Genomic DNA, 67749 nt, shown 5'->3' on the forward strand with positions numbered 1-67749 from the left:
GGGAAAATGAGAAACTGTCATTAGGCAGAGTGAAGCAGCTGATTTGGTGTGTCATGGAAAGGCAGCAAAGGGTTACTTATTTAAATGTATTCTTGTACTTTGTTCTAATATTCAGCCTTTGCATTTTTACTGCCAGGGAGGAAAAGAACCACCTGTAGGATTTTCTGCCTCAGGTGCCAAAATAATTTGGCTGGCCTTGGATACTATGCACCTCAACTGGGGGTGGGAAGGGTGCTATTTGCCACTCCAGTTCAAGGAACAAAAATGTCTTGGGCTGCCCCTGGAGATGTAGCTGTGCTCTCCTTTCCCTACTATCCCATTTCAGAGTCCAAACTGCAGACCAAAGCACAAATGTTTGGCCATATCCATACCATACATTTGAAGCACTGCTATACCACTTTAAAGGTAGATCTACACCATACACCTAAAACATATAAAACACACATTTAAAGCACATGACTTTTTCCATGGAGAATGGAATGGAGGTGCCCAGAAGAGGGGCTGGCTGGCAGATTGGAACCCTGGAGAGGAGCAAGGCTGCTCCAGGATGTTTTACCGCTTGAGACAAAACAGAAAGTGCTGGCCCACTATCTCCTCCTCTTCTGCTGCCTCTTCCTCCTTCTCCGCAGCTTCATGCTGAGCTGAGGGTGACAGGGGAGTAAAAGGAGGCTGGAGGGAAGCAGGAGACAAGCTGTGGTGGGTGGCCCCGGACAGCCCCAGAGGAGAAGGTGGCAGGCAGACAGGCAGACAGGCAAGCAGTGTTCATTTTAGGTTTTTCATTTTCATTTTAGGTTTCTGAATGCAATGCAATGCAAACACAAATCTCCTCTTCTCTTCCCCACACCCCCATCTCTGTTGCTATCTCAGCTATGTCCTCAGAAAGAACTGTCTTGAGTACCTTTTTCCACTCCAGAAAGGCCCAGGGATCCAGCAGCGAGGTTTATCCTGTGCAGTCTGCACAGGGACATCGCTGCAGGGCTGGGCGGAGGGATTCCTCTTAGTATCTGCTGTCTGTCTCTCTCTCTCTTTGATGGGGAAGCCTGGCCACAGGAATGGGTAAGAGATTAGTCAGAGAACACACACAGGGGACGGGAGACCTCAGGCAAGGCTGGAGAGAAGATCTGGTAACCAACACATACATGCTCACAGCATGGCAGAATTCACTGGATTATTTGGCTTCCTTCAGACTGATGAATTTATCCTGAGCTAAATACACACCTTTCTGCCCTGGCATGAATGAGATGTCTAGAAAAACACGGGTGCGGCTGTGCAAACAGCAGGCAGGGTTTTTTCTTTTAGCCTGGACTTTTAAGTCCAAGGTTCAGCCCTGGAACATTGGAAGCCATCATAGCAATGCTGGTGTCTCTGAACATGGGCAGAATCCCTTTTCCTTGTAATTGAATAGATACAGTCAACACCCTTGCACATTGATGGGTGTAGCTTGCAGAGGCCAGCTTAGCAACCAGTCCCTCCCTTTTCTGTGGAAAAAGGGCACAGGCAGAGAAGAATCTAGCTTTCTGCTGCAGAACTGTCAGCATTTGAAAGTCCTGCAGCAGGACTGGGTAAAGTTGGAAGATGTTTCCGCATACTAGCTAGAAATTCAATACACATCAGCAACCACAGTGGTGGCTGGTGTCCATTGGGACTGGTGGGGCGAGAGGCAGGGAGGCTAACAGTAGGTGGAGCTAAAGGCAATGATGGGCAGAGACACAGCCAACAATAGGCCATAGCTGCCAAGTTTTCCCTTTTCTCGCGAGGAAGCCTATTCAGCATAAGGGAAAATCCCTGTAAAAAAGGGATAACTTGGCAGCTATGCAATAGGCAGAGACAATTTTGCCCCATTCTCAGCCCTGATGAGTTTTACAAGGGTAATACTGAGGAGGAGGAAACTAACAGGTTGGGCTACCTCTGGAGAATTTGTAGGTAATTAGGCAGGCAGCTGGGGAGCTAGCCTAGGGCAGATTGAGCTTGGTAGGGTATTGACCCATTTGCCCAAATGGACCAGGCTCCACTGGTCAACCAGAGCCCAGACTGTATGTAAATGTGCTGTGATTCTGCAAAAACACAGAAAAAGTATAGGATGGTGTTGGCCAAAGATAGGGTTGTCATATTTCAAGAAATAAAAATCTAGACACCCCCAAGTTGTTGAGCTTTTTTGGTTGACTTACTGAAGATCCAGGACAAATCAGAAATTCTCCAGATGCATGGCAGCCCTAGCAAAGAATTCTGCTTTTACAGTGGTAACTCTAGTTACGAATTTAATTCATTCCGGAGGTCCGTTCTTAACCTGAAACTGTTCTTAACTAGAGGCGTGCTTTCGCTAATGGGGCCTCTTGCTGCCGCTGTGCCGCCGGCACACAATTTCCATTCTCAGCCTGGGGCAAAGTTCTCAACTCGAGGTAACTCTTCCAGGTTCCAGGAGTTTATAACCTGAAGCGTTTGTAACCTGAGGCGTTTGTAACTCAAGGTACCACTGTACTTAATAAAAAGAAACAAGAAAATGTAATGTCCTAGTCCTTATACCCGTGTTTCTCCGAAAATAAGACACCATCTTATGTTTATTTTTCCTCAAAAAAAACCACTATGGCTTATTTTCAGGGGATGTCTTATTTTTTCCCCTCCTCCTCCTCCTCCTGCAGCGGCCAGCATTGCTGCTGCACCTACCACTATGTCTTATTTTTGGGGTATGGCTTATATTTCTTGAATGCTTAAAAATCCTGCTATGGCTTATTTTATGACTACGTCCTAAAATAGGAGAAACAGGGTAGTTGCAATGGCTTGTCCTTATGGTTTGTTGCAACTCACTTTCCATGTTTTGGGAGGTGTAGAGGTTTTGCATCATGCTACATTCTGTCCGCACTAGACCTGAGATTGGGGGAGTAGCAATGCATGTAAGCACACCATTTTAGCAGCATATTTATTTTAAATTTAAAATCCACTTTTTAAATTGTGACAGAACTTTTGTCATTGTTTAAGCGGCACTGTGCAAATGCTTGAATCTTTTTGAATGACTGTGGGCAAGTGAGTTTTAAAGCACAATTAAAAAATAAAAAATAAAACAGCTAAAAACATTGCTGCTGAAATGGCCGCTGCCAGAAAGGAAAGAGTGAAATGGGTCTAAAGTTGAAGAGGCATGATGGAGGAGAGATGATCTACCCTTGTGGAGATTAAACTTCTCTGTTCCTTCCTTAAAAGGTCAGATGTCCTGAGCTCCTAGAAGAAATGGGAGAAAGCACAGGAGAATCATGGCGTACTGATGATGTCGTATAAATGCCCTATAGAAAACAAACATCTAAATGTTTTTATTTATCATCATATTCATATCCTGAGAGTGTAATAAATTGTAGCCAGCTGCTGCCAGGCTGAAGCAAGTAAGATGCACATATAGTCTTCTTTTTCCCCTTTGTTTTAAAACAGTGGTTGTATGAATTCTAAATGGAATCCCAGATTAGAAAATCCAGGACACTTTAATATGGTGTTGTGGAATCTTTATCTTTTAATTTATACCAATACAACTAACCCCCAGGACTCCCAGTCGCTTCTGATGGGGGAAATATGTTTCTGCTAATAGGTATCTCCTCTCTCTTCTTCCGATTTTGTTGACAAATCTGATATCCTGTCTGTATTGTTTGTGTTTAAATCTAATATATGATGGAATAACATTTAATTTAAAATCTATCTATCTATCATCTATCTATGGAACACAACCAGCAATCTGGCTGCTGCACTGAAGTATCTTCAAGGGCAGCCCCACACAGATCATGCTGCAGTCATCCAGCCTAGAAGTTACCAAAGCATGGAGCACAGAGGCCAGAGATGATACAGGTGCCGCTGTCTGTGCCTAGCACCCACAGATGCACCACTGCAAGAATCCAAGATTCCCAGTTTGCACCCTGCCTTTGTGGAGCTCCTGGTATTTTCCATTGCTCAGTAGCTGGTCCCCAGCCATTACTAACAGCTGCTTCTGGCCAAGTCAGGCCATTACTCCCTCCCTCCCTCCCTCCCACCTCCTTTTTTTTACACTCCAGCCAAATGTCCTGACTCACAAGCCAAGAGAAACAGCTCCAACTTAGCAGTTGTGAAGCAGCCGGGAAAAGAGAGGCTGTGAAGGGACAGAAACTTCAGATGACCCAGATCGGTGGGGTGCACATAACACACTCCAGTATTGCGACTCCTGCAACAGACGTTCCTGTCTGTCTCAGGGTGTTCTCAAAGGACAATAAACATTACTACTTACTCCAGAGTGAATGCAAAAAACAGCTGTTGGTAGATGGGATGGAAATTCGAACTGGTTTGGGGAGGTAGGACATTGCCAGCAGCCCCTGCCTCAGAGTACCTTGACCCAAATAATTACTGCAGGTTTGGGTTTTTTTTAAAGGGGACTCCTTGAAGACTAGCAGGAGTACTCCACGCTGCAAGATTTTGTTGCAAGTCCTAGTCCCACTTATAAGGTAAACTGAGGCATCAACATGACATTTCTTGGGTGATTTCAGAAACAGCTTTGAGTGGAATGGGTGGAATATAACATTCAGGTACCTTGGGGTGTGGATTCCAAAACCTTTTAGATTATTTACAAATGCACCCCAATGACTTCATCCTAAAATACTCATGTGCATCAGCCACCTCTCTCCAATTTCTACCCTGTATTCTTCCGCCATCCCCTTCTTTGCCACTGCAAAGCAATGTAGTCTTTTATTATTTCTTAGGGCCCTTCCACGCTGGTGCAGATGTATTCTGCAATGTGTTCTTGACACAATAATAGTGTGTTGTTGTTGTTGTTGTTGTTGTTGTTTTAAAATTTGTACACTGCCCTTCATCTGAAAATCCCATGGCAGTTGACAACAGAAAAATACAAAACGAGAATACAAAATACATAATAAAATAAAAGTAGAAACAAAAACAAACCAATAACCCCCCTCCCACAAACACATTTACAAAGCCATAGAATGTTAATCAGCTAGATGCCAGGTTGACGAGAAAAGTTTTCACCTGGTGCTTAAAGAAAATTGATGAAGGCACCAGGCGCTTCTCCCTAGCAAAAACATTCCACAAATGGGATATATTCCATTGTGTGTTTATTCTGCTTTATTTGTTATTCTGTGACGATACCATATTACTGCTCTTTGAAGGGAATATAGCATAAGAAAATCATGACACATTCATACACCCCAAGCACTTGTGGTATGAAAAGTTACAGGATTTCAGAGGTGGAAATTACAGGATATGTACTCAATGGAAAAGCATATGTTAGTGACAACAAAACACAAAAAATGCATTATATTATGGGAAAGTGATTTGCAAAAATGTGTGTTAGGGGAAATCACACACAAAACTGTGTATACTGCATTAGGAGATATTTGCACTACAAGGCTGGTGAAATAAATTACAAACTGATGTGGAAATCATAGCTGCCAAGTTATCCCTTTTTTACAGGGATTTTCCCTTATGCTGAATAGGCTTCCTCGCAAGAAAAGCGAAAACTTGGCAGCTATGGTGGAAATGTAGAGAAGTGGAAGAAACAATAAAAAGTGGAAATGGAGAGATTCACCCATTCCTGATAGTGGCGTGGAAAAGCCTTCAGGCAGAGGCTGCTCCAAGTTTGCACTGGGTAAAAAAAGTAACATGGAGACAAGTTCTAACTTCCTCTCCAGAAAGTGAATAATCACTTTCCCAAGTTACAGCTATAATGAGAAAGAGAACAAGGAGTCCTGTGACATCTGAGTCATGGGCTTTAGCCCATGAAAGCTGATGCATGCCATCATGAATATATCCTCCCCATCTTTAACAAGGGCTGAAAATCATGTACACCCTTGGCCAACTTTCCAGGGTAGCAGGTGTGGCCACACCATGCTCTCTTATGCACACACTCACAAAGTGTGTGCGCACACACACACACACAGTGTCTCCCTTCAGCTGATCTATGGAGGCATCACCCACCTCCAACTTGACCAAATTACTGAACAACTGTGAAAGGGGTGAGTTGCCTATCCGTGGGCTGTGCACTTAAATATTCATGGTTTTGCCACTGCCTTAAAAATCAGTGGGCTCTTGGGGTGGGTGGCAGAAGAAAATGCCCCTGAATGAGGGCTTAGTCACCTCTGATCTTAAAGGTGACAGAAACCTTAACAAGGGCCCACAAAATTGAGATAGAGCAAAGTTGCAATTGATAGTGACAGTAGTTCACAAAGAGAGTTTATGATGCTGGACACAATCATGTATAATGACAAAGACCCGGTGCTCTCAAAACAGCAATTGGGCAGGACAACCCAAATCAGAGAAGGGCAGAGGTGGGGAATGATGGAGCTGTAGAGCAGAAAGTGGGGACAGGCCTGGCGTTGGTACAGCAACTGAGTCTGGATCAAGCCCAGTGCCAGCAAGCGATGGCAGTGGGGACAGCTCAGGATCTAGCAGAACCTAAGCCAGCCCAACCCCTCGCTAGCCCCAGAACACCCCAAGGGGGTCCCACTGGTGATTCTTCTGCCCACACATTTGAGGGTGGAATGCAATATTCATCAAGGTGGAGTGGCATTGGCATCATTCCATGGGTGGAGGCTGGCAGAGCTGTGGGGGGCAGTGCCACCCAACCCAAGCCCTTTTCCACCAGCCCAACACAAAGGTGGTTTGGATTGTGTCTTGAAGCAATACCCATTATTTCTATTATAAATCCTTTATCACCACAGAATATCCTTTAGTAGTTGACCGGGTCTCTCTCCTGTTTTCTGCAATAGACTGATGTAGTTACCCCTCTGGAAACCATCTTGCTGTAGCTGAACATAATCCTCAGTTCAGGGAATCTATAACGTTCTTGGCTGTGCTTAAGACGCACAAGGGCTGCACAGAAGTATGGGCGTACCTGCAACACAGACTTAAAATGATTCATGATTCCTTCTTTAGGGAAGACTACAGTCCAACAGGGATGCGGGTGGCGCTGTGGGTTAAACCACTGAGACTAGGGCTTGCTGATCAGAAGGTCGGCGGTTCGAATCACCGTGACGGGGTGAGCTCCCGTTGCTCGGTTCCTACTCCTGCCAACCTAGCAGTTCAAAAGCACGTCAAAGTGCAAGTAGATAAATAGGTACTGCTCCGGTGGGAAGGTAAACGGCATTTCCGTGCGCTGCTCTGGTTTGCCAGAAGCGGCTTAGTCATGCTGGCCACATGACCTGGAAGCTCCCTCGGCCAGTAAAGTGAGATGAGTGCCGCAACCCCAGAGTCGTCCGTGACTGGGCCTAATGGGCAAGGGTCCCTTTACCTTTTTTACAGTCCAACAAGGGAAGTGAGGTATCAGAGACAGATGGGCTACTTGGCACCCATTAGAATGTAATAAGGTGAGCCTGCTGGATTGTGCCAATGGCCCATTTAGTCCACCGTCCAGTTCATACAGTGGACAGGGACCCCGTAAGCAGAATGTGAGCACAGCAGCACCTTGCGCACCTGAGATTCCCAGCGAAAGTACAATGCCTCTGGCAGTGGAAGCAGAACAGAGGCATCATGACTAGTAGCCACAGATTGCCTTCTTTTCATTGAATTTGCATGGATGTCCATGAGAGAAGAAGGAAAACTTTTCCCTATCCCACTTTCTCTACACCATGCATAAGTTTATAAACTTCCGCCATGTTGTCCCTTACTCATCTTTCCTTTGAACTAAAGTCCCAAACAGTGCAGCCTTTCCTCACTCCATCCCTTTGATCATTTGGGTTGCCTCTTTCTGAAACTTTTCCAACTGTACAATATCATTTTTGAGGTGATCCACTGGGGAGGGGTAGGAGAGGGGGGAAATCCTTTCCCTGGTTAAGCCATATTCTCCAGATTCTTTTTTGTTTTGTTTTGTTTAAGTGCCTAACCCAAGATTTGAGGCAAAACATGCAGACGCTGTTTGTTTCAAGTGAAACTAGCCTGCTCCTGCCTTTCGGTATTTTTACCCAAAGAATGAAGAAGCCGTGGCAATAATGACAGTTAGACAAAGAGAAAAGCTAGAGGGACACACCTATGGTGAAGGAACGTCTTTTTAAAGCCTTTAATTGTTCTTTGGTGGTGAAGCGATTGTCGCTCCTAAGAAAACATTTCCATGTACCTGTGATTGTAGCATGGGTACCGCAAAACAAAAGGTAGTAGCAAAGACAGGAGTTCATGATCTTTCTAACTCAGGTCTTATTACAGAATAAGTGTACAGTATTTAGTTTGGACCCATTAAAAAAAATCATGGGAGATAAAGCCCATATTGCAGAGGCTGGATGGGGGAGTTAGAGTAATAGCATATGACAACTCTGAAGTTTACGGTAGTTATCCTGGTGCCTTAATGTTTTCTGTTCTGTTTTACAGAAATTTGCTGTACCAGATATGGAGTACAAAACTGTCAAAAGAAGACAGAGGGTACAAAAAAAGTGGGGGGACAGCACCTGAAACCTTAGATGAAATTTATCCAAGAGACAAGTTTAGGGTAAAGGTAAATTAATTTATTCCTGTCATGAATGCTCTCAAACCCAACCTAGATAATAAGAGCAACAGTGTAGGAGTGTAGCTGGCAATTTTTATTTTTGAATGAACCTGAGAGCAGCTAAAGCTAAAGAACAAATTCACAATGGCATTCAGGTGTTGATGCGAAAGTATCCAAAGGATGTTGACCTTAGTCTAGTTGATGAATTCTTGCTCTTCCACCTGAACGTCAAAGAAGCTCACTCTGAAAAAAGAAAATGTCAAACACCAAGGTATGAATCAAATAATATTCCAGGAGAAATTTCAAACAGCTTTTCCAAATGTGGAAACAATTTTCAGGATATTCCTGTGTTTAATAGTTACAGACTGTTCTGACGAAAATCACTTTCTAGACTAAAAAGGATAAAGAATGATCTACAGTCAACAATGTCCCAAGATCAGTTGTCTGATCTAAGCATTCTCTGCATAGAAAATGATAAGCTGTGATTTACTGATTTTAATTATACAATTGCCAGGGGGCTGCACGTGTGCCCGGGGGGTGGGGCTGGCGGGGTGCGAAGGGTGAAGGAGCCAACTGTAGCACCCAGGCCCTCACTGCTGATGTGACACTGCCCTGCCCAGAAGTCACACAGGGCCGCACTGTGTCGCCTGCTCCCCTGACGCAGCTCTTGGCAGGCACAAACCAGGTGCCCCCATGCCGCCGCCCCCCCCAGGGCAGACCGGCCCAGAGCTCCTCTTTGTGAACATTGGTTCTTCAAACACTGGGAGAGGAGCACCGGGCCCAGCCGCCCTGGCGTTGCCTGTGTGGAGGCACCTACCTCACACCTCCTCAAAAATCTGCACCTGGGCCCATGGCCCCTTTGGCACCTCGCATGCTTCTGAGTAAACGCCTTGCACTCTGTCAGATTGATTTAGGATCACACTGCAAAGCCAATAAGTAGTCCTCTGCAATACTTTGGATATTATAAAGCAATTATACTGATTCATGAGGAGATACCACCCCCCACTCTAGCAGAATGATATTTGCCTCCTCTCTTTTTCTTCTTTTTTTTACCCTTTTGGAATAAAGAACACCCATAAATCTGTCAGCCCTCCATCTGGTCTGGACTTTTTACGTTCCTATGGTATAAGAGATTAGCACATTGGCCTTATGTGTCACTACTTGGCCTGCCCAATGTGGGATTCATTACCCCATTAAATTCCCCATACAACTACAGTTCTCCTCCTAGAAGACCGACCACCATTTTTACAAACAAATGGTAGCAAAGTCCAAAACTAGTTCCATGAACTTTTTAACGCCAATGAGGCTGTAAGCAATCCTGTCACCCTCTGTGGGGTTGTTAATAAGAAGGCTTACCACATGGCTTATTAATATTATAACATTAATATTATTAAACAGCCAGTGTGGAGTAGTGGTTAGAGTGCTGGACTAGGACCTGAGAGATCAAGGTTCAAATCTCCACTCAGCCATGAAGCCCACTGGGTGACTTAGGGCCAGTCACTGTCTCTCATCCTAACCTACCTCACAGCGTTGCTGTGAGGATAAAACAGAGAGGGGGAGAAGTGTGTATCCCATCTTTCTCTTTGGGGGAAATTTGGAGTATAAATGCAGTAGTAAACAAATATATAACGTCACAACTGAGGCATAGTTCTCTCTGAGGTATTAAGAACAGTAAACCTGTCCTAGAATTGTACCACTACTGACTGTGAACAGGAGACCACTTCTCAGGATTAAATGCTTCTACTTATTAACAAAAAATAAAATCCCTGCACACAGAAAACTAGTTATCAGGAAGAAAGAATGCAACTTATATTTCCCTTTGGCAGGCTACTTTTCTATGTGCAGGAAGTTGTTTTTGTTTTGAATAAAGCATTCCATCTGAAGTGGTACAGCCCACAGCTTATGACCTTGGTGAAGAACTAGGCCCTAGTTTTTATTATGTCACATGCTACAAATCTTTGTCCTTTAGGAGTCCACACCACAAAAGAATGCGTCATGTGGGGTTGATCTGGCAGAGGCTCAATGCATGCTCCTTCATTGCCAGACCTTCAAGATATAAGGGTTCACGAACATCCCAAACCAGCAGCAGTTATACGTTACAGCATGCTGCTTACCAAAAAGTCAGTTACACAAGCAAAACATATGTAACTATTGCACGAACCTGTCAAAATAACATCTGGCCCATATATTTTCATGATGAGGAAATGGCAGGGTTCCATTTGGCAGTTCCCTACTCCATACAGCAGTTAAAATGAAGAAATCTAGGCAAAGGGGGAACACATGTGTGTCTTCTTCAGCACTCTTCAGGTGCTGTACCTTACATACAAGGGGGAGAGCCCATTTCCTCGCCCCACCCTCATGATCACAAGATGCAATGCAATTGACAGGTGTGTTTTTGCCTACAATTTGACTACTGATTTAATTGCATGATCAATTTACCCTCCACAGTTGAAAAACTGCACCAGAGATGGAGGAGGCACCTGACTGGCTCCAACACTGGTAGGCCCTCTGGTGGCTCTTCCAAGTGGCTACCTCCAATGATAGTGAATGGCCCCTTCTCCTCCTTACTCCCACTGGATGCAGAAACAAATGGGTGGGCAAGGAGGAAAAGGAGGATATCAGAGAAGCGGTGTGGGGGAAAGTGAGATGGAAAGGAGGAGCAGGTGATCACAAGACCAGCTCGGAGTTTGCAAACTGTGGTTTTAACAAGAGCTAGCGTTATATCTGCAAAAGGCTACTAAGGCACTTTGATCCCTTGAAATGAACCATAGGAATGTTAGGAGAGACTAAGCGTCAGAGCTTGGAAAGTTCATTTTTAAAAGGAACTAATTAAAATTCAACATGTCCCCCAAAACAAAACGAACTGATTTGTTTCACGTTCAGTTTGCAGTTTGATTCATCCAAACGATCCTTGGCAAAAAAGAAAAACAACAACAACTTGCAGCATGTGGAATGTTACAAGCTGCTATGCTAAAGCATAAAATATACAGACTAAAAACACCATAAAATATACAGACTAAAACAAAAACAAAAACACAGAGATACAGATGAATGTGAATTGTTTATTTCCCCCAAGAATTATGATATTCAAGCTTAAAGGCCCCAAAGTTTTAACATATTGAACTTGAAGATGTTGAATATTGAATATCGTTAAGTGTTCTAGATTGCTCAAAGTACTGTCCCAAAAAGTTCAGGTCACTCAGGAATTATGGAAACTACTTTCAGGTGTAGTTCAGAGTTTTGAACTAGGCTGCATGACACTTAAACCCCTATTATACTACTTTAAAAGGCTGTGGCTTCCCTCAAGGATTCCTGGGAACTGTAGGTGCTGAAAGTTGCTAGGACACAGAGCTACAGTTCTCAGAGTGGCTTAGCAGTCAATAGCTCATTTCAGGGAACTCTGAGAATTGCAGCTCTGTGATGAGAATAAGGGTCTCCTGACAACTCTTGGCACCCTTAGCAAACTGCAGTTCCCAGGATTCTTTGAGGAAAGCCGTGACTGTGGTATCTCTCTCTTTGGCGATCACACAGTTTTAACAATGAGTCCGTAAGTCACTGTGGAGGCCAATGCTGGATCCACAGTGGGGACATTGGTTTCCGGGCGGGAGTTGATCACGGTGTGGATTTTCCAAGCGTGCCTTCCTCTTAGCACGTTTCTCCCTTGCATCCTAAGATCGAGTGCCTTCAAAGCCCATGACACCTTTGGTAAAGGCTGTTCTTCAACTGCCCCAATGGGCCCCTGAAATTTGTAAAATCAAACTAGTTCATCCCAAGCACTGCTAATAGTATCAGAATGCCTCTGCCTGGTTTTGAGAAAGCAGAGCTCGTCACCGAGGGCAGAAGGCCAAGCCTTCTGTGACCTCATCACTGAAGAGCGGAAATTAAATTGGGGAAGCCCCAATGCAATCTCATTAAACATCCAGACATTTCTTTGCACACTTATAAATCCCCAACACCGCCCATCTTGCTTGGCACATAGAATGCCTCCTAATCACAGCCATATTGTTTAATAGACAAAGCATCGCCATAACAACCATTCCTTGAACTGTCTAATTGATGGTTAGCGTTCACTGGCACAAGAACGCCCAGCCTAGGAGATGTGGTGTGTGCTTCTGTGCAGAGAGCTCCTCTCGCTGCCCTCTGCCGGTTTCCCATGAACAGGGAGGGCCACAAGGCCATCCAATGACCCATTCTCCCATTTCCAGCCATGCACACACAGAGAAGGAAGGAAGGAAGGAAGGAAGGAAGGAAGGAAGGAAGGAAGGAAGGAAGGAAGGAAGGAAGGAAGGAAGGAAGGAAGGAAGGAAGGAAGGCCTTCTCAGCCAATGTCCAGAATTGGAGGGTGGAAAATCAAGGAGGGAGGACCAAATCCAGTCCAGTTGTTTGGGTTGTCAATGTGCGTATGTTTGAATACTGTTGCCATGTACACGCATGTGCTATGTTAGGATGGGACAATCTGTCACTTTCAGTTTCTCATTGTCCCAGTCATCAGTTCTCCACATCTCCATGTGTTTGTGATTTGTTAATTTTTTCAAACCCTTTGTGAAAATTCATTTTTGTGCGAATTTCTCCTAATATACACAGGTCCCAGTTTTCTGCGTGCTCGCTATGCAAATATTCACTTTTCCGAATGTAAATAATAATGTCCACACTTCACTATACACTCCACAAATTCAGATATCTGAACAGTGGAAGTCTGTCCACTTCCTTAATCCCTCACTTATTTGTGCTTTGCTGGTCAGTGGCAGCCATTTTTGGGCAGAAATCATGCAGGGAACGGACAAGCGAATGAGATCGAACTAATCAGACAGAAGGAGAGATCAGTTTTCCTTTTTCTCTCTCTTTTGGTGGTTAGCTGCTGCCCAGAGGGGCAAGAGAGATCAGACAAATCCTGGATTAGAAATGTTCTCAAAGGAATCAGTAGATTATGTGAGTGTTCACCTAAAGACCAATATCTAGAGAATGCATTATGTTTGGTAAGTGGGAACTGCATGTATACACATCTTTGTATGTTGTTTTGCCTAATTTTCACATTTTACAAAAGCAGTTTCCCAATATATAATGATGCACCTTTGGGATTATTACAATTTGAATATATAATGTTGCCCCTTTTTATGTTATTTTCACTAATTGCATTTTTATGTAACCTTTACCCCACTATATGAATTTTCTAGACATTACTTTATTGCAAAACTCCATTGCAACATTTAGATAATTTCAGATTTTGAAGGACAGCTGTGCTTCACTTTATGTATTGTTTTGGAAAGTGACCAGAATTCACACAGCCTTATCTTTTCTGAGAGATCCTCTACCTGTTGGACGTCCCTTAACCCTGCCATCTTCCTGCGGTCTGTAGCTTTACCAGCGTCTCTTCCGTGTCCTGATCTGAAGAAGCCCCCCTACTGCTATTTACAATCCAGAATCACAGTTGTTGGAGCCTGAGTTATATGGGCCTCCTCATAGGCAAAGCCAGATAAACAGGATCTGGTACATTCCATCTTGAAAGCTGGGCACGTTGGATGCGAACGTCCTCCTTCCCAGCAGCCCTTTCATTTTCTTTTCCCCTGATGGGATTGTGGCCTCTACAACTGTCAGTTGAGTTATGCTTTCAAGCAGGTGGAAGAGAAACCCAAATCCAACTGGCAAGAATCGCTCCTGGTCAGGAACACTGTTCAGTGACTCAGAGAACGAGGGGAACGGAAGAAAGGGAACATGGAAAGAGAAGGAAGGGAAAGAAGAGGGAGGGAGGGAGGGAAACGAGAGGCCACATTTCCCTGTCTCAGTCATGTGCGGGTTATGGACAGGAAATCGGGCCGTGCTTTGGTCACATCTAGGGTTGCCAGGTCAGGAGCATCCCAGACCCCGATATTTCAAGGCCCACACTTGAAACCTAAGGTCATGGAGGTGGCCCCAGTGATTTCATGGAGTGGACTTTGAAGACGGGTGTTAATTGGGCAGGGGGAGCAGATGAGGGCAGCCCCCCATATAATGTATGCTAAAATTTCCAGTCAGCTTCTGCCAGGCTGAAGCTTGAGAGGCTGCATGTCTTCTCAATAAGACACTCAAGAAGGGTGCAAGGAAGGGCTTGTGAGGGGCATGGCTCCAGAGGGGGTGTGGCCTGGGGAGAGTTCTGAGGGCCACATAGAGGGGCTTGGAGGGCTGCATTTGACCCCAGGGCCTGAGGTTCCATCCCCATCCCTCATCTATACATATAAGCATATGCAAATATCTTTCAAATCCTGGGCTTCTTCAGTTCTTTTTGGTTGCTTTTTATTTATTTAGTCCATTTACATACTGCTTGCTTACAACAGTCTCTACAAGTAACCTGAGACAAAATAATAAAAAGGGAGTTAAAGCTATAAAATCAAAATTTAGTTAAAATGTCTGCTGGAATAGTAAGAAGTCTCCAGCAGGCACCAGAAGCTCCATAGAGGGGGCTGTCTAACTGTAGCTGGGAGAGTTCCATAAAATTGGGGCCACCCAAGAGACACAGTGGAGTGTGCTTCTGGGGGTGAAGTGACCTCCCCAGGGCGCAAGCCTGGGCAGGTGTATATGGGGGCCCTGGGCTGCCCAGAAGACAAGACCCCCCCCTCCAGCCTCGCTGATGTGGCCCAATATGATGTGGCAGTCAATATGTTTGGCACCAGCTTGGCTGCAGGAGGTGTCGGAAGGAGGTGTTTAAGGTATACAAGTATAAGATAAAAGCATCATAAACTAAGCGGGCATGCGTTGAAAGGGTGTAAGGTTCTTTTTATCCTTTAACCACTCTGCTTGAATGCTACACAAAAATGGCGTTAATTAAGGGGTAGCTAATTCACCCACAGTAAAGGTAAAGGTAAAGGGACCCCTGACCATTAGGTCCAATCGTGACCGACTCTGGGGTTGCGGCGCTCATCTCGCATTATTGGCCAAGGGAGCCGGCTTACAGCTTCCAGGTCATGTGGCCAGCATGACAAAGCCGCTTCTGGCCAACCAGAGCAGCACACGGAAACGCCGTTTACCTTCCAGCTGTAGCAGTACCTATTTATCTACTTGCACTTTGACGTGTTTTCAAACTGCTAGGTTGGCAGGAGCTGGGACCAAGCAACGGGAGCTCACCCCGTCACAGGGATTTGAACCGCCGACCTTCTGATCGGCAAGCTCTAGGCTCTGTGGTGTAACCCATAGCGCCACCATCTTAAATATGCATTCCAATGTGGCGGCAGGGGGATATATCATGTTGTCTCTGGTTCGGACAGCGAAGCATCTCTTTTACACCCCTATATAACCATACAAAGTTGGAGTGCAACTTCCTCTGGAATCTGCAAGGCAGGGATGGGAGACTGTCCTGTGCTGACATCCATGCAGTGGCACCGTTATTCCACTTTGCTAGTATTCCAGCCTGTGTTACGGTAAGCTGTGGGGAGGCCTGGAGAATCTCTTACGCCCTGTTGCTGACACGGAGGGCTTCCCCCATTGCCTTTCCATAAGAGGAGCTGTTCAGGCTGTGGGTGGAAAGGTCCCAGGCTCCCCCACACACACACACAGCCCTCCCTTCTCTTCTTCTCCATAAGAGGAGAGGTGGACAGGAGGAAGAGAAAAAGGCCCCATCTTGGCACCCCAGCACATTCCATTCTGACCTGTCACTGACAGATATAGTCCCTCGCTTCACTCCCTGCTGACGTCCAAGATGCTGAGGCAGGCCGGAAGGAATTCGGCTGTACTGAGGGAGCCCTCAGTACAGTTCCATGTTCAGGGCCTTGGGGCTGCTAGCTACACCAGTGGGCTCTCTGGCATTCTGTCACTGTAAACCCCGCCCAACTCTCACGCCTAAACGTTTGAAGGTGTGGATTCTGCTTTAGCAACTTCTGGTGCTTGTCAGGAGACCCCTGGTGTTTATTTTCTGGCATCAGCACCAGGCAGATTTCTAAGCTCCTATGCTCTTTTCCCTATAGAAGGTAAAGGGACCCCTGACCATTAGGTCCAGTCGTGACCGACTCTGGGGTTGTGGCGCTCATCTAGCATTATTGGCCGAGGGAGCCAGCGTACAGCTTCCAGGTCATGTGGCCAGCATGACAAAGCCGCTTCTGGCAAACCAGAGCAGCACACGGAAACGCCGTTTACCTTCCCGCTGTAGCGGTACCTATTTATCTACTTGCACTTTGACGCGCTTTCGAACTGCTAGGTTGGCAGGAGCTGGAACCGAGCAACAGGAGCTCACCCCGTTGCGGGGGTTCAAACCGCTGACCTTCTGATCGGCAAGCCCTAGGCTCTGTGGTTTAACCCACAGCGCCACCCATGTCCCTTCTTTTCCCTATAGACCTCTTCAAATCAAGGACGCCATCCCTTGTGCCCACCACCTCTGCCTCTGTTGCTCCACCTACTTTTGCCGCTGTCCCCACCCACTGCTGGCATGTGCTCCACCCCCAGAAGGTTGCGAGAAGAGAACGTGACCCTCAGTCTGAAAAATGTGCTCCGGCTCTGGTGTATTGCTTTGGTAAGTAGGTTTGCATTAAAATGCAAGCAGAACCAATTTCTTCCTCCATCCCTAGTGGGAAAGGTTGTATTGACCTTCCCTTTTCACCATAACCCTGGCTGGAGCTAGACACATCAAAGAAGTGTTTCAGTTAAACTTTGTATGAGAAATCGGGTTGGCAAAAACGGAACTCCACAGCGCCATCTGGTGTCACAGTGTTAAAATGCATATACAATGCATATGAAGTGCCTTTTCTTTGCCAATTAGCTGAATCCCCTGTCATGGGCCTGTATGTTCTAGCTGGCCATAAAATGCATGGGAATTAAAGGTGAAGGGAACTACTTGACCCTTCATGCTCTTGACACACCTATAGGCCATCTCTATTACAGTCAAGGTCTCTTGGCTCAAATGTTTTCTCTAAATGTGCCTTGCCAAGAGGCATGAATGCCCCAAAGGGTGGCTGGCAGGAGGTGCTTAGCTGGCTGCTGCACAACCAACGGATTAGGGAAGTGGACAGAAATAGACACGGGGCGTCCTTCAGTGCATTGTGAAAAGGCTATTAATAAGAGATGTGGTCAAGAGTGTTAAACAGGCTGGAGATGAAACAGTGGCTGCTTTTAACCTATTGAGCATTGCAGGTTCTGTGGCTTTGATCAGCGGCAAGTGTGGGGAAGGGCAGTAGCTCAGTGGTAATCCATCTACTTCTCATGTATAAGAAGAACCTGCTGGATCAGGCCAATGGCCCACTGATTGTTCTTACAGTGGCCAGCCAGATGCCTGTGGGAAACTTCATGTTCCCTGATGGATAAATAAGTCATGGTAGCCTATAAATTTTAATTCGAATATATTTTCATGCATTGAACATGCAACGTTAAATAATTGCTTAAAAAATAAACCTTATATGGTTATCTCTCTATGCGTAATACACATTAACCCCTACACACCCCAAATTGGTTTGGGTCAGGAGATGTCTAGCCATCAAACAGTTAATAGACCAGGATGCAGGAAGGGGGCGAGGTCAGTCAGCTATATTAATGTGCAGAGAGTGAAACAAAGCGGTTTTCTGAGGTATAACTGGGTCATTTATTTGAGGGGCTTAAGTAGAAGTCAGAATCTGGCACAAGGTGAGTTTAGCACAGTGACCTGATGAGGGGGAAGAAGATAGAGAAATAAAGGAAGCATTGAATCCTAATTCCTCAGTGATAATACTGCTTGTAATATTGCTTCACCCCAGGAGAGAATAGGGCAAACACGAGGTCAGCCCAAGAGATTTTGCCACCTGGGGAAAGCAGGAGGGCAAAAGGGGGGGGTGGATGCAGAGCTTTAAAATGTAGACCGGTACCTAGAAAGCATGAGGCCAAAGGTAAGTGTGAATGAGCTCTGAATGTATAACCTCAAAACACAGGCCCAGTAAGGGAGAAGGCAGTATGGTGTAGTGGTTAGAGTGTCAGGCAAGGACCTGAGTTCGAATCTCAACCTGGGCATGAAGCTCACTGGGTGACCTTGGGCCAGCCACTGCCTGTCAGCCTGACCTACCTCGCAGGGTTGTTGTAAATGAGGAGGGGAAGAACCATGTAGGCCACCATGAGCTCCTTGGAGAAAAAGGTGGGACAGGAATGCAATTAATACAGGAATAGCTTGTGGCCCAGTGACAAAGCATCCACCTGCTAACATCTACTTAACAATAAGGATGGGAGAGGAAAGGCAGGTTTTTCATGGGGCTCGTGTTTTCTGCTTGCTCCGTGCTTTCTAGGCACAGGTCTGATCAGTGTTGTTCTTTCCCTGCCACTTTCCCTGGGAAAACTCTCTTTAGCAGAAAGCCTGATTGAAGTTAGCTCCAATTCAGCAATACAGATCAGGTTTCGGCGGGGGGGGGGGGAGCAGCAGGGCAAGGGCAAATCTGGATGAGCCCACAGTTAGAGACGGGGAGAAATTTGATTCACTTCATGTTCAAAGGCTAATGTGTCACACACTTTTTGTGGCAATGATGTAAACTGAAACAGAGCTCCCTTTAAAAATTCGCACTTAGCTCTCATTTTCAATGCACCCAGCAATGTCTACAAAGGGTAAAGTGTGGCTATACCAGTAAATGAATATATTGGTGGGGGGAAACAACATACAAAAATGCATTCCATTAGGAAAAAATTGTTGCCGGAATGTGTATTTTAGTCAAAGATGCACACACAAAAATGTGTTTCTTAGGATAAATTCACACCCAAATGCTAATTAATCTTCATAAGGATTTTAAAGGAAAAGAAATCACAAATTGCTGCAGGGGTGTGGAGAATGAAATTTAAGAGTGGGAAAAAATGAGAACCTGAGAGAACTGAAAATGACACATCTTTCTGTTACTGCTCACACTTGAACTACCTCATGCTAGATGCCAAGCAACTCAATTCTGACAAAGGTTACTTACTGAATGTTGGTGGGTTGTGGTTTTTTTTGTGGTGTGTGTGTGTGTGTGTGTGTGTGTGTGTGTGTGTGTGAGAGAGAGAGAGAGAGAGAGAGAGAGAGAGAGAGAGAGAGAGAGAGAGAGAGAGAGAGAGAGAGAGAACGTTACTGAAAGTAGAATGGCTGGGATTATTGCTAGATCAGCCTTTTATTCTGTCATCTAAACAAGGTTTTTCCTGGTTCAGGAAAGGAAGCAGAAGGGACTTCAAACATCAACCGCAGGGCTGGGCTGAATTGTCATCATCATCATCATCATCTTGGCCCTAATCCCCAAGGCTGTGGGAGGGTTCCCTTCCTGCTTCCTCAGATGTCAAAAAAGATTTTGCCAGCTATTTGTCTGTAATCCCTTGCTCACTTGTCACCTGGCTGCCAGTGACAGCTGTGGGAAGGTGAACTGAGGCGATTCAAGTTCCCATGGCTCACTGCACAGAAACTCAGCCGAGGAACTGAAGCTCAAAATTCTTCCCGCATTTGAGCCCCAGACAAAGCACAGGGGCAGAGTCCTTTGTGGGAAAGTATTTGTGCCTGACTTTCATTTACATTAGGATTGCCAACAAATCAAGAGAGGCAGGGTAGTGCAGTGGGCCAGAGTGCTGGCATTAGGCCTAGGTGGACCTGGGTTCAAATCCCCCCTCGGCCACAAAGCTCAGTGGGTGACTTTTCTCTCTCAGCCTAACCTACCTCACAGGTTTGTTGTAAAGGGAAAATGGGGAGGGAGGGAGAGGTCCACCCTGGCCTTCTTGGAGGAAATGTTGAAATTAATGTATTAATACATAAATGCTTTTTAGAAAGAAAGAAAGAAAGAAAGAAAGAAAGAAAGAAAGAAAGAAAGAAAGAAAGAAAGAAAGCCCTCCTCTTGTGCCCTTAACGGCAGCAGACATCAGCTGTTAAAAGGTTTTCATAGGACACAGAGGTAAGCACTGCCACTGACTACAAATCAAGCTGCTACAAACAGTGCAGGACAGCGTTGCCACATGCAGAAGAGGAGAGGGCTCCTGTGCTTTTAAGAGTTGTGTAGAAGTGGGAATTTCAGAAGGGGTCAATGGTCAGGCAAGCTGCACCTGCTGAAACCCCATTTTCCATATAATTAAAGGCTCAGAAGCCCTGCCCTCTTTTGGATTTGGCTACCCTAGCACAGGAGCAGGGTTTGGGGGAGAAAGTTGGCAAGCCTAATTTACATATGTCTTGAAAGCAATAGAAAGTTTATTTCCCAGTTGTGGTCTGAGTTCCCTGCAAGGTTCTGAAAACCAGACATCACAAAATGCAGAGATGAAAAATGAAAAGGTACGTTCTCTCAATCTTGGATCTGGATTCCTAGCTGGTCTCCAAGTATCCCCCCACCCCACCCACACACCTCAATGGAAGAAGGATAGATGTTGTCATGGGAGGGGGGCAAGTGAGTAAAAGGCTTAAAACAGAGCTTGATTCTTCTTCTTTTACTGGAGCCATGCCTTTAACAGCAGCCTGAGTGCAGAAATTAGGGGGGGTTGGAAAATATGTTTCATACTAGAAAAATACATTCCGTCTCAGACTGCCGTGAAGGTGCAGGAGCAGGATCTGTAAAATAAGTGGCAACTTGGCTTTAAAGTGGGAGGTGGACGTGTTGGGTGGGGCCAGGAAGACAACCCATCCCTTAATTCCTTAAAGCCTCACACACAAACGGCCTGCTAGAGGGATTAATTATTAGAGTCAGGCTTCGTCAGGACTTAGTCTTCCTGGAACATGTTTCCAGTGGCAACACTCAGCTGAGCTCTAGAATATTTGAGGACTGTCATGAGGACTAGGGCTCCCTCAAACATGTGCAGAGTGCCTTTTTCTTTTTCTTTTTTTAAATATTGTGTCTTAATTTTGTATCCTGTCCTGGGACCATGGGATCCATGGGTGAGATGATGATGATGATAAACAAACAAATAAACATTGTTTAATTATATTTTGATATATTTTTGGTCAACTTGCTTTTAATGTTTGGTTTTATTTGTAATTTTAATGAAAAAATTGTATTGTTTTATGCAAGACGCTTGGAGGTTTTTGGTAATTTAAGCAGCATATAAATCCTGTTAAATAAAATAAGTAGTTATGAGTATTTGCTTATGGTGCCCAGCAGGATAGCCATGGGTCAAAGTAGACAAGAAGCTAAACACATCATTACATCAAGTTCATAAAGAAAGAGAAGAGGAAGGGTGACTCCTTGGTGAACAAGGACAAGAGGATTAAACCCATAGCTGCCAAGTTTTCCCTTTTCTCGCGAGGAAGCCTATTCAGCATAAGGGAAAATCCCTGTAAAAAAGGGATAACTTGGCAGCTATGATTAAACCTCCCCCTCCCAGCAACAGTCCTGATTCAAATTCTTCCTCTCCATGCTAGGGATGGGGGAGAAATTTTATTCAGTCCACGTTTAATGGTGAATGTGCCTAATTTATGCTTTCTGAAACAATACGCAAGCATAAGCGCAGCCATCCTTTGAAATTGCACTTGCATTTTCTGATTTCTGTAATGCAGTTTCCCGGCCAAATAATATGCATCTACCAGGATAAACTGTGTTTAAATAGAAAAAAATAACATACAAAAATGCATTATATTCAGAGAAAATATGTCCTAAAAAATGTATACATTAGGCAAATTTGCATACAAAGATAGGTATATCAGGAGAAATTCACACTACAATGCTGATGAATGTTCATGGAGACCTTAAAAAAAAACTGGTGCAGAAATGTGGTGAACTCAACTTAAAACTGGAAAAATGAGAAACAGATGGAAACCGAAATTGACAGATTCGCTCATCCCTGTGCCGTGCTGCTATTAGAAAGGAGGAAGGGGAGACTTCCATTGGCTCCAGTGGGAGCTTTTTACTGACAGATAATAGCAAACCATCCTAAATATCTTTGCAGAAGCTTACGAAAGGCTTGGCCTATCGCTCAACATCCAAAAAACCAAAGTGCTGCACCAACAAGTACAAAATAAGCCATCTGCAGCACCACAAATCCAACTCAGTGGTGTAACGTTGGAAAATGTCAATCACTTCTCCTACCTGGGCAGTTATCTTTCCACAAGGGCCGCCATTGATGCCAAAATCCAGCATCGCCTGAGCTCTGCGAGTGCAGCTTTCTCCCGATAGAAGTGCAAAGTGTTTGAGGACCAGGACATTCGCCGAGAAACAAAAATGCTTGTTTATAAAGCTATTGTACTACCAACCTTACTGTATGCTTGTGAAACATGAACCATTTATAAACGCCATCTCCAACTCCTCAAAATATTCCATCAACAGTGTCTCTGAAAATTTTTACACATCACTTGAGAAACAGGTGAACTAATACCAGTGTACTGCAAGAAGCAAAGATCACCAATGTTGAAGCAATGATTCTTCAACATCAACTTTGTTGGACTGGTCATGTTGTGCCTGATTATCGTCTTCCAAAGCAACTACTCTTAAAAATGGAAAGCGTAATGCTAGTGGTCAACAAAAGAGGTTTAATGACTGTATCAAGGCAAATCTTTAAAAATGTAGTATAAACACCAACAATTGGGAAACATTTGCCTGCAAGTGCTCCAGTTGGAGAACAGCCTTTACCAAAGCTGTCATGGGCTTTGAAGACACTCGAACTCAGGACACAAGGAGAAACATGCTAAGAGGAAGGCACACTTGGCAAATCCACACTGTAATCAACTCCCGCCCAGAAACCAATCTCCCCACTGTGGAACGATGTGTGGATCCAGAATTGGCCTCCACAGTCAGTTACAGTCTCATTGTTGAAACTGTGTTTATGGAAGACAATCTTACTTGGCTACGAGTGATCGCCAAAGAAAGAGAAAGAAATATTGCTATGGCCGATGGCTGACGCAAATAAAGATTCATTCAATTCAATTCAAGCCTGGGGTACACTTCGGAGCACTGACTCTACACAATTCAAGTCTGGGGTACACTTCGGTGCACTGAGTCTACAGAAGTCTCAGCCTGCGAGATGATACTTGCAGCTGCGTTGACTTCCGCCAGTGAGGCCATAAGACAGTTCTGGTATTGATTCCGTGTGATCTGTTTTGGAGAGAAAGGGAGAGAGAGAAAGCAATTACTCCAGAAACATACTGCCAGCATCCAGCATGCACAACCAGACCTCATCTATTATTATTACAATTTATTTAATTTGCTAAGCCACCCAACACAGGAGATTTGCAATGGCCACTATGCTCTCGAGGAAAATACCAGGATGTTTCATTTTCCCCAGGACAGTTGAAGGCTATGCAATGCTACCCTCCAAGCCCTCACTATCTGGCCCTCAGGATTCTCCCCCAGCCAGGTAAAAACACACAAGAAAAGTGCAGGCTGAGTGTTTTTGTGTGGCCGGGATGTATTCTTGAACTCTGATAATGGTTCTTCCCTTGCCTGGATGGAGGAAACAGAGGTGTGGGAGGGGGGGTGAGTAAAAACCAGCCTAGTGTATAAAAGGTAAACATTCACATCCATTGCTTTGCCCATCACTGGCATGTGGTTCCAATAAAGTTGCCTGGAAGGGATTGAAGCCCTCCGACTGAAAGAGATTCCTCGCTCCTGCCTTATGTAAACACAGGTAGTCTGGCCAGAAATGGTGTGGTGGGGGCTGCTGAGGTGGCAACTCAGCCCTTTCTCCCACAGAACTGCAAGCGGCTAAAGAATAAGCTACAACAGGCACCCCCAAACTCAGCCCCCTCCAGCTGTTTGGGGACTACAATTCCCATCATCCCTGACCACTGGTCCTGTTAGCTAGGGATGGTGGGAGTTGTAGTCCCAAAACAACTGGAGGGCCAAGTTTGGGGATGCCTGAGCTACAAAGAAGTCAGAAGTAGCAAACATCAAGTTTGCACCCACCCACCCGCCCGCAAATAGGTGTCCAAAGAGAAGGCTTATCAGGATGTTCAAATCAACTGCCCAAGTGGGAGGAGGCAGTGGCGGAGGAAGGGGGGTGCAGTGGGTGCGGCCCACCCCAGGTATCATCCCTGAGAGGGTGTGACATCGCAGCGCCCCACCCCCACCCCCGGGGACACTTGCTGTGGGTGGCTAGCCCCACCCTCGCAGGCACAGCATGTGCACTGCTCCGGGTGCTGGAGCAGCTAGCTCCGCCTCTGGGAGGAGAGAGACCACCCACAATTCTGTGAAGCCTAGATGGGCAGTGGAATACTTTAAAAATAATGAGAGATGTGACCACATTCTCAAGTTCCTAAAACCTGAGGGCGTTCCTCTCCTGCTTCAACAGACGGTTTCGAGAATGAGCTATGAGGGGTTGGGAACCGTTGGTGATCAGGGACACATTTGGAAATCTGAGACATGGCTGCAGGTGCCAACAGCAAATGGCTGCCCTGAACAGCATGGCTAGTTACAAAGCAAAGGTTGGGCCTGAGCTCCAAATACTAAACCACACCTTTGACCTCCACCTAGTACACAAAAATATTCATTGGTGGGGATATGACACTGCTAAAAGTGAATGCAAAGCCACAGTCCTGTGCATGCTTACCCAGGAAGAAGTCCCATTGAACTCAGTAGAACTTATGTCTGAGCAGACCTACATAGAAGTGCTTTAGTCATGCCCCTTGCTTCCCATTGCCTTACTTAGAGGAATGTCCTGGGAGACCCAAGTCTTCACACAGGTCTGCTGCCATTACATTCCATTTGCCCCTGAGAAAAGGAAATGGCTGTGAATCCAGCTGAAGCTGTGTTCTCAACTGAGGGCAGCTTTGGAATTTTCTGGTTCAGAGGTGGGCCCTTCAGATGCTGCCAAACTACAACTCCCATCTTCCCCGAACACTGGTTAGTCTTGCTAGAGCTGATGAGAGTTGTCAAAGCAACATCTGGGGTGCTAAAGTTTCCCCACCCTTGTTATAGATGAATGAATATACCGGCATCTACCGGTATTAGGAAAGTATCGCCCTTCACCTCACCCAGAATCTCCTTTTCAGGGGTCAAACAAATCCATTTAGGCCTCACCTTGAGGTACAGGAGGTCGGTCAGAGCACGGACAGTGTAATCTGCCATGTACTGTAGGCTGCTGCTGCTGGGGAGGACCTGGTTGCTGCTGGTGATGCTAAAGCATTGCATATTGCTCTTGCGAATCTGGGAGCCTAGGATTTCAATACCTGCACATGGGAAAAAGTGAGGCGAGAATTGTATGCTCCAGCCTGCTCCCCTGGGTTTTTCCTCAGCTTCTTTCCTCAGCCCGCCAACATAGCTGCCAAGTTCTCCCTTTTTTTAAGGGAAATTCCCTTATGCTGAAAAGGCTTCCTTGTGAGAAAAGGGAAAACTTGGCAGCTATGCCCGCCAACCCACCCAAGCTCCATCTACTTTTGCTGAACCGCCTTCAACCATTTAGCAGAAGGACACTTCTTGAGTGGGCACAGGGGGCAGAGATTGCAGCTGTATGGAATCGTAAGAGCCAGACTAACAGCTATGAGGCCTCTCCATGAACGTGCCTTGTTAAGGGCCACACATTCTCCTGCCCAGTCTCTCCCTTTAGCTTTGGCCTGGCCGTTCGCAGGGGATGTTTCCAGCAACCCAAGGAAGCTAGAAATGCAAGTCACACTTATGTAGCAGGGGAGGGGCTCAGACCAGGGTCCTGCCTAGAAAAGTGTATCCAAGAGAAAGGGAACAAGGGGGGACATTGAACTGGACAAAAATAAACAGTTCCAATCTGCAAGAAGCAGCCTCTGGGAACAGCAAGGGCGTGCTGTTGTTTTTTGGGTGGGTGGGGGGACTGGTGCTGCTTTGAGGCTAGCGCTGCTTATGCGCATGTGTCCCCCATCTGTTGTGTTTCAGAGTCTCTCCTTGCCAAGGACACAATCCCTGTAAAGAGGCCCCTGAAACAACTTGGGGAACTAGAAGCCATGGATGGAAAGATATAGGTCTGGAACCTGCAACAAAATGTTGTCTTGTGTTAAGTGCCACTGTATTCCATTTCCTTCTCCCAGCTGTCAGCCCTCTCCCACAACAGTAAGTCAGGTTTGTCTCTAGGGGATACTACTGTAGGTGGCTACCTAGAGTGCTGGTCACTGAGGATAGCAGATCTGGAGAACATGGGATGGCAGCAAATATTGTGGGGTTGTTTTGCCTGCTGACTTAGTTAAGCAACATTGTGCTAGGCTTTTCATGCCCATGCCTGAGCCATTACTTGCTTATACTGTAGGACTCTTTCAACCAAGAGGGAGAGAGATAGCAAGAAATGATGAGCCAGAGGGAGTTGTATTGTCTGGGAAACAGCCGCAACAAGGTCTGGCACCCTCAGGGAAACTCAAGAGCCCTTTCCTGAATGTTGTACTAGGGATGGATGAATCGCTCTGATTAAACCACTAGATGGCACCAGACTATGGTGTGAACCAAGTATGCAATTGTCCAGCCTCCAAAAATGCAGAGGAACAAGTTGCTGCCTCATCCTCTTTGCGCGTGCGCGCACACACACACGCACAATTTACTTTTCAATTCCATCACCACCAAATTTGCTCTGCTGTCCTGGCACAACAAAATCACTTTTAAAACGAACCTGACCTTTTGCAGCCAAGAAAGTGATGGGGGAAAGTGTGGACTGAATGGTCAATGGCAGGTGTGCCAACTCTAGGGGGCCAAGGTATCTTCAGCCCCCTCAATATTTGTTGAGGGAGACTGGTCCGCATTGCATGTGTGTGTCATCATGCCCGTGCGGCATCACAGCTTCAGTGCCCAGCTCCTCCAAAGTGCTTGGCCTCCTCCAGGCAATGTGACGTTTTGCATGCATCACATACCAGGCCCCCTCAATCTCAGGGGCAACCTGGTACCTCTGATTAACAAAAATATGTATAAACACCCCATGAACAGCAGCGGAGGAAGCCGATCAGGCGCCTGGGGTGGCGCACGTGCCTTGCACCCAGGGACGGGTCCACGTGCCCACAGGGCGGGGCAGGACACTCTGTGGGGCCTCCAAGGAGTCTGCCTGCCTCCTCCCCCTCAGCCGCTCTACAGCTGGGGGGGTGATGGGCAGACCGTTTGGGGCAACACGGAGCCTGCAGGCACCCAAGCCACCGTGTCACTCCCAGGAAAGACGCATGGCTTGGGCACGCTACAGGCCCCGCGGTGAGTGCTGCCCAGCATTTTCTCCCCCCTCAATGGTGACACCCGGGGCAGCCTGCCCCCACCACACACGCCTTCCTCTGCCCCTGAGCAAACTAGGATGCATGCTCCTTGTTGTAAACTTTTCCGCAAAAAAATCAGACCAAATGCTCATAGGGCTCACCCATACTTCTGCTTGTCCTATGCCTGGAAAGCATGGGTCCAAGAGGTTTTCTGCTTGTCCCACATTTTCTAGGCATGGGTGAGAGTGGTTTTGCCTTTGCCCTGCTGCTTTTCCCACAGAAAACCCATCTATGTTCTACCAACTGAACCTGGGATGTGCTTGTGTTTCTTTCAGTCCCCAAATCATGGATAATTGTCATTTTTTCCTGCCATCTGCATTGTGTTTCCTTTGACTTGAAATAAATGGGGTGGAATAATGTAATAGCAACATCATTTATGTAATTTTGCTGCAGCAGAAAGGCAAGTAATGCACTTTTTAGTGGGGAATGAACTGCTGTGGAACGGAAACAGTGATGCATGAGACAAATAGAGGACATAATGGAAAACGATGTATTCTTATCTCCCTATCTGGGAGTAAGCCCTATTGAATTCAGTAGGACTTGCTTCTGAGCAGACGCGGTTAGGATTACAGCCTAAACTATCAAGTGGGGAGAGTTTTAACTGTGGGAGGAGAAGGAATGCAGATTACCTCCTTGGATGGGTGTACCCAAGGCCATGACTCCATAGTAGGAGAAGGGTCCGTTCTCAAACTTCATGTTTTCCTTGCAAGCTTCGACCTCCACCTTTCCCTGGAACAGAAAGGCAATATTAGGACCTTTAAACTTGACTTGTCAGAGAAGGGTCAACCTGTAGCACCCAAGCCAATCTGGAATCTCACAACAATCCATTTCGTGGCAAGCAGAAGTAACTCCCAAGAAACCCAATCAAAGAAAACATTACAGACAAGTATTATTCATCTCTCTCAAACAACGGGCTTGGTAGCTTTGGCATGCGTAGGATAGGCCCAGAAATAAGGCCTTCTCCTTAATTCTAAGTAGGGACCAGCTGCTATCACTGTTGTGCAGGACAGCTCAGTTGGTAGAGTATGAGATTCTTGATCTCAGGGTTGTGGGTTCAAGACCCATACTGGGCAAAAGATTCCTGCACTGCAGGGGGTTGGACTAGATGCCTGGACCTGTAGGCTGTAAGTCATCCAGGTGACCGGCACCATCAGCCAATCAGTTGTCGCCCCAGGGGCAGAGCTGGGGACCAGAAAAGGAGGCTGCAGTCAATGCTGGTCAGCCATTCTGGTCAGAGCATCAGCAAGGAAGGCTGCTGTGTTGTAAGCCAGAAAATAGCTTATCTCCTGAGTTTATGCCAATAAAACTCAGAAACGTGAGGAGTTAGGAGTCCAACATTGTTTATTGCAAAGCAATAGGTCACAGTCGGATCGTTCCGCAAAACTGCAACACCGCCTGGTGGTCCAGGCAGCGGTATTTATAAAATTTCAAACAAAGCATTTCAATTTCCACCAATCATATACATCATTACTTCATTTCATGTTTAATACACATGCACAATAAGCACTGGCAATTTCTGCTGATTAAGTTCTGATTCCCACCATGTTCTGTTACATTGTGCATGTTTCATAAAGTACATAACAGGTTACCATAACTTTTCTATTAGAAGCACACTCAAGGATTTACAGGGGTACACATTATCACATTTATTGTGGCCCTTTGGGCCACCACCACAGTTGGACCCACCTTTACTCTTAAGGTAACATGTCCCAGGTCTCTATGTCGCAGCTCCTGTTGTCGCCTCATCCTCAATGCTGGGCTTCCTTTATTTTGGTGCTGCAGGTGGATGGCTGGGTTCACAGGCAGCGGCCTCCTTGGGGGTGGGGGTGGGGTGGGGCTGCTTCCAGGTTACCCCCTACTTGGGGACACGAGTTTGGCACCAGTTTATTTCACACGGCCGGTGTTAATTTTGTCCCTGACACATAGATGGTGCCATGTTGCTGTGATCACACGGACGGCACCATTTTGTTTTTGGTCACATGGTTGACGCCAATTGGTTTTTGACCACATGGTCGGCGCAATGTGATCTGCATGAGCACATTTGCAGTAGATCTCTTGGCATCTACAATGGAGGGTTTGTGCTCAGTGCCTGATACAAACTGCCCGGGCCGTCTTAAGCATATCAGGCGCCCTGGCGCCGTGGTGCGAAGATTGCTCCGGCGCGCCCCCCGCCCCATTTCCCACTGCGTCTGTCTGGCAGGCGCAGCGCACAGCACCCCCTGGTGGCCCGGCGCCATGCGCCACCCAGCCTTGCCTTAGAGCCAGCCCTGCAAACTGCCAAAGGTGGCAGGTCCAATCCCTGTATGGGGCAGCTGCATATTCCTGTTATGGCACCAATTATTACCCTACACAGGATTACTAATAGAATAAATTTGGATGCATGCATGTATGTTTGCGAGTATACTGGTTTTCCGGCTTGCGGGGTTGTACTACCGGTAGATGTCTAGCAGTGGCCTTCCTATTGTATAATTTATGCATGTCTGCACTTATATACATGTATGCTGGTGTGTAGTTATATATATCCTGTAGTGTGTCATGCCCCACTAGGAATGCTGGTAAGCACATTTCCTCCTACGCGAAGGGGTTGATCCAGATGACCTCATGGGTCCCTCCCCCTCTTGTGTTCTGCAACATTGGCCTGAATATGCTGTACACAGTTGCCATAGGACACGCAGTTGGTACTGACATGCCACATGGAGTGCCACCAGTGATAAGGCTTTTAAGGTGGACTCTGTTCCAATTGGCCAGTCACTAGCAGGGTCACAGAATCATGGAACTGTAGTGTTGGAAGGGACCATGAGAGTCGTCTTATTGGGATACATGACTATAGCCTAAGCAGGGGCTACCAAACCTTCTGCATCCATGGGCCCTTATTCCAAACCAGAGAAGTTGTTGTGGGCCTCACACATGTGCTGTCTTTGCTCCCTAGCTGTAAACCTCCCCTTGCCTAAAGAAGGCCTTTTTCAAGTTTCAGCACAGAGATGGGACCCAGCAGGCACCAGGAAGACTTCTCTGTGCACATTGGCTACCAAAAGTGCCGCGTTGATGACCCACAGATTAGGTCATGCAGTTGGTGCTTCCTTGGCTGTGCGGAGAGAGTAGGAAGTGCCAACAAAGTACCGGTACCTGTAAAATGAGAATGAAGTAATCTGCTGGTGTGTTCTTTTCATACAAGTTGTGTCTGGGAGATTCTTTGTTCTGCTCATCAAATTTCAGCTCACAGATGACACCAGGATGCTTGAGGAGACGTAGCAGGTACTTCTCGGAGATGAGGCTCGGGCAAAATTGCAAGACCTCTGCATGACAAGGAGAGGACACAGGAATCAAAGGATGCTTCCTGGGAGCAAAATCCTTTCCCAGATCCATGCCACCATGAGGCAAGGCGAGTTAGCCAGCTGGAGGCAGATGGCGGGTGGCATCGGATGGAACAGAGTGGGAGAGTGATGGCACTCACACATTATGGATGTCAGCTACTGTACCTGGAAATCCTTTTGGGCCTGCTGCACTGAGGAACTGAGCCGGGGCACAGCTCAGTGGGAAGATACTCTGTATGTGTACAGAGCTAGGAGTTTAAATATGCATGTGTAGGTTTGGCTTTCAGGTAGGTTTGGCTTTCAGATCAGACGGGACATTCCTGGCCCTACTTGAAGAAGCTGGGGGCAGGGACTAAACCTGGGACCCTTTGCATTCAAAGCTGATGCCCTACCTCTCTTCCTCTCTGCAGCACTTTTATTTATGATAACTAGTTGTTTTACATCTGTTACTAATATATGCCTTTTTATGGCACTTGACCCCAATTAATGCATTTTTGTGCACAATAACTGGGCTGCAGACATTGAGGAAGAACAAATGTTCTAGGGTGGCTATGTTTCAGTTCTTGTATTGTTTAAGAAAATGTGAATCAGGTAGCTATGACATAAATAATAATAATAATAATAATAATAATAATAATAATAATAATAATTTATTTATACCCCGCCCATCTGGCTGGGTTTCCCCAGCCACTCTGGGCGGCTTCCAACAGAAAAATAAAATACAGTAACCTATTAAACATTAAAAGCCTCCCTGAACAGGGCTGTCTTCAGATGTCTTTGTGAACTGAATCAAATTTCTTGCCCTTTCCTATTCTGAACTCCAGTTGCTGGGAATCACAAGTGGGGAGAGTGCAGCTGCACTGATGTCCTGCTGGCAGACTCCCCATTGGCACCTGATTGGCCACTGTGAGAAGAGAGTGCTGGGTGCAATGGACTTTTGGCTCTTTTTATGTACTCATGTTCATAGTAGTTTAGGATGTGCAGGGCAGATGGTGTGGCACACATGGTTCTGTCCTCAAGCACCTCACTGCTCCCAGCATGTGCCGCCTGAGGCAGCTCCCTCACTCTGCCTAATGGTAGGGCCAGGCCCACCTTACCCATCACGGTGCTGCCTGAAGCAGGCCAATTTATCCTGCTGCGCAGCAGGGCCAGCCCTGCAAGGAGTTAATCAGGCTGATTTCATGGTCATGCTAGATGGCCTTCTCCACCTTTCCAGTGGCCTAGGTGGTCCCTGAGGGCTCGTACCTGTAGAGAGAAAGCGGTGTGCAGCCAGGAGTAGCTGAGGGGAGATCTTCATCTCAATGTCGTTGCCCCTGAAGGCAGAGAAGTCCCACTTCCTTGGGCTGGCATCTCGTCTTCTGGTACGATTGTAGGCTGCAAGGGAGGAAAGCAAATAAAGAATCACTACATTGTGTTGTTATAGAAGCAGCCATGGGCACACTGTGTAATGTAGGAGTGGAAGGAAATGGAGAGAGCAGAATCTCGCAGTCACATATGGATCCAAAAGAACATATATGCTTCTAGTCCTCATGATCACTGAGGAAAATCTGAAAGCACATGGTAGCTATCTGCGAGATGGCTCAGAAACCAGTGAAGTTTCAATGACGTGGAATTTGGGAGCTTCCTGTCTTGTCCCCGCTTCCAAGGGGGTGATCCCCCATCTCAACACCAATTTTGATTCCCCTTTTAGCCCTTGTCAAAAAGATTGCTAGATTCTACCATGAATGACATACATTTGGATTTTATTTTTTAAAAACAAAATGTATATATACCACTTCTTCATAATAAAAAGTGGTTTACAAGAAGTGTTAAAATGATCAATAAAACAATTCAAAACATGTAACTGAAAATGTTTAAAAAGAAATTTAAAACACATCAACATCCCTGTATGTGGATAGCTTTGCCTAAATAAAAATGTTTTAAGCAGGTGCCAAAATGAGCACAGTGAAGGCACTTGCCTGGTGTCAGCAGGCAGGGAGTTCCAAAGTGTAGGAGCTGCCATACAAAAAGTTTGATAAAGGAAGTATGATATTATTTTGTTTTACATTTTTGGATGACTTTATACTCCAGCTTTCACAAGTACATTTACGGCAGCTAACAAATCCAGATGTTCCCCCCTTACTCCTTTCATCCTCACATCAGTCCTGTGAGGTAGGCTAGGCAGAGAGATAGTGACTGGCCCAAAGTCACCCAGTGAGCTTTATGGTCCCTGGGTGGGTCTCCCCAGTCCGAGTGATCAGCAGAGATAAAACAGCTGAGACCTTTGCCTGATACTGAAATGGTATCAAAGTCGGTAGCACCACTGAGGTATCTCCTTTCCTCCCCTCGCAACACCACCCACCACACCTTGGGTGGCAGGGATACCCTAAGTTAGGCTTTTCTTGAAATTTTCCATGATGGAACCCAAAATGGCATACACAGGACTCCCCATGTGGTCGCCCGCCAAGGCACTGAGCAGCCCCAGATCTGCTTATCTTGAGTGTGTTGGCTGCATCATGTCCCTTCAGAGCACACCAAAGAAATACGTTTGTATAAATATAAATGTGTTTAACTGGAAAGATCAAGTTCAGAGTTTGTACAGTGGTACCTCGGGTTAAGAACTTAATTCATTCCAGAGGTCCACTCGGGTTAAGAACTTAATTCATTCTGGAGGTCCGTTCTTAGCCTGAAACTGTTCTTAACCTGAGGTACCACTTTAGCTAATGGGGCCTCCTGCTGCCACTGCACCGCCGCCGCACGATTTCTGTTCTCATCCTGAAGCAAAGTTCTTAACCCAAGGTACTATTTCTGGATTAGTGGAGTCTGTAACCTGAAGCATCTGTAACCTGAAGCATCTGTAACCCAAGGTACCATTGTATATCCATGGAGTTTAGCCTTTTTTGAAAATACCAGCAACCCGCAACCTAGATTTTCCTTGGGATCTCTCAAAGCTTCTCATTTTTCCTGGCAACGCAGAGGGCCAGGTAAGGGAAAATGGCAGTGCTCCATACCTGTCAGCAGTTTAATGAGCTGGGGTGGGGTGGGGTGTCAAACCGGGAACTAGGAGTTGCACAAAGGGATCAGAGTCCAGGGGCAAAGCCAGCAGTCAGGACCAAGAAGGTGGTTGGAACTGGAGGTCAAATCAAGAAGCAAGGTTGAGGAGCAAACCAGACGCCAGGACTGAAAGGCAAACCATGAGGCAAGACTGGGAAGCAACTAGAGAGCGTCCCTCAAGAGGACAAAGTGGGGCACTGCCTCTGAGCCTCACCATGTTGCCTTCCATGAAATGGGTTGGGGAAACTTTTTGTTGCCATAGAAAAGACTATTCGCTTCACCTATTGTTTTCCCCAGCTCTGTTTGCAATGACCTGAGCTCCACCAGGCCCAATGGTCACCAGTTACCATTGGGAGCAGGTCAGAAGCAGTGGTGCAGTTAGGTAATGATTATTCAGGAGGGCTCCTCAGATAAATGTGCATTCCTTCACTTGCTTCTGCTGAGTGAGGTCCTGGACTTCTGCACCATCTTGTTTTGACAGCCCATAATTTCCTTATTTTAATTCTGCCTATTGGTGCTTCATAACATTGTAGCTTGGAGCAATTACAGCTCCTGCAATAGTAGGATAATAACTCTAAATCTAAGGCCAGCATCTCAAATTACCTCATGACACTATTGATTCTAGGCAGACTGCAAGAGAAATGAGCAAAATTCAGTTGGAAACAACTAATGCCGATCACGATCTTTTCCCTCTACCATTCTTCTCCGAGTGTTTTCTGCAGAAATGGCAGTGGTCCAAGATAGGCTAGCTGAGCCACCATTGGTGGGAACAAAATACAGTTGCACCTGCCACAGCACAGTGTGTGTTAAGCCTTCATCTGAAGACAAATGAGGAACACAAGGCCTGCCAAATATTGTAGGACTCCCATCATCACTAAAAATTGGCCATACTAACTGGGACTAATGGAAGTTAGAGTCCAATGACATCTATAGGGCCATAGCTTCCCCACCTACACCCAAAATGAGGAAATATAATGCAGTGAGTCTGTCTGTCTGTCTGTCTGTCTGTCTGTCTGTCTGTCTGTCTGTCTGTCTGTCTCTCTCTCTCTCTCTCTCTCTCTCACACACACACACACACACACACACACACACTGCTGTTTCATAGGTGGAAAAACAACTAGGAATGAACCTAACTGTTGAGATCTGATTCGTCCAGGATCTCTGACTTGATTATCTCTTCAATGACATCCTCCAGGGTCACGATACCCAACACTTCATCTTCATATTCATATTCAGCCTCATTCTTCTTTAGGACAATGGCCAGGTGAGATTTACCTGTGGGGCAGACTTTGGTTATATCACTGAGGCATGGGCATAGCCAAGGGGAGAAGCAGGGGGCAGCTGCTCTCCCAGATCAAGTAAAACAATAGAAGTACTTAACTGACCAATCACATCGGTTCTTCCCCCCTAACAAAGTCCTGCCCCCACCCCAACAAAAATTCTGGCTACACCCATGCACTGAGGCCAAAACATCATTTGATGGTGTTTTAAAACACACACACACACACTAGTTTCAAAAAAGTTTTAAAGAGTTATATCCATTAAATAAAATTCTTATATAATCTTGGCTTTGGCCCACAGATGTTCTTTCATGGAGATGGGGAACCCGTGTCTCTCAAGGCGTGCCTTACATCTCTTCAGAAAACTTATCTATAGGTCTGACCATTTGTCCATCTAGCCCAGCCTATTCTGCCTGGCAGTGGCTCTCCAAAGTCCCAGATGGGAAATAATATTCCACATCTCTGCTATTTGACCCTTTTAAATGGGAGGTGTCAGGGCTTGCTTTTCTGCTTTCAATGCAATCCCTCCTCCGATATGCCTTTTTCTTTCATCCTGTAGATCCCCCACTTCCATTCTGCTTTAACTAAGACAACTGTTGCGTTTAAAGAAGAGTCATAGTATATCTGCCTTCCCCAATTTGGTGCCCTCCAGATATTGTTGGGCCACAACTCCTGTCATCCCTATTCCAGCTGTAAGTTAGAGTAAAACAGCACCTGGAGATTGGCAACAGGTTTGGGGAAGGCTGTAGGAGAGCCTTCTCCTGTTCCTTCAGGAAAGCTGTCTGCAATCCTTAAAGTACCTGTAGCTGAATCTGCAGTCACCTGCTTCAGCATAGGATTCACCAGTTGCTGGGAATCACAAGTGGAGAGAGGGTTGTTGCATTCAGGTCCTGCTTGCAGGCTACCTATAAGCATGTGGTTGGCCATTGGGAGAAAAGGATACTGGACTAAGATGGGCCTTTGGCCTGATCTCACAGGGCTTACATACTTATGGCTATGGAATGGGAGAAGTTACAGGGCAGTTATCCCCAGAGGCCAAGAACGATGAGACAGCCATGTGCTCAGGCCAGCTCACCCATGAGGCAGAGTGAGGCAGCTGATTCAAGTGGCAGAATCCAAGGGGTGCTGCCATGGGTGCCCCCACCGGTGGAGAAGTGGCTGAGGCTTCTGAGTTATGGCAAGATCTTGCGAGATCCCTGCAAGAGCTCCATGAGGTCTTGTGGGGCTCTCACAAGGCTGTGGCAGCATGGGTGGCACTTTCCTGTTTCACCTCAGGTGGCAAAACAGGTTGGGCTGCCCCTGACAGGATGCTATGTAAGGGGATGCTGAACTCTTCTCTCACCCCACCTCCTGTGATTCATCTAAGTTCTGCCTGGGGAGACACTGGGCCTCAAATGCAAGGGCCATTTCTGTCATCCATAAAATGTTGGCACCAATCTATGCCATCACTTTCTCTGGATGATGACCAATCCCTCTGGCCTGTTCTAAAGGTAACCACTATTTAAAAGTTGCTCCTTCTTCAAAAGAGAAACAAAAAGTTAACTTTTAAATGGAGGCTGAAGCTGACTCGATCTCCACCTTGTTACCTTTTTTGAACTCTTCAAGCACATCATCCAGTTTGGTGGTGTGGTAAACAAAATGCACCGGATGGTTGTAAAATTTAGTGATCGTCTTCAGCGGGGTGCAGTCATCTGGGTCCACAAAGGCTAGATCCTTGACATACAGCATATCAACTATATTTGTCCTCTCCTTTTCGTAGATGGGGATACGTGTGTAGCCGCTCTCCATGATCTCCGTCATGGTGTTGAAGTCAAGGACGGCATTGCTGTTGAGCAAGAAGCAGTCGTGCAGTGGGGTCATGACATGCTCCACTGCCTTAGTCCTTAGCTCCAGTGCTCCTTGGATGATATTCAGCTCTTGCTTCAGCAGGCCCATGTATGGCTCGGTCAGCCTCAGCATCTCCATCAGCTTCTCTCGGTTGTACCTGTGGCCCATTTCTTGACCAAGTACATAGTCCAGTATTTTACTTGTAGGGTAGGAGAGAGGGAAAGTCAGCAGCATGACAAACTTGGTGATGACAATGGTTTTGGCACCCACTTCCAAGCCATGGCGGCTGCAGAGGGCCTGGGGGATTATCTCCCCAAAGAGAACGATACCAAATGTAGAGGCCACTATAGCCAGAATGCTTGCGTTAACCATGGAGTCAAACAGTATGGTGAAGGAGGTGTTGACTAAGACGTTGCCGAGGAGCAAAGAACAGAGCAGGTAATTGCCGTGCCGCCGAATGGGCTCAATCCTGGCAGCGTACTTCTTCTCACTGGGTGTGCCACAGTTCTGGACGACGCGCAGCTCCATGGGGTCCAGGGACATCAGGCCCAGGTTGAGACCACTAAACATGCCTGACAACGCCAGCAGGATGACCACCAGGAGTATCTTCAGCCAGAGAGGCAGTTTTAATTGATTTTCCTCGATCACTTGGATCACCAAATCGCGGTCGCTGAACCAATACCGTGGCATGCCCGAATGATCTTCCAAGCACATCACATAGTTCTTGAACTCGATTTCCTTCCGCAGGATCAGGACTAAAACATCCAGCAGGGCAGTGGTGTTCCGTACCTCATGGCAGTATGGGTTCACCAGCAAGTCGTTGGTCTTCTTGTTGCAGGCGTCCACATTAACATTAGCACCTGACGCATCAGGTAATTCAGCAAAGTATATCATCTGGCAAGTATGTTGGTGGATGCCCTGACCGAAGATCCGAAGCCGGATGGTGCTTCCTTCCACCACTTGGATGATGCCGTCTTCCAAGACTGTAGAACCTGGTTTGGTGCTGTTCTCCACCCTCATGCCTAAAATGACTGTTCTACTAGTGGCTGGCAAAGGGAACGTTGTCAGCAGAAAGAAGAGACACCTTACCAGCAGCAGTACCAGTCCTGCATCCTCATCCCTCCAGCTCAGGCAGCTCCCCAAACCATTCATTGTGGACATGTCCCTTGAGAGCTCCGCTGATCAGTACCTCCAGTTACTCTCTAGGTGCACACACTGGGCTGTACAAGCACATGTCATAAACCCACCTCATATGCAGACACACTCACCTCATTTGCATGCCACACTGTTTCCTAGTAGCTTAAATAACTCCACCCTTGAAGGAGATATTTTATATATTCTTCCATGGTGCGGGGAGAGGGGAAGGTCCTTTCAGAGGTCAGCGCCCTAAACAGATGGCCAGTTCTTGCTCTGAGGAAGAAATTGACCCTCCAGATCTCTCTGGTCTTCAGGACTTTCTCTAGGCTTCACATTTTCCTCAGCCATATTTCCTCTCCGCGGGCCATACCCTCTTCACGAACCATACTTTGCCACTTCTGTGAGTGTTTCCTCCTGACTGGAATGTGTCCTTGAACTCTGATAATGCCTCTTGGTTGCTTGAATGCTGTATAGATGAGGTTGCGTAAACCAGAGAAGCGGACACGGAGCAATGGATTCAAACTACAAGAAAGAAGATTCCACCTAAACATTAGGAAGAACTTCCTGACAGTAAGAGCTGTTCGGCAGTTGAATTTGCTCCCAAGGAGTGTGGTGGAGCCTCCTTCTTTGGAGCCATCTGTTAGGATTGCTTTGATGGTGTTTCCTGCTTGGCAGGGGGTTGGACTGGATGGCCCTTGTCGTCTCTTCCAATTCTATGATTCTATGGGCCAACAAACTGAAGCTGAATCTTGAAAAGACTGAGGTATTCTATGTTCCAAGTTCTCAAGTCCAGGAGGTGGGAAGATGGCCTGCTCTGGTTGGCGTTGCACTCCTCTGGAAGGAGCAGATTGTGGGTACACCTAGATCTAACATTGTCACTTGAGGGGTCCAGGTGGTGTCGGTGGCCACGCTGGGGGTGCCTATTACCAGCTCCTTCTAGTTCACCAACAACAACCACTTTTGGACAGAGATGACTTCCATGCAACTGCATGCACTGGTAATTCCCAGACTGGGTTATTGCAATGCACCGTACATGGGGCTATCCTTGAAAATGACTCGGAAACGTCAAATGGCAGTCATGCAAGAAATAAGCAAAATAGCTAAACAGGTACTAGAAGTAACCCCAGAACTGGCCCTACTGAACATCTTCCAAGATAACAATGCCCACTCACACTATAAAGAGCTCATAACCCACCTACTCTCAGCAGCCAGAAACATCATAGCCAGACACTGGAGGGACCTGTCAGGAATAAACATGGAACACTGGTATCAAGAAACAGCCTTACTTGAAAAGCTAACTAACAGACTGAAACTGACACGGGGACAAATAGAAGAGGACTCCTTCACTCTGGTATGGCTCCCCTTTATCACATATACAGCCCAACAAGACAACAACATGAACCCACCAACAGCATTCGATTCAATATGGCTAACTTGACCCAACAACACACACACACACACACACACACACACAAATCCAACTGCAGCCAACCAAAGACTAGGGTTGCCAGACTCAATAGAGGACAGGACTTCTGTGCCTTTCATTGCCCTGCTCTCTTTTGAGTCTGGACAACTTAAAGAGAAACCAGCAGACCCTTTGGTTGGAAATTAAATAAAGGGTCTGCTGGTTCCCCTTAAGGTTTCCAGACTCAAAAGAGAGCAGGGCAATGAAAGGCACAGAAGTCCTGTCCTCTATTGAGTCTGGCAACCCTACCAAAGACAATCAACCACACCCTAGGCCACACCAACCTCTCTCATCACCAAGGAAACATCACAAGCGAATAGAAAGAGAACATACTCAAGTGACACTGACACAAAAGCCCCACACAAGTCTAAGCAAAATAACATAAACTTTGCCGTTCCCTCTCTCCTGTCCCCACCTCTTTTCTTCCCAGCCCTATACTGGATATAACCCCAATGTCTCACAACAAATGTAACTGATCTGTAGAAAACACAACCTGAAGAAATAGACAATGCATATGCTTTTGTAAATGAGGAAAATCTTTAATATGTATTTTTTTAAATGCAGATTACCGGCTTGAGTTGCTTTTAGAACTCCTATAATCACTGCTCTAAAACAGCTGCATTGGTTGCCAGCTCATTTCCAGGCCCAATTCAAGGTCAAAATCTATCTCTTTGCCCAGGCATATTACAGTTGTTATTTTACTCTGCTCTGATTTGGCTTTCTGTAGTCTCTAATTGTTTTTATATTTGTGTTATTTCTATATCCTAGTGTCTCCTTTTGGATATTTAAAAGGGGTCTTTTAAAGGGGCAGAAAAGGGAGGCAGACTGCATTATCTTAATCTTTGTGGGTTCCTTTTTTTTTACAGACTCTTCTTTTCAATTCTTTTAAGTAGGCTTTGCTATAATAGGGTCAAAAGCTGATTTGAAAATAATCGCTCATTGCGAGTGAGGAGAGAGAACGGGAGGATTTAAGACCAAGCTGTGCATTTCATACCATTAATTGAAACCCTCTGTGAGATAATGTGTTCTTTCTCCTATTTGAACCCTGATCCCTTCCTCCCTTACACTGCTGTTAAAACCATCCTCTCCACTTTCCTTTTGGCCAACTAGACTAGACGCTGGATGAGATTATGGCAACAGAGAGAAAGAAGGGGATCTGCTCTGCCTTCCCTTCCTCCACTTCCTTCATGGGGTTTATGGTGCCATATCACTCTTTCACTTAAAGCACCAGCAGCAGCAGCAAGAACTGTGTTTTAGTGATAGTTAAAAGATCAATAAAATAAAAACAAAACAGGGTCAAAGTGGCACTCACCACTAGGAATAGGGGAGATTTTAGATTCAGTTTGCATTTAAAGATGAATCTACCTAATTTGAACTTTCCCAAATAATACAAGAACCAAAACACAGCCATCCTAATAATAATAATAATAATAATAATAATAATAATAATAATAAATTCACTTCTTTGAATTTTGCACCACAATGCTCCAGCCAAGCCATGTGTACAAAAACTGCAAAGTGAACATAGTGAAAATAACATACAGAACTGGATAACGTTAGGGGAAAGTCTTTTGCAAAAATGTATATATTAGGCATAACTGCATACCAAACGTGTAAAGAAATTCACATTAAAGTGATGGTGAATTTTCAAGGAGACTTTATAAACAGACACACAATTATGGGGAAATGTGGAGAGCTGAATTTGAGACTGGAAAAAAGAGGGAGAGAAACTGAAATGGGCAGATTCTCCAATCCCTACGCACCACAAAAGAATCGGCCCTCTGGTATGCAGAGAACCTAGTCAGATGTACTGTACATATAGAAAAAGTGCAGTACTCCTGATAGTGTTGGGAACAGCCTCATGACAGCAGAGTCTCTACCACTTACCAGCAGGGACAGGCACAAGGCATTGGCAGAGTCAGGGCTGTGGGGATGAACTAGTGGGAGCGCCAGATTGGCTCCACGGATGTGCCTCTTAAAATGTGCGTGCAGGGTTAACACACAGCTTGGAAGCCAAACAGAGCACTGGCTCCCTCCTGGATAAGCACAGCTTACCCTTGGTTATAATCGCAATGAGACCCTAAGTTTTGTAATATAAGAATGCTAAGTTTATCTAAGGAAATGCACGCTTGTTAGGAAAGATCCTGTCTAATCCAGGTGGAGGGATGCAAAGAGCCATGTGCCTGATCTTTGGTCTCGGCAGGAGAGACATAAAAATATGTCTCCTCTCCCAAGGTGAAGATGAAAGAGAAGGGGAAAGGAAATGAGGAAAGCAACCCAGAGAGTATCAGTCTAGCACAGGCATCCCCAAACTGCGGCCCTCCAGATGTTTTGGCCTACAACTCCCATGATCCCTAGCTAACAGGACCAGTGGTCAGGGATGATGGGAATTGTAGGCCAAAACATCTGGATGGTCGAAGTTTGGGGTTGCCTGGTCTAGCACCTGAAGGAGGGTCAGCACATGTTGAAGGACAGCCTATGGCAGGCATGGGCAAACTTGGCCCTCCAGCTGTTTTGGGACTACAATTCCCATCATCCCTGACCACTGGTCCTGTTAGCTAGGGATCGTGGGAGTTGTAGGCCAAAACATCTGGAGGGTCGCAGTTTGGGGATGCCTAGTCTAGGGAGCTTGGAGGTTCCTCTCTCTCTCTCCTTTCTCCCCATGAGACACACCAGTATTCAATACAAGCTGAGTTGCAATCCAACACTGAAAACACAGACCTTGCCTTGGTCTCCCACTAAGCAGCAGCTATTGTTGCTGTTCTGCCCTACTACCAGGCAAGTCGCTGCTGGGCAGTGTTATGGGCCACCCATCTGGAAATAGTTCTTAAGGTGCAGGAGCCCTGCTGTCTTTTTCATGTGATCACCCTACTGAGGACATCCAAGGTTGTTGGGTTTTTTAAAAAAAAGAAAATATACTGGTATTATAAATTTTTGGTGCTAGAGCTTATGGGTGCAGAAGTTATAGATTTAGTGTTAGATTTTAATCAAGGGGGGGGGAGTTAAACTGCAAACACTGAATTCCCAGATCCAGCAAGGATTCAAGATGGAAATAACACAGGCGAACTTCCTCCTGAAATAATTGACTGGCGATGGCAGAATCGTTAACCTAACAAAAGATGAGCCATCATATGACGTTCAGTGCCAGACAGCAAGAGGGTTGGAGCCCCTCATCCAGCTGTGTGTTAGTGGGCAGAGACAAAAGATGGTTAAGAATTTCTGTTTGGATGATGCAAGGCTGGAGGGGGATAGTTTCACTGGGTTAGCGGTGAAAAGGAAGGTGAATGGGGGTGAAAAGCACCATGTGGGCTGACTGTAACAGGCTACAACAAAGAGACAGGGAGCATGGCTGATTTCTCTGTTCTTAGACCCAAGCCTGCTATATCTATGGGAGAAGCAAGTGACCCTCTTGGAGTGTAATGCATTGACCCAGGTAGACTCAGGTTGTGTATATGTGTAAATAAACCATATAGCATAAAGACCCCAGTCTCTGCTGTGTCCCATTGTCCAAAAGGAAACAGACAAAGCGTGCTTGCAACCCTGTTGGTCAGGGGCGTACCCAGGATCAAAACTAGGCCTATCAGTTTGAGGAAGGGTGGTGAGATATAAACATTCCACCAAATAAAACAAACAAACAATTTTTTAAAAAAAACTTCTGGAAGCATTGATCTTTGTGATCAGTTCCTTCGCTTCAGTTGGCTTTCCTCAGACTTCATCTGAGCTCAATCCCCTTTGGAGCCTGAATCTGACACTGGCAGCAGCTGACCTACATCCTACGGTCAACTTCAACAGCGCCATATCTCCCTGGACGTTGTCATAGCTCAGTGTGAAGTTTGGAGCAAGTGAAGGCATTGAGAAGGAGCTCATCCCCCCCCCAATTAGCATAATGGCAGGCAGCATGAGTCAGCTGCAAGCTAGGCCTCTTGACATTTCCACAGTATGAGCTGGCACCATGACGCACAGCATTTGTACATTCTGACACAGCAATAGGAAAAGTCACCAGGCTGGTTAAGGGAAACAGTACTGGCTTTTGAATTACTGCCAGGAATATTTCAAGTAGAGGGTTTTTTAAAAAGAAGAATTGCTTGCTTATTTGTGTTGCCTCCTTTATGGAGCATCTCAGTAACTTGTCACACTGAGGCAACAATCCTGTGTGTGCACGCTTACCTGGGGGAAAGTCCCACTGAGCATAATGGGACTTACTTCTGAGGAAACGTGTGTAGATTTGCACTGTACATCTAAAACCTGCCATACAAGTACTTTGAGTTACGTATGCTGTAGGAGAAATGACTGAGAGGCAATAGAACATAAAAAGTGCCCTGCTAGATCAGGTCAAAGGTCCGGTATCCTGTTCTCACAGTGGCCAACCAGAAGTCTCCTCTGAGAAACCCACAAGAAGGAACAGAAGGAACAAAAAGCAACAGCAATCTCCCCACTTGTGGTTCCAAGAAATGGGTATTCAGAAGTATACTGCTTCCAACAGTGGAGGGATAGCATAGTAATCATGGCTGGTGTGGTGTGGATGACGACAAGGCTATAGTCCTGGCTGAAGCACACTAAGAGCTCATCCAGATTTACATTTGTCTCCTGCCTAGAAAGAACAGGTCTTAGTGGTTTTCCAGTTGTACCTGTGCCTAGAAAGTGTGGGACAAGTGGTTTTGCTCTAGCCCCGCCACTTTCCCCCAGAAAACCCGTACTTCAGTGATAAATCAGAGCAAACTCAATCCGGAGAGAACCCAATTGACATATACCACTGAAGATCGAGCTTTTTCAGAGGAAAGTGTTGGGGCAAAGGCAAGTCTGGATGAGTCATATGTCCTGATGAAGTCAAGCAGACTTGCTTCTGAGTAAGCATGCATAGGGCTGCATCATGCAGGGGTGGTTCTCTACAATTTTCATTCACGGGCTGCTCCTGTGAGCCATTCCCATCACACAAAAGCACTCTGTGACTTTAACTATGTTTGCTCTTAAGTCAGGCAGAGATGCTTTTGAATTGTGACTAGATGCTTGGTGTGCCCATTACTGACTCTTTGACAGTGTTCTAAGTGGATGGCACTGGGGAGTTTTATGCCAGTTTTGGTGAGCTGCAGCATCAGTTTCCTCCCACTCCCAGATCTTACTAAGGTGCACACTGCAAATAGAGGGTGTTCGTTTTTCCTTAAGAAACATTTTTCAAAACACATTGGGAACAATACATACCAATCTGTGTGTCTGCCATTAGGTGTATTTTCTATTGGCCCCTCCAAACATTTTTTTATTGTGCACTTGCAATGACTGGTGTTCGTTAAGGTATTAGGAGGCATTCAAAAAGCTTCTGCACTGTGCTGCAACCCTGATCAGATTCATTCCCAGCCCATACTGCTACCGGGATGTGGCTTTGGGTTGTTTGTTTGTTTGTTTGTTTGTTTGTTTGTTGTGATATCGTGTGGGGGGCAGAGACACAGCTGCATAAGCTACACAACAGAATTCCCTGTGGCAAACTCAATCCCACAGCTGATACACGCAAATAGCATCTTTGCCATCTTGCTAGTGGCCAAGTGCTTGGGAAGTGCTGTCCAAAGCACTTTGCAAGCCCTGTGCTCAGCAAATCCTGAATGCTGAGCTAAGGGCTTGCAAAGCCTCCTGCATTGCTCTTCCCAAATGTCAGACAACCAGCTGTCTGCTAGGTGCTTGGGAAGCACCACATGTGATTTTTAGATGATTGACAGGTGGGTTGTCCCACCCTCCTGTCAACATTGACCCATGAAGGTAGGGACAATGATTCTACCAGCCTAAAAGGTTTCCCCACTGTTTACTTACCAGCTTCTCATCTGTCAACATCTTACCAGCACACATTCATGTTCCCATAAATCAGCCAGCCTCCACTTTGTGTCATGTGCCTTTATTTTCAGCTGCAGAAATCTACTCAATAAGCACTTTTAATTTCAATGACACTCCTCCAGATTCACATGATTTTGTGATCACGGCTATTCAGCATTCCTACACATGCCCTCTTGAAAGCAATCCCCAATGAGACTTACTCCCAGGTAAGCATGCACAGGTGTTCAACCATAGGGAGGGAGAAAATCACACTTTCAAAGTATTTCCCATTGTTCATTTGCAAAGCTATCACCCGGGTGCTGGGATTTGCTTTGCGTGTCTCACCTCTTCCACCTGGCTTAAGTCAACCACCTTCAAAACAATGAACACAATGTTTATTTGGGTATAAACTCTGCGCTCCTTTCCAGCTGGTGCCTGTAGCAAAATATGTACATTTGTTCCAACAGAGCCCAAATGCCGCATCAGCAGGGCAGGAGCCCTTCACCAGAAACATATGGGAGGCAAAGATTACGTAACAGACCAGCTGCCTGATTATCTCATCCATATTAAGGTAGTCCCTGCAGCACTTTCATGAAATAGCAATTTATTTATCTATTTATTTCTAAAACAAACACACCACCAAATACCTTCGAGTTCCTTTATAAAAGAGGAGAGTAGACGTATCATTTTATCCCTACTAGGCGAAGATAACAGGAGTCCCTTCTGATGCCAAAGATCGGAGTGAGGGGGGGAGAAGCAGCTTCAAAATTTCCTGTCCTTTACATTCTTGTAATGGAAACAAACAAACAAATTCCTTCCAGTAGCACTTTAGAGACCAACTACGTTTGTCATAGGTATGAGCTTTCGTGTGCATGCACGCTTCTTCAGATGGATTGCTTGTAATGGATTGCTGTATGGGAAGGGCAAATATTATAACTGAATAGGGTGTCCAGGTGCAAAAGAGAGGGCTCCTGCACCTTTAATAGCTTCATGACAAGCTACAGTTGCTGAAATTCCCTTTTCTACATTGCTACTAAAAGTACAGGAGCCCTGTCCTCTTTTGCACCTGGCAACCATGCAAGACAGCTAGGTCAGAACCAGTACCTCTCGCACCGTCATTATCCAAACCACATGAATCCCAATTTTCTTTGCTATATGTCAGGGCTGTCCAACAGGTCAACTGCGATCTACTGGGCGATCGCAGGGATCCGTGGTCGATCCTGGTCGATTGTGAGACCCTGACACACACACACCCCCCAAAAAAATCAACAATTTTTGCTCCCTAAAAAAAGCTCAACAACTCCGGTCAATACAATGGGTGGATCACTGCCAGTGTTTTTTTCGTGCAAGTAGATCACAGTCTCTCAGAAGTTGGACATTCCTGCTGCATATGGATGCAACTCTGTGGTTGAAAGTATGTGTTTATCCAAATTGCTAGTGATTGGCAGCCTGGCCCTTTCTTAGGCTGCAATTCTATCCACACTTGAACACAGTAGGACTTACTTCTGAGTAGACCTATATAGGACTGCACTGTATACGTTCCAGGGAAAGAGAAGAGAGGTTGCATATTTGGATAAAGGTCACTCTTCATACGGTCACTCTTCAATGCATTTAACCTGTTCAAGATGTCCTTCCAGGGCTTCAACCTGGGGAAAGTGTTGGGGGGGGGAGCGCTCGGACACAGTGCTTTAAAGTATGGACCTGTGCCTAGTGTACGTTTGGATGAGCCCTTAGTTTTCAGAAGCTAATATTTTTAAAAAATATTATGTCAGTCTCTTGAGAAACCTGTGTTCAAAAATGAGAATTCCTCTCCTGCTGTCCCCACTATTTTTATTGTTGTGTTAGCTCTAAGCATCAGTTGTTCAAACAACCTCTTGTTAGCCTGATGGTTATGATAACATTGGGTTAAATGCAGTGACTTTATTTCAATCCTGATTTTGCAATCTCCCTCCTTTTTTCTTAAAGGGAGTTTCTAGACCTTTTGCTTTTAAGTCTGGCTGTTATCAAACCTAAGTGGCTTCTTTGGATGCTTGCATTTCTCCAGTGAGCTCATGCCTCCTCCTGAGCTCCTTTTCTTCCTACTGCACCACTCCGCCTATCTCCCAGTGCTTCATGCATCAGTCTCCCTCACTGCTCCAGTTCCTGCAGCAGCACAGCTAGGTAATTTTAGAATGCAGTCCTAACCATGCCTACTCAGAAGTATGACCAACTGAATCAAATGGGGCATACTCGCAGGTAAGCGAGGTTAGAATTGCAGTGTCTCTGGAATTAATGGTCTTGTCTCCCTACCTCTTTTGATGGCAATGCCTGCTACTTCATTCACTTCAGAATGTGATTAGCCAAACCTGTGGCATAGGTCCCCCTCCCGATGCCCATGCCCATTCTGCTGAGTGCAGCCCGGGACATTTGCCCCAAAGTCCTGCCTGGATGGCACCATCAAAAGCTTAAACCTGGTGAACCTCACAGGTGCCAAAAGCTCCTTGTTGTGTTTGCTGCAGAAGAGTAACTAGGCTACCTCGCTAGATGCAAAAGCAATCCGAATTCTACAAGAAAACCCCTACAGTTATTTTTGTAGTGAGAAAGTTGAGCAATTTTGTCCAGTATTACTTAGACTGCACAGTACATTCCTGTTACATAACGAGTATTTTAGCTTCGAATTCTAAGCACATGCTGTAGCCCTACCTACGTAAAAGAAATGCAGCCTGGCTTTATTTCAGCGCCCTGTTTTGACCCCCCGTTTTGAAGTCTGATTCAATCTGTTCCTTTGTCAAAGCAGCTGAAAGTGGAACTAATACAAAAGTACAAAGCTGGCATGTCTTCACCCCATATACCCAAACCTGTTGGATACAGAGGATCAAGGGCACAATATCCAGTGGATATTCTGCACCCATTCATTACCCTGTAAGATTCTAAATGGCAAAGCAACGCCAACATCTACATTAAAAGTGCAATAAATAAAAGTATTTCAGAAGTTCCCATCAGCTAACCAGCAAGAGGCAAACTCTAGCCCCAATAAAGACCAAGATAGATTCTCAATATGAGAAATTATAGTGTTTCTGATGTTCAGAACAGCAGGTCAGTCCAACTCAGGTCAGTAAGTGCTAGACAAAAGGCTAAGGAAGAGCTCTAATACAATCATTGTAGGAAAAAATTCCTGCTCAGTCCCCGTAACGCCATTGTCCAAAACAGCAGGAAGGAGCAATTCGGGATACCTCTTGTCTTGGTTGCAGTTCCATGGCAGTTTCCCTCGGTGGATAAAGGAAGCTTTTGTTATGTACTAGGGCAAAATTAAGGCCAATTTCTTGGAACCAGTAACAGGAAATGTGGTGGGGAGAGGAGAATAGAAGCCAAGCATGACCAGCAGCCTTGCTGGGTAAAAGAAGCACCTGCATTGAGGAAGATCTAGCAGCAGAGTGTCAGGTGAAGGTCAAGTCTGTCAAGCAGGTGCTTACCGTTGGGCAAGCCTACTCCTCCACATCACTAAAGTCCCATGGCCGGAAGCAACTTCAAGGTGGAATCTTTGGCAGACAACTCGGAAGCCAAGCCATGTGTGTGTGTGTGTGTGTGTGTGTGTGTGTGTGTGTGTGTATATATATATATATATATATATATATATATATATATGAGGGATGGGACTTGCTCTTCTCCTGAACCAAAATTTATTTCTTCAAAGACCCATGGGTACCAGCAGAGTTTAGGAGGGGCAATGTCAAGCCACAAAAAAACTGACTGCTTTTAAGAGTTATGCAAAGATGAAATGTTTCCAGGTTCTGCACAATCCAGAAGCTCTCCGAGGCCCTGGACTAAAAAGGATGAGTTTCTACAAAACAGATGGGTACTTTTTGATTGCATAAGAACCAGCAGACTCAACACCCTCTCTCCAGCTGCTGCCAAAAGGGCTGCCTAGACATATTGATGCTGCCCATTTTGCTCTGGGTCCTCACTAGAATGCAATGAAGAGGCCTCCTGTGGTAATAGACATTTCCAAAAGTCGAAGCTGAAGCACCCAACTGCTTGACTCCTAGTAAAAAGGACTCATTTCCTAGGAGCAGAAGGTGCCGTTTTTTGCTTCCTAAAGGCAAGTGGTCCAGGACTGGTTCCCACCATCATCTCACCCTCTGACCGTCAGTCCAAAAAAGCCAGCTCTGGAACAACTTTAAAGCTTCAGCAGACCAGTTCAAGAGCAGCAGAGCTGAATCTGGGGCTGGTTGCAAGCCAAACTTATCCAAACCATAAGGAAAGTCAATGAATGAGATGGTCATGAGAATCAGATGTCTCCAATAGTTGAGCAGCCAATAGATCTGATGATGATGAGCAGCTGGAAAAGAGCCACACTATACATCTGAAGCACATTCAACTCCCTCCAAAGAATCTAGGAACTGTAGTTTGCTCCTTCACAAACCTTTCCAGCACCCTTAACAAATTATAGTTGCCAGGATTCCTTGGGGGAAGTCATATACTTTAAATGTGCAATAAGAATGCTTTAAATGCATAAGGTGGATCTGCCTGGAGGGAGCTGTTTGCCACAAGCAGATGGGGAAGGAAGGAAGGATGCTCACCAACATTCATCACCACACCCTCCTGCTCTGGGGGGCTCGGGAAACGGTCCCCATCCTTGGAGGAAAATTCTGCAAGGAAGACCCTCTGCACGCTTACTAGCACCTGTCGCCTTCCACCCCACCCCCCTAGCGACACCCTCCCTCCAGCGGGTAGCAGAGGGGTGCAGCGCCCCACCCCACTTCTAAGGCCGGGTTCGCCGGGGCTGATGGGGAGAAGGAGCTGGTGCTGCCCCCTGCTGGATCCTCTTGAAGGGGGACTCGGGCGGCTCCGGGGGGCCCCCTCGGCCGCGGCGCGTTCTGCAGGCAGCCCAAGGCACGCAGCTGCCCAATCCCAGCGCCGAAGCCAGCAAGGCGGGCGGCCTGGCTTTTTTGCAGCGCCGCAGGCTCTTCTTCAGGCGCTGCCCGTTTGTGGTCAGGTAGAGCTCGGCCTGCGCCACGCCGCTGCCCAGGCGGCCCAAGCTCTCGGCGCGGTTGGCCATGCGCAGCTCGGCCTCGATGAAGACGCGGTGCAGCTGCTCAACACGCCTCTCCAGCTCCGACACCAACTGCCGGCGCCCTTCCGCCTCCAGCAGCCGACGCCGGGCTTCGGCCAGCTCCAGCGCGCCCCGCACCGCCGCGGGCAGGGACGAGGCGGAGGCGCCCGCTCCGCGCACCTCCAGCTCGCGGCTGGCGGCTGCTGCCGCGGCCGCGGCCGCCTGCTCAGGCTGCCCGGCCTCCGAGCGGCTGTGCGGCGTCATGGCTTCGCCAGCAGAGGGCGCGGGACCGCAGCCGGGCATCCAGGCGCGCGCTTCGGAGAGCGAGAGGAGGAGCGCACCGCCGCACCTTGGAGAAGCCGCTGATGCTGCTGGCGAGGCGCCCGGGGCGCGCCAGGCTCCGCTCTCGACTCGACGGGGCTAAGGAGCTCCTTCCCAGGATCGCCTCGGGGATTCGGGGTGCGCTTTCTCTCCCCCGATCCCCCGTGCCGAGGCTCCAGGGGACCGGCGGCGGCGGCGTTGCCGCGGAAGCGAGGCGCAGGTCTCGCCGGTCTGTGATGTTGTGGCGAAGTGGCGAACGGCTCCGAGCGCTCTTATAACGGGACGGCAGGGCGGGCGGGGTGTTGGCAGGGGGGCGGCTGAGAGATGCCGCCCTGAGCCAGTCATCGAAGCGGCGGGAGCATCACTCAGCGAATCCCCGCCCGGTGCCTGCCCGCCCACCCGGCTGCAGCCGGTGCGCATCCCTTCGCCAGTCCCGATCCCAGCTCCCCTCTTCCCGCCTGGCGGTTGCATCACCTTCGCACACGTCCGCCTGGGGACTCTCCGCTTTTTGCCCTCCGCGGACGCCCCTTGCCTCTGTACGGAACAGCTGCTAACCCAGCAACCTGCCGCAGGAGCTTCTGGCCAGACACGTTTTCGCTCTGCTTGGAGGCTAGACCAGACCACGCACAAACACACCCCTTTCTCACAACACCCTTTCCCTCGGCGGATACACTCACAAGTGCCAATAGCATACTTTTACTCGAGGCTGAGGGCAAAGTACATGCTTCTGGCAAAGGTGGACAGGCACATTGACTGAACACATACGCTTGCTAATCCCCATCCCCATGGGCAAATTCCCATCCCCATGACCATAAAGAACAGAGAGCGGGTGGCATTGTGGTCTAAATCAATGTGTCTCTTGGGCTTGCTGATCAGATGGTCGGTGGTTGAAATCTGTGTGACAGGGTGAGCTCCCGTTCTGTCCCAGCTTCTGCCAACCTAGCAGTTCCAAAGCGCACCAGTTCAAGTAGATAAATAGGTACTGCTGCAGCAGGAAAGTAAATGGTGTTTCCATGCACTCTGACTTCCGTCCTAGTGTCCCATTGCGCCAGAAGCGGTTTAGTCATGCTGGCCACATGACCCGGAAAGCTGTCTGCGGACAAATGCCGGCTCCCTCAGCCTGAAGTGAGATGAGCGCTGCACCCCATAGTCGCCCTTGACTAGACTCAACCTTCCAGGGGTCCTTTACCTTTACCTTCCACCCATTAACAACTAGGGCTGATGAAAGAAATCTTAATACAACCCTATCTGTACAAAATTGATGGTCTTATTGCAGTCTTATTGTTCATTGCATTATGAATTTTACTATAGTGGTCACAGGCCCAGTAAACCCTGTAAAGATATTAGCTTAAGTTTCATAGTCTATACATTTTCCAAATAAATGTATTAATTAAACCTGTACCTTAAACCTATACTTACTTCTGAGGAAATGAACATAGGATTGTACTGTTAATCTAATGAGCTTTCATTGATTAATCAACCAATGATCTACAGAGATGATCTACAGAGTAATAAAGCAATAGAAGAAAAAGAATGCTGAAAAGTGTTCCCCACCCTTGTTATGCAGTTTCCTCTATTGTTTTTAGCTGCCTCTCCAATATTTTAATGAATTGGATGTTTTATTCATTTAGGTATTATAATTTATTTTTATGTTTTACCCCGGTCTAGTATTTGGGATGTCAGTGAGTGGTAGGCTATTTTAATAAATAAAAATGAAATATTAGAGTAAGTTTCTGCTTTTGCCCATTTTGTATTCTGATTGCTTTCCTTTGAGACTTGCTATAGAAAGTTATAAAAAATTATTGTTATTATATTGATTTTACTTCTTGCCTACCAGTATTTCCAGCACCCCTGATGAGGACAACTGTACAGTAGCAGCATACTGCACAATAAATTATCCAGAACCTACTTGAGGCTTTCCTCTCGTTTTTAGGCCATTTTGGTGCCATCTTTCCTTTTTCTCCTTAACTTTTCTTGCAGATTTTAGGAATGTTGGGTTATATTCGAAGTATCACAATGATACAATGGCGCAATGATTTTGTCTTGCACTATGAAACTTTCCCCTCCTGGCTTCCCCTGTGCCCCTCCCCAATCTGCTCTGAGAGCCCCCCCCCCCCAACCCTCTGGAGCAGATTTAGGGAGAGTACAGGAGGGGGGCGAGTTCTGTTGCACAAGCTTAAATCTTTTCACTGGCAGGGTGTGTTAGATGGATACTGCCCTGTGTATGTAGTGTATCATAATATTAACATTCTGCATTCTGCTGCTTGCATTTTTGTTGTTGTTCTAGAAGGGATTAATCTGCAAACGTATTTCTTCCCTTGCAGCTGGTAAAACACAGTACAATCCTCCTCATGTCTACTCAGAAATAAGTCCCACTCAGTCAAGAGAACTGACTCCCTGGAAAGAACTTTATCGGATTGCAGCCGAAAAAGCATTACTGGGGGCTGGTTCGGCTCCTTCTCTGCAGTGTGCAAAATGCAGGTGACTCTCTTTGCCATGCCCACGCCACCTGCAAAGGCAGCTACTGCAAGCTTGAGTCAGTTTCATCAAAGAGCCGCAGTTTCATCTGTCTCAGTCATGGCTCCTGCGTGAATTCAGAGGGGGTAACGGATGAGAGGGTGAAACCTTGGCAACTCCCTGCGGGAAATGTTTCTATAGTAATCCAGACAGGAAAATATTGACCTTAGGGACACAATGCAGCCCAGTGAGAAAGGAGGTAATCGGTGGTTACTGGAAAGAGGTGCCTATTTACATGATTTCCTAATCCTGACAAGGACAGCATATACACATGCTATTCTTCTCCAATGGAACTTAGATTCATCAACCACAAAACACCCAGCCTTATATTACATGAACCTGGCAGATCTGAATGGGGTAGCGAATAAATGCTTTAATTTATATTATATACAGTGGTACCTTGGTTTAAGTACACAATTGGTTCTGGAAGGCTGTACTTAACCTGAAGCGTACTTAACCTGAAGCAAACTTTCCCATTGAAAGTAATGGAAAGTGGATTAATCCGTTCCAGACGGTCTGCGGAGTACTTAAACTGAAGCGTACTTAACCTGAAGTGAACTTTCCCATTGAAAGTAATGGAAAGTGGATTAATCCGTTCCAGATGGGTCCATGGAGTACTTAAACTGAAAGTACTCAAACCGAAGCGTACCTAAACCGAGGTATGACTGTATTAGCTCTTTAGGAGAAGGGCTTTGGCTTAGTGGTCAAGCATCTGCTTTGTATGCAGAAGGCCCCTGGTTCAATAATAATAATAATAATAATAATTATTTATTTATTTATTTATTTATTTATTTATTTATTTATACCCTGCCCATCTGGCCGGGTTCCCCCAGCCACTCTGGGCGGCTTCCAACAAAACATTAAAATACAGAAATCAAACATTAAAAGCTTCCCTAAACAGGGCTGCCTTGAGATGCCTTCTAAAGGTCTGGTAATTGTTCTCTTTGACCTCTGGTGGGAGGGCATTCCACAGGGTGGGTGCCACTACCAAGAAGGCCCTCTACCTGGTTCCCTGTAACTTGGCTTCTCGTAGCGAGGGAACCGCCAGAAGACCCTCGGCGCTGGATCTCAGTGTCCGGGCAGAACGATGGGGGTGGAGACGCTCCTTCAGGTATACTGGCATCTTCAGGTCGGGAGAGCTGCTGTCAGTTAAGTGGAGATGGACCAGTGAACTGGCTCAGTATAAGGCAGCTTCCTCTGTTCTTATGTTATGGGGAAAATACTTTTATTTGTTGGAAGGATTTAACAGCACTCGGATGGGCTGGAGAATTTGGGGGCTAGGGCCAGGGGAAACGAGAGACTGGAACATGCTTGGAGTGACAATTGATGGGCCCGGGAGAATGAGGGCTCAGAGGTTCCTACCAAGAAAGCAGAGCCTGACCCAGCTCTGTCTGTTTACTTGCTTCACCCTTAGTGGCCATTCCATATACAATTTAACTCCCCCCCCATTTTTGCACTTCTCATCACAAGGAACTGTCCCCAAGTTTTCCTGTTCTCTCCGAGTTGTTTAATCGCATTACTCCCCCTCACACATGCACATAACCACCATTTCTGCACATTCTCTGAATTACAGCATCCTTCCACTAGATGTTCCACCTGATCATGCAACGTGTCTGCCAACAGCACGGTTACATAAGGCTTTATTAATAAGGCTTAAAGTGGGATGGGTTGGCAGGAAACCACAGGAAACCCACTCAGAACAAGATTGAGAGCTGTGTGGCAGTGAAATGTCATCTGTAGAGCTGGCTGTATCCCGCTAAACAGAAGGTAGCGTTGGCGGCCTACCCATTGGGGATATTCTTGCTTTTCTAAATTGAATTTTTTTATTTGATTTTTTTCTGCTGGTGGTTACGGCAGAACTGGAACAGACTGGGCACTGGTGAATTTGCAGTATGAATTTGGGGACTTGGGGGGCTTCATCCAATATGTTTGTTTGCCTGTTCCAGCTTATAGCTTGACTCACTCTGCAGCTTCACAGCATATGCTGTCAAACAAAAAGAGTACAAACAGATCCTGGCTCCCCAGTAGGCTTGCAATACGAAGAAGAAGAAAAGAGGGAGAGAGGGCTTGACGCCCTTTCTTCTCCCAGAAATGTTGTTCCCTCATTTTAAGAGCACCCAGCCTGATAATAATTGGATATGAAATCCCACATCGTGGCCAGCATTCTTATCCAAACCTCCATGTTCAAGAGGAGGAAGGCTCATTTTATGCAAATTCCGCCTATTCGATTCTGTCATTAGGTTTTAAGGCAGTAATCGTATACAGACCTGCAGTATCTGGGTGTAAACCTCATCTGAGTACAATTGAGGTTTATTTCTGAGCAGATAGAATTGTACAGCTAGAAATGCAAACAGGATCGCTATCCATGGTGCAAATAGCAATCCTTTTTTGGCCCAAGGAACACAGTCACTCTGGGGGAAACATCCGGGAGATGCATGTCAGGTGGGTGGGACCAAAGACAAAAGTGAGCGGAGCAATGTGACATCCAAGCCCCTAAAAAGTCAAGAGTTTTTGAACACGCAGACAAGCTGCATACGTACCCTACATTTAAACACATTACCCCCCCCCCTCCGAATCCTGGGAACTGTAGTTTGTTAAGGGTCCTGGGAGTTGTAGCTTGTGAGGAGTAAACTATGGTTCTCAGGATTCTTTGGGATAAGACATGTGCTTTAAATGCAATGGGCATTGTCACAATTCAAGGTCTAGCCAGGTAAAAGCACTTGAGGAGGGCATGGAGCAGGACCGGTGAAGGGCATGGCTTGGTGAGAGTCCCAAGGGAATCCTGGGGGGCTGCATTCAGCCCCCAGGCCTGAGATTTCCCCACCCCAGTATAAATGTAACATGTTTTGGCTTCTTCTTGCAGAAATGCAGCTCCAAACATCTCCATTTCTGAGCCTCAGCTCAGCCTCTTTGCTAAATTATTTAAAGACTTTTCATTCTGAGCTGATCTCCTGATATCACCGTGCAGAGCTGACAAAAGAGGGTTAGGTTTGTGTGGGGTTTTGTTTTGTTTTTTAACATCAAAGAGATTTGTACCTGTCCTGGAAGGAATTGTTCTTTGTCCTCTGAAGACAAAGACCAGGCATGAGGACACAGACCCTTCCTGCCTTGAGGCAAGATATAGTCTATTATGCATAAACATTATATAGAACACATGCCGCCCCCCAAAAAAGACAGACGCTGCTCCATTTGCAGTTTTTCTTTTGCTGACTCATAAGGTAAGCTTTTACTCCTGTGTCTGAATCAAGGACCATAGCTTGCAAATAGAGGGGGTCTGTACATTCACTTGAACATCATTGTTACTTGTTATATCTTGCCCTTCCTCCAAGGAGCTTAGAGCAGCAGACATGGTTCTCTCCTGTCCCACTGCCAATTTTATTTTCACAGCAACCCTGTGAGGTAGGCTAGGCTGAAACATGGCCCAAGGTCACACTGAGATTCATGACTGAGTGGGGATTTGAATTCAGATCTCCGTAGTTTACTGGGGGGTTTCAGTTAGAGACCTGCTGATGTGATACCCCCTTACATAACTACTACTCTCAGCATTCCCTGGAGAGAAGAAATTACTGTTTAATCCAGAGATGGTGAGCCTGCAGCCCTTCAGATTTTGTGGGGCTCTAGTTCCCATCAGCCCCAGTCAACATAGCCAATGGTCAGGGATGGTGGGAGTTATAAGCTGGAGATCCTTGTGTTCCCTGTTCCTGGTTTAAGTGGTTTAAATCTGTGCTCCACTGCTTTGAGGCGCACTGTGGGGATTTTAGAATACCTTCAAAAGGCCTGTGTGAGAGAGGGTATGTCTGTAAGGAAGGGTCCCGACTCCCTGGTTCCTGTTGAGGTTGGCAGGGTGCATAGCAGAAGGTTCACTGTAAGTGACACCAAAGCCATTGACAGGCAGAGCGAACTAAAACTACTTTTGTCCCCACCTTCCTCCCTGCTGGGTTCTACAAGTGCAACACTTAAGACTAAGGTTGAGGAGGTAGCTGACAACCCTTGCTACCCTCTGAACTGGTTGCAAGGGACAGGGGGAGGATGGGATGGCTGAGCGCCCCATTTGTCCTAAAAAGGATCAGCTTAGCCTTCTGCAGGCTTGGAGACTTCAAAAGGACAACAGCTGTGCCAGGTGTGCATGTGATTGGAAGATGTGATGATTGCAAATGAATGGCCCTAAGGAATACTTGTCTATGGGGTACACCTTTTGTGCAATGAGCCCCAGTGGAATTCGTTTTACCAACACAGATAACACCAGTAAGAAGCAGGAGGGGATCAAAGATGGCCGGGAGGCAAGGCTTTTCTTGGTACATGACTCTAATGATAAGCTGTGCTTCCCATCCGCCAGGTTGCCTCAGGAGACCAAGAGGCACACCTACCCATTACTCTCCAGTATTTTTCCCTCAGGAAAATAGCATGAAGTTAAGCCTCTCAATAGGGAACCTTAAAAAGGCATGGGGAGGATGAGTTTACAGTACCGGAGAACATGAAACAGACCCATGCAATATCAGGAAGACGGCTCTTTATTGTAACAGCAACTGTGTTAGCAATTGCCCCAGCTCATGGGAATGTGGAGTGGTCAGAGATCCCCCAGGGGTCATCCAGTCCAATCCCTTGCAATGCAGGAATCACTGTCTCTCAATAGCTCTGGGTACATGCGTCTTTGATATGAAAATGCTTGGGCCCTCAGTTGTATAGTGAAGAAGTCAGATGCACCTCTGTGGGGAAGGAATTCCACAACTTAGGGGCTGCCACAGAGAATGCCCTCTCTGGGGTCGCGCCCAACATTTCTGAGGGAGGTGGAACTACCAAGAGGGTCCTCTCTGCTGATTTAAGACCCAGGAGAGTCTTTGGGGAAGGAGATGTTTGTGGCCTAAGTTGTTTGCGGCTTAAATTGGGCTCAGAAATGAATTGGCAGCCAATGCGTCTGCTTTAGAACAGGGGTTATATGAGCTCTAAAGGCAATCCCATCCAAAAAGCTGGCTGCTGCATAGAATCATAGAACTGTAGAGTTGGAAGGGACCCTGAGGATCATCTAGTCCAATCCCCTGCAATGCAGGAATATCCAGCTGCCCCATATGGGGAGTGAACCTGCACAACTTTGGCATTATCAGCACCATGCTCTAACCAACTGAGTTATCCAGCTCCATTTTGGGGCAGTTAAAAGTTTCAGAGTCCTTTTTAAGGGCAGTCCCATGTAGAGTGCATTGCAATGATTTGACCTGGAAGTTTACCAGTGTGCGCAGTACCATGGCCAGATCACCCCTGTCCAAAAGGGGCTGTACCTAGAAAACTAGCCAGAGCTGGAAATAGGCACTCTTTTCTGAAAACTAATGGAAATGCTTTCTTATAAAATCTACTGTACATAATGAGAGGGCAAAGAACAACGTATGGTCATTCTGAGTAGTGCTCCAGAAAATCAGGGGTAAATTCATTGCTGGGCTGCACATCACTTACTAAATGATTATGCTTTCCTGGCAGATTGTGCTACTCAAGTCCTCTGTTCATAAATAGGCTGCCAGGATACATCTATTTATTAAATAGGATGAAATAGATAAACCCTCTTCCACCTGATGTCTCTTTTATAATGCAGGGTTTCTTGAAGTATTTGTTACAAAATCTCAGTAAAGGAGCAGGGAGACATTTTATCTTGAACATAGTCTTGTTTCCAGTGCTTTTTTTTCAGGGAGTACTCAAGGGTACAAAGTACTGGCACCTCTTTGGTTGTTGTTAAAAAGTGTGGCACTTACTGTAACAGCTTTATGGTGAGTACTGGCACCTCTTTTCCTAGAAAAAAAGCACTGCTTGTTTGCTAAGCTGACATTGGTTAAATATCTATGAATATCCTCCCTCACTTGCCTCCACTAGCTACAGGGTTTTCTCAGGAAGCTCCAGTTCTCTTTTCCAGCTGTAGCGTTTCCTGAGCTCCCCATTCCTGAGATGTGGATTCTATGGGTATGTTCAAATTAGTGACTTAAAACTCAGCACGAATAGAGTACCACCACTTTCCAAGGCAATCCGTTTCACTTTCAAGCAGCTCTTACTGTCAGAAAGTTATTCCTTATGTTTAGTCAGATTCTCCTTTCTTGTAATTTGAATCCCTTGGTTCGGGTCCCACCCTCTAGGAGCAGCAGAAAACAAGTTTTCTTCATCATTCATGTGAAAACCCTTCAGATAGCTGAAGTTGGTTATCCTATCACCTCCCAACTTCCTCAACCGTTCCTCCTATAGCTTGGCTTTACTTATCCAGATCAAATCATTGGTACTTAGAGCTACAAAATCAGTTTGCAAGCTTCAGCTGTTGAAGATTGCATTGACTTGCCTGCAGACAGGTGTGAACCAGCTTCTTCATATTTTGCCACCTTGGAAGCTGCTGCACTGGCTGTCAATTTGCTTCCAGGCCCAATTCAAATTGTTGCTTTTTTATCCTTTAGGCTGCAATTGTCTCCATACTTACCTGCATTTAATTCCTGCTGAACTCAATGGCATTAATTTCTTTCTCTCTTTTTTTTTTGTATATAAATAACGATGTTTTCAATTAAGTACAAAACACATAATGTCTGAAAACAATAGCAGACATGCACATAATCTGAGACATAAATTAACATAAACATTTATTTTGCTGGAGGTAGCTGGGAAGAAGACAAAAGTGGATCTTGTTGGCGAGGAGGAGATGATACAGTTCTGATGCTCATTGGCCCAGAACGAGCTGTTACCTCTCTAAAATTAGAACTACAACTTTTAACTTCTGAGGGGGCATGATTTGGATTGCATTGTTGCAGCCCTAAATGGCTTGGGCCTTCATCATTTCAAGTCTCCTCATACTGGTGGATCCCTAAGATCAGGCATCCCCAAACTTCGGCCCTCCAGATTTTTGGCCTACAATTCGCATAATCCCTGACCACTGGTCCTGTTAGCTAGGGATCATGGGAGTTGTAGGCCAAAACATCTGGACGGCTGCAGTTTGGGGATGCCTGGCCTAGAGGGTCACATTCAGCTCCCCCACCACTGCATTATAAGCTGAGGTCCTCTGGTTCATAACTCAGGCTGAGAAGCTACTATACTTTTAAAGCACATTCAAAGCACATTCTACCCCAAAGGATTCTGGGTGCTGTAGTTTGTTAAGAGGCTGCTGGGAATAGCAACTTTGTGAGGGGTAAACTCATACCCTCCAACATTTCTCTGATGAAAATAGGGGTATCCTGTTCCATTATTATTATTATTATTATTTAGTATTTACTATTTATACCCCACCTATCTGACTGGGTTGCCCCAGCCACTCTGGGCAGCTTCCAACATATATAAAAACATATTTAAACATTTAAAAACTTCCCTATACAGGGCTACCTTCAGATGGCTCGGGGATCAGATAACTCCATACCCTCCAACATTCATCTCATGAAAATAGGGATGTCCCAAGGAAATGCAGGGCATTCTGGGATCAAATCAGAAACTGGGATGGCTTCTGTAAATCTGGGACTATCCCTGGAAAATAGGGACACTTGGAGGGTCTGCAAACTACAGTGCCCATAAGTCTTTAAGAGGGGGAAATGTGCTTTTGAATGTGCTTGAATGGTAGAGTGTACATGACCTCAGTCACTTAACCATTGTTCTAAGGACAGAACTAGACATGAATTGTGTGATTGGGTTTTTATGAGTAAATAATAGGCCTTGAGAGCCTGATCTGGATTAGCACTCTGGCAGGGGTGGAGATGGTGCCTTCAAGACCCAACTCTTCAAAGCATCTGCTATCAGAGGGCTTGGGAGCTGGGGGCACTGTTATGCAGTGGTTCCGCTCCTTCCTCCTGGGCCGTGTTCAGAAAGTGGTGGTGGGGGATGAGTGTTCAGACCCCTGGGCTCTCACTTGTGGGGTGCCTCAGGGTTCTGTCCTCTCCCCCATGCTTTTTAACATCTATATGCAGCCGCTGGGAGAGATCATCAGGGGGTTTGGGCTGGGTGTCCATCAGTATGCTGATGATACCCAGCTCTACCTCTCTTTTAAATCAGAACCAGTGAAGGCGGTGAAGGTCCTGTGTGAGTGCTTGGAGGCGGTTGGAGGATGGATGGCGGCTAACAGATTGAGATTGAATCCTGACAAGACAGAAGTACTGTTTGTGGGGGACAGGAGGCGGGCGGGTATGGAGGACTCCCTGGTCCTGAATGGGGTAACTGTGCCCCTGAAAGACCAGGTGCGCAGCCTGGGAGTCATTTTAGACTCACAGCTGTCCATGGAGGCACAGGTCAACTCTGTGTCCAAGGCAGCTGTTTATCAGCTCCACCTGGTACGCAGGCTGAGTCCCTACCTGCCCACTGACTGTCTCTCCAGAGTGGTGCATGCTCTAGTTATCTCCCGCTTGGACTACTGCAATGCGCTCTACGTGGGGCTACCTTTGAAGGTGACCCGGAAACTACAACTAATCCAGAATGCGGCAGCTAGACTGGTGACTGGGAGCGGCCGCCGAGACCACATAACACCGGTCCTGAAAGACCTACATTGGCTCCCAGTATGTTTCCGAGCACAATTCAAAGTGTTGGTGTTGACCTTTAAAGCCCTAAACGGCCTCGGTCCGGTATACCTGAAGGAGCGTCTCCACCCCCATCGTTCTGCCCGGACACTGAGGTCCAGCTCCGAGGGCCTTCTGGCGGTTCCCTCACTACGAGAAGCCAAGTTACAGGGAACCAGGCAGAGGGCCTTTTCGGTAGTGGCTCCCACCCTGTGGAATGCCCTCCCACTAGAGGTCAAAGAGAACAACAATTACCAGACCTTTAGAAGGCATCTCAAGGCAGCCCTGTTTAGGGAAGCTTTTAATGTTTGATGGATCTCTGTATTTTAATGTTTGATGGATTTCTGTATTTTAGAATTTCTGTTTTGTTGGAAGCCGCCCAGAGTGGCTGGGGGAACCCGGCCAGATGGGCGGGGTATAAATAATAAATTATTATTATTATTATTATTATTATTATTATTATTATTATTATTATTACTATCACAGTCAGGGCCCATTGTAACCACCACCAGCCTGCCTTTTTCAGCTTTGCAGGCATTTCAGCCGTTTCTGACTATACCTCTGCATCAGTAGCAAATGTTCCTGGCCAGTTCTATCACCAGGCAAGGAAGGTGACCTGTGGCTCTGAGCGTTTCTGGGCAAGGTGACCTAGGACAGCTAATTCAAGCTGCAAGAGGAACCTGCTTTTGCTGATTAATTTCCTCTTTGGCACAGGAGAAGATTTCCTTATGCAGATCATATGTAGTGAAACACATCCACAAATAGCTAAGTGGATATGCCATCTCTGAATGCTCCACTGCATAAACCTCTCTATAAATATAGCTCTAGCATACCAATGATCATTCTTGCGTAGCTTCTGTGCCTTTAATTGCCCTGCTCTCTTTTGAGTCTGGAAACCTTAAAGAGAAACCCTTTGCTTGAAAATTAAACAAAGGGTCTGCTGGTTTCTCTTTAAGGTTTCCAGACTCAAAAGAGAGCAGGGCAATTAAAGGCACAGAAGTCCTGTCCTCTATTGAGTCTAGCAACCCTACTGACTGCATAGCTGTTTGTGTTTTTTTTAAGCGCATCAGAAATTGGCTGCAGCACCTTGAGTTCAAGAACACAGCAGGATTTTGCTCCAATCAACCACAATGAGCAGAACAGATGCTTAAATTAGCAGCCCGCCAGCCCATCCTGCACTGAAGATGCATTCAGGCCCCTTATCCAAGCCTTACCCATCTGGAAGTTCAGCCCCCAATAAGCAGCCTTGACCTCAGCAGCTGCTGCCTTAATGCGCTGTTGGCTGCACAGCTCTGCCTGCTGACTAGTAACACTGCGTTTTACTCTGGGATGCAGGACATCACTCAAGCAGCAAATGTGTCTGCAGCTCGCTCTTGCCAAAGTGCACAACCTGATCAGCAATTCTAGAGTGACATTTTGGTAGGTTGTCAGCACTGGAGAGAACAGAATATGGACAAACATACCCACTTACCACACCATTATCAGATTGATTATAGAGAATGGGTGGGCAGAAGGGGGATCAGGATCTACTGCTAGTTCTTTGCTTGATGTGTAGTAGATTGGCATGGATTGAAATTCCCAATTGTTTAACAATGGCAACAAGACGATGACCCCCCCTTTCCTTGAATTATACTGCAGGAAGGAAGTGTTATGGGGTGCAGGTAATCAGGAGTGGGTGTTTGTGTGGAAGGACTGTGAACTCAGTTCAGCTGTATGTTGATGAACTACAACTCCCAGAGGCCCAGCAAGCAAAGGCAATGGTCAGAGATGATGGGAGTTGTAGTTCAGCAATTTCAGGAGGGCCAAAGCTTTCCCACACCTGAGGTTCTCAAAGCAGTTCTCAAATTCATTGGCATAGGGTTCTTTTATTTTAAGCTTATGTTTTTTGCACCTACCTGGCTCCACTTGGTGGATCTCTGCGTTCTAGAAAAACCAAAGTAGATCCTGCAAGCCTAAAGTCTGCCTGCCCCTGCATAGAATATGCAATGCAACATTTATCCTGGTTTGCTTGTGGAGTGTTTATACACCTTCTCATTAGCCTTTCATTCATCCCACACTTTTCAGTCCATTTCTCTGACATTTTCCAAACTGCAAAAAAATCTTAATATATTTTTTAAAGTGGATTTGTTGGGCTAGGGCAACAGAGCCCTTTAATATACTTTAGCAGCAGAAACCTAACATTCTGGATATGTGCATGAAACCCTCTTGGAAAATAGTAACAATCTGGAGGTGCTTCTTTGTTTCTTTCCACCAGACACTTTGAGAGTGTGAGTGACTCTCCCATTCAGAAAATAGTGACTCACACACAGGGGCAGAATGCTAGGAGGACTTACTGTAATCAAGACTGCATTTCAAGTCCAATCCACCACAACACAAGCTGGGCATGTTTTGCACACATGCTATACCACAGGTTTACTTACTACTAAACAACCAATGGCAACCTCCAGACAAGTTTTTTATTGTGCATCCCTGATTATTTGGGTTTTGGGGTGGTTATACATGATTCTGTTTTCAATATTGTTTGTGCCTTGCCTTGCAAAAAGTCCCAAGGAAAACATTATGTTTTGTTTTCGGTTGCTGCAAGTTCTGTGAGCCTCCTGTTCAAATCCTCTAACTTTTTATACTACAGACTATTATTATTATTATTATTATTATTGCTCCTCTAGTCTAGACGGTCCAGAAGGATATCATGATTGATGGTAGGTATCAAAGGCCACTGCAAGATCCAGCAGGACTAGGAAACCGATGCTCATGGTACACTGTACACTGTACAGTTGTACACTCTAGTACATGAGTGCCCCTCCAGATGGCAATAATGTTGTAACATTGGAGAAGCATCACAGAACAAGTAATAATGATGTATGGATGCTACCATAAATGCATTATTCTTGTGTCAATGACAAGTTGCAGAATACCCCTGCAAAAACCTCACCTTTCTGAAGGAGCCCTGAATATGGCTCTGCTACTGCAGTGTTTGCACTTTCTCCAGCAGTACATATTACACTGCCTTGTGCAACTGACCATAGGTCCACACCATACACAGCACTCTCATTAGTCAATTTCACTCTGGGATGCAGAGCATCACTCAAGTTCAAATAGGTCTGCAGCTTCCTTTTGCCAGAATGTGCAATCTGCAGTCAACAGGTCTAGAGCAACATTCTGAAAAGGCCAAGGTGGGTTTTCGAGCATCTCGGAAGCCGAGCATTTCAGAAGCCGAACGCCAAAAAGAAGTAATTGCTTCCATTTTTGAATGTGCCTTGGAAGTCAAATGACTTCTGATGCATTTCTTTTTGCTCCATTGACTTTGCTAACCACCCTTTGCGCCTCGATTGTCAGATGTTTCGAAAGTCTAACGGTCTTCCGGAACAGATTACGTTTGATAATAATATAATAATAATTTATTATTTATACCCCGCCCATCTGGCCGGGTTCCCCCAGCCACTCTGGGCAGCTTCCAACAAAATACTAAAATACAGAAATCCATCAAACATTAAAAGCTTCCCTAAACAGGGCTGCCTTAAGATGCCTTCTAAAGGTCTGGTAATTGTTATTCTCTTTGACCTCTGGTGGGAGGGCATTCCACAGGGTGGGCGCCACTACCGAGAAGGCCCTTCTGCCTGGTTCCCTGTAACTTGGCTTCTCGTAGCGAGGGAACCGCCAGAAGGGCCTCGGCGCTGGATCTCAGTGTCCGGGCAGAACGATGGGGGAGGAGACGCTCCTTCAGGTATACTGGACCGAGGCCGTTTAGGGCTTTAAAGGTCAGCATCAACACTTTGAATTGTGCTCGGAAACGTACTGGGAGCCAATGTAGGTCTTTCAGGACCGGTGTTATGTGGTCTTTGACAACCGAGGTACCACTGTATTTGTTTTGGTGTAGCAGTTGAAGGTCTATTTAAACATTATCAGGGATGGGGCAGGAAATTAGAAGCAAAGAAACTATATTAGGAATAAAAGTCGGGGAAAGGGTATATAAGTTAAAAGCATTTGCCGACGACCTGATCGTAACAACTCAGGACCCCCAACAGAGTATACCAGTGGTGATGGAAACAGTTGTAAATTTTGGGAAACTAATGGGAATAAAAATAAATCTTCAAAAAACAAAAATGATAACCAAAAACTTAAGACAGGAAGAGAAAAAGAAACTACAGGAAAAAACAGGACTAGAAATAACAAATAAAGGAAAATATCTAGGAATTTGGATATCAAATAATAACTTAAATCTATATGAAGACAACTATAACCGAACATGGAAGGATATAAAAAGAAATATGGAAATGTGGAACAAACTGCACCTATCACTATGGGGGAGAATATCGGCAGTTAAGATGAACATCTTGCCAAAGATGATGTTCTTATTTCAAGCCATCCCAATATTAGGAGGATCTAAATGCTTTAAAGAGTGGAAAAGGGAGATAGCAAGATTTGTGTGGAATGGCAAGAAGCCTAGAATAAAGCACCAACTTCTGATTGATAAGAAAACAAGAGGAGGATTTGCCTTGCCTGATCTAGAACTCTATCACGCAGCAGCAGGATTAATCTGGTTGGGAGAATGGATTAAATTAGAAAGAACGGATATTTTAGATCTTGAAGGCCACGACACGAGGTTCGGATGGCACTCCTATTTAATATATGGGAAAATCAAAGCACACAGGGGTTTTTTAAATCATATAGTAAGGAAATCTTTGTTTAATATTTGGACCAAATACAAAGGAATATTAGAACCAAAAATTCCACTCTGGACATCACCGCTAGAAGCAGTAGCGGTGAAAAGAAGAAATATGAGAAATGATTGGCTAACATATAGAGATGTATTAGAAATCAAAGAAGGAAAATTAGTGTTGAAAGAACATGAGGAAATCAAAAAACATCTAACGGATTGGTTTCAATACTTTCAATTAAATCAAAAATTTAAAACAGATATAAAGGAAGGATTGGCAACTGAAACGTCAAAATTTGAAACAAATTTAATCAGGATTAAAAAGAAGAATATTTCCTTGGTATATGATTACCTCCTGGAGTGGGAAACAAAGGAGGAGCAGACTAAAGCTGTGATGATTAAGTGGGCCCAGGACATCGGCCACAACATACAAATGGATCAATGGGAGAAAATGTGGGCTGATAATATGAAATTCACAGCATGCTATAGTCTGCAGGAGAATAATATGAAAGTATTCTATAGGTGGCACTATACCCCAAAAAAACTTGCAAAAATGTATGGAGGACCAAGTCCCCAATGCTGGCGTTGTAAAAAAGAAATTGGAACATATTACCACATGTGGTGGACCTGCCAGGAAATTAAAAGATATTGGAATAATATATACGAAGAAATAAAAAAACTATTTAAACAGTCAATAAAAAAAAGGCCGGAACTATTCTTATTAAACATACTACCACCAGAAACTCCAAAAGAAACAAAATCCTTACTGCTGTATGCAATGACCGCGGCCAGGGTATTAGTGGCAAGAAAGTGGAAGAGTGAGACCTTACCCACTATATTGGAGTGGCAAACACTTATGCTAGAATATGTACAACTGGCTAAACTCACTGACTCAGTAAGAGAATCATCAACACAAAAAGTATCCAAAGAGTGGAAGGTCTACAAAAAATACTTAAAAATGTATTATCCTAATAATTCCATATTGGCAGATATAGATTAACGTTTGTAATATAAAAATGAGATTAAGGGAAAATAGAGAAGAAAGGAAGAAAGTTATAACGAAGACCCGTAGAAAACAAAGAATTTGGAAGTGTAATATTGGAAGGACGGGAAGTTTCTAAGAAGGAAGAAATAGGATTTAACATAAAGATAATATACGGTTCACATTGCGAAGAAGAATTTATTTTGTATTTTGAATTATGTATTTAGTTCTTCTGTATTTATTTATTTTTCTTTTGTATGAGATACGACGAGGAGGAAAGTACCGTTGTATTCATATCATACGGTACATATGTTCTACTCTGTATTATTTTAAACAATAAAGTCTTTTTCAGAAAAAAAAAAAGGATGGGGGTGCTAGAGGGAAGAGGATATTACATTTCAGGAGCGTAGGTAGCCATGTCGAATGCAT

At 45.9% G+C, this 67749-nt stretch overlaps 2 protein-coding genes across 2 annotated transcripts; both read right to left on the minus strand.

Moving 5' to 3' along the window:
* Positions 1–21649: 21649 nt before the first annotated feature.
* Positions 21650–39491, minus strand: LOC118086755 (metal transporter CNNM4-like). Its single transcript, XM_060275777.1, has 7 exons — positions 36678–39491; positions 34946–35086; positions 32024–32152; positions 30591–30760; positions 28094–28193; positions 25294–25442; positions 21650–23370 (listed from the first exon to the last, which is right to left on the minus strand). The coding sequence occupies exons 1-7, from the start codon at positions 38077–38079 to the stop codon at positions 23245–23247; spliced, it is 2217 nt and encodes a 738-aa protein (XP_060131760.1). The 5' UTR covers positions 38080–39491; the 3' UTR covers positions 21650–23244.
* Positions 39492–45389: 5898 nt separating this feature from the next.
* On the minus strand, positions 45390–50819 carry TRNP1 (TMF1 regulated nuclear protein 1). The gene has a single exon (XM_035118749.2). It carries the CDS (start codon positions 50652–50654, stop codon positions 50061–50063), a length of 594 nt encoding a protein of 197 aa, XP_034974640.2. The 5' UTR covers positions 50655–50819; the 3' UTR covers positions 45390–50060.
* Between the last annotated feature and the right edge of the window lie 16930 nt (positions 50820–67749).

This window comes from Zootoca vivipara, chromosome 6, assembly GCF_963506605.1.
Source record: "Zootoca vivipara chromosome 6, rZooViv1.1, whole genome shotgun sequence".
Taxonomy (NCBI): Eukaryota; Metazoa; Chordata; class Lepidosauria; order Squamata; family Lacertidae; genus Zootoca; species Zootoca vivipara.

Bases quoted from the DNA above. Each gene is read 5' to 3' on its own strand.
- LOC118086755 (XM_060275777.1), bottom strand. From the start codon at position 38,079: ATGTCCACAATGAATGGTTTGGGGAGCTGCCTGAGCTGGAGGGATGAG. The intron at 32,153-34,945 runs GTTAGGTTCATT...CCTCCCTTGCAG, and splicing joins GGACGAATCAGATCTCAACA to CCTACAATCGTACCAGAAGA. The intron at 23,371-25,293 runs GTGAGGCCTAAA...TCTCCAAAACAG, and splicing joins CCGACCTCCTGTACCTCAAG to ATCACACGGAATCAATACCA.
- TRNP1 (XM_035118749.2), bottom strand. From the start codon at position 50,654: ATGCCCGGCTGCGGTCCCGCGCCCTCTGCTGGCGAAGCCATGACGCCG.